This window comes from Artibeus jamaicensis, unplaced genomic scaffold (assembly GCF_021234435.1).
Source record: "Artibeus jamaicensis isolate MK-2021 breed Jamaican fruit bat unplaced genomic scaffold, CSHL_Jam_final contig_332, whole genome shotgun sequence".
Lineage (NCBI taxonomy): Eukaryota > Metazoa > Chordata > Mammalia > Chiroptera > Phyllostomidae > Artibeus > Artibeus jamaicensis.
The window spans coordinates 4,243,104-4,315,192 of record NW_026521788.1 but is presented as its reverse complement, the minus strand read 5'-3'; the positions used below and the strand labels follow the sequence as shown (position 1 = coordinate 4,315,192).

At 42.9% G+C, this 72,089-nt stretch overlaps 2 protein-coding genes and 1 pseudogene across 3 annotated transcripts; 1 reads left to right on the top strand and 2 right to left on the bottom strand.

Moving 5' to 3' along the window:
* Positions 1 to 15,650: 15,650 nt before the first annotated feature.
* CH25H (cholesterol 25-hydroxylase) lies at positions 15,651 to 16,992 on the bottom strand. Its single transcript, XM_037156628.2, has one exon. It carries the CDS (start codon positions 16,980 to 16,982, stop codon positions 16,170 to 16,172), a length of 813 nt encoding a protein of 270 aa, XP_037012523.2. The 5' UTR covers positions 16,983 to 16,992; the 3' UTR covers positions 15,651 to 16,169.
* Positions 16,993 to 23,622: 6,630 nt separating this feature from the next.
* Positions 23,623 to 54,931, bottom strand: LIPA (lipase A, lysosomal acid type). 2 transcript variants are annotated; one of them, XM_053663946.1, is made up of 10 exons: positions 54,821 to 54,931; positions 51,556 to 51,667; positions 50,351 to 50,468; positions 41,494 to 41,692; positions 40,306 to 40,415; positions 38,511 to 38,647; positions 34,563 to 34,709; positions 33,475 to 33,546; positions 25,938 to 26,009; positions 23,623 to 25,122 (listed from the first exon to the last, which is right to left on the bottom strand). In XM_053663946.1, the coding sequence occupies exons 2-10, from the start codon at positions 51,664 to 51,666 to the stop codon at positions 24,889 to 24,891; spliced, it is 1,200 nt and encodes a 399-aa protein (XP_053519921.1). In that variant the 5' UTR covers position 51,667; positions 54,821 to 54,931; the 3' UTR covers positions 23,623 to 24,888. The 2 variants fall into 2 exon arrangements, with proteins under 2 accessions (XP_053519921.1, XP_037012503.2); XM_037156608.2 differs by lacking the exon at positions 54,821 to 54,931 and adding an exon at positions 52,596 to 52,616.
* Positions 54,932 to 59,058: 4,127 nt separating this feature from the next.
* Positions 59,059 to 59,845, top strand: LOC119057736 (peroxiredoxin-1-like; annotated as a pseudogene).
* The last annotated feature ends 12,244 nt before the right edge of the window (positions 59,846 to 72,089 follow it).

The following is a 72,089-nucleotide window of genomic DNA, read 5'->3' as shown; positions in this document are numbered from 1 at the left end:
GGACTAATTTACATCTCCTATAAAGATGTCACTAACGCTCAGAACGCTCTGGAGGTGTGGGCATTCTGGGGAGGGGTGAAGAGGTCTCTTTTAACCCCCCTTCATAAGTTTTAGTCTGCTACCTATTATTTCAACCAATCCCTCAGGCATTAAAAACCCTTTTCTGACACTGGGACTGATTATGGAACCAATGTCATTTATGATGATGCTTTCTTGTTTAAAAATTGCTTCATATTCTAAAATCAGATCTGCCATGCTTACCTCTCAAGGCTTCTTTGTGGACTGATTGATTAGAATAACCCTTTAAAAACACTTACTGTATACAAATGTCAGTTGTTTTTACCCTCTAAAGCTCACACCCTTATAATCATAATATGTAGCAACTAGCAAACTGACATAATCACCAAGGAATTTGTTTTTTCCATTCTGTCCTAATGATACATTTCAAAAGACATTGCTAATAAGATGGCTTTCTTTGAAAGAATGTGGTTACAGAGATTTGTGTTGTTCTTTCCACATTCTTTTGAACACATTTTGACTATTTCTTGATACTTTGAAGGCTATTCTAGACTTCGAAAAAATGTGTCAAAATACCTAAAGTTATATTCAGATTCAATGCAATCTCTATTAAAATGCCAATGACATTCTTCTCAGAATTAGAACAACTAATTCTAAAGTTTATATGCAACCACAAAGGACCCTGAACAGCCAAAGAAGTTGAGAGAGAATAAAGTGAGAGGTATCACACTCCCTGATACCAGACTATATTACAAAGCTACAATAATAAAAACTGTATGGTACCTGCATAGAAACAAATATATACATCAATGGAATAGAATAAAAAGCCCTGAAAGGAATCTTCAATTAGTCAATTAATCTATGATAAAGAAGGCAAGAATATACAATGAGGTAAAAATAGTCTCTTGAATAAGTGGTGTTGGGAAACTGGATAGATACATGCAAAATATGAATTTGGACCACTTTCTTACACTATATACAAAATAAACTCCAAATGTACTAAAGGTAGGACCTGACACCTTAAACTCATAGAAGAAAACATAGACAGTAAAATCTCTGATCTTTCTCTTGGCAATATCTTTTTAGATATGTCCCCTCTAACAGGGAAACATAAGTAAAAATTAATAAATGGGACTACATTAAACTAAAAGTGTGTTAGTACAATAAAGGAAATGATGGACAAAACAAAAAGACAACCTACTGAATGGGAGAGGATATTAGCAAATGATACACCTTATAAGAAGTTAATATCCACAATATATAAGAAACTTACATAATATACTTAACACCGATAAACAATCCAATTAAGAAATGGGCAGATGACCTGAATAGACTTCTCTAAAGAGGACATACAGATGGCCAACAAAAGTGAAAAAATGTTCACCATTACTAATTATCAGGAAAATGCAAATTAAAACCACAATTAGATTTCACTTCACACCTGTCAGAATGGCTACTATCAACTACCGACAAAGAACAAGTGCTGGTGAAGATGTGTGAAAAGGGAACCCTTATACACTGTTGGTAAGATTTCTAATTAGTGCAGCCACTGTGAGAAATGGTATAGAGATTCCTCCAAAAGAATTTAAAATAGAGCTGCCATATGACCCAGAAATATCACTTCTGGGTATTTATCTGGAGAAAAAATACTAATTTAAAAAGATGTATGCACCCCTATGTTTGTTGCAGCATTACTAGTATAGCCAAGATATGGAAAACATGATATTCATTAATAGATGAATGGATAAAGATGCAGCATATATATACACATACATATAAATAATATATACACATCTATACTTCTATATAAATAATGGAATATTATTCAGCAATAAAAAAGAGTGAAATCTTGCTACTTGGACATCATGGATGAACATAGAGATTATTATACTAAGTGAAAGAGGTCAGACAGAGAAAGACAGATACCATATGACTTCACTTATATGTGAAATAAAAAAATAAATGAGTAAACAAAACAGAAACAGACTCATAGATAAGGAAGATAAATGGATTGTTGGCAAAGGGGTGGGGGAAGGACGAATGGTACTTCTAAAAATGTGTCAAAGCAATTCAGCCTACAGCTGCAGTTGGAGTCATCTTCCCAGGCCTTGATTGCTGCAAACCCCACAGCTGGGGGGGTAAGCTGGAAAGCCAGAAAGGTGGAAGTTAGAATTCTGGGGATCTCTGGAGAATAGAGGTGGGTCTAAGATAGCCTTTAAGATTGGCCCTGAGATTCTTAGTTTGCCTAGAACTGACAAAATCTGGAAGTGTAGTTGTCACCTCCAAGAACAAGCAGTCACCTTTTCTCTCCTGCAACTTTCATCCAGGGCACCGGGATTTTGCCAAGTGTGGCTCATGTGTGAGGAGTCCTAGTCCTTATCCCAGACATGCCGAATCAGGATATACAGTGTACAGCTCAGGAGTCTATGTTTTTTACAGTTTCCTGCAGTGATTCTTACGTATGGTAAAATTTGAGGACCGTAGTTTTATAGGTTCTCAAAGCCTACTTCTAAGGTGCTTCTAAACTAGACCTGACAATATATCAAGTTACCTTGATATATTGTAAAACTTCATCAGGCTGAAAGATTCTTTAGTGTTATGTATTTTATTCTTTATTAGGACCAATTAGCAAGAAGTACCTCTCTAGGTAAGCAATTATGGGGACATGAAGACACATTCATCCTTCTTAATATACATACTTCCCCATGCTACCTTACTATTAGGTAATTTTACCACTCAAATGCAGATTTTTTTACAATATTGTATTTATTTATTTTTAGAGAGAAGAGAAGGAGAAAGAGAGGGAGAGAAACATCAATGTGTGTGGTTGCTCCTTCTTACCCCCAAATGGGGACCTGGCTTGAAACCCAGGCATGTGCACTGACTGGGAACTGAGCTGGCAACCCTTTGGTTCGCAGACCAGCACTCAATCCACTGAGCCACACCAGTCTGGGCTCAAATGCAATTAAAAAATATATATGGTCACTTATGTAACAAATTGCTAAACTAACTAGCACCTGCCATGAGACAGGTCTTCTGCTTGTCATCAACAATACAGAAATTAATATATTAGGATTCTCCCCATCAAAGAGTTCACAGTCTATAATCGTTTGTTCCTGGTCTCCTCTAGCAATTGCTACAGAACAACCTCCTCATTTCCCACCAAGAAATTCCAGAAATCCCCTAGTCCACTGGTTGTTCACTGTGTACCTTGGAGCTCTGAAGCGCCTCAAATGCTCCCCAGGGGATGTGTGTGTGCTCAATCAAGAAGGCTCTGTACAACTACCTGTCATTCACCCATAACAGCTGCAGTTTTCTCTACTTATTTTGTATTGCATGCCCACATGAAATTTCAGGACAAGAAAGAAACTTTGTAAAGTATCACCCTAGAATAGATAGATTTTCAAGTGTGTATTTCTAACAAAGAGTTTTAACGCTGTACTCTATTCTGTCCCAATCTCTTCTTCTTGTCTGTTTTTTTAATCGTCACCAGAGGATGTGCTCATTCTTAGAGAGTTAAGGGGAAGAGAGTGAAACACAGAAGTGAGAGGTAGACATCAATCAGTTACCTCCGGTGCACGCCCTGATGAGGAATCAAATCCGCATCCTTCTGATGTACAGACAATGCTCCAGCCGACGGAGCCACCCACTAGGAATTGTCTTCTTTTCACATTCCTGGTTAATCGTAATACTTCAAGTTGGTGCTGACACGTCATGAACTTCCCACCGGCTATAATTTGATAAAGGTGTTTGCCCTCAAGGGGGCTGGAGGCCGTTAGAAACACTAACTTTCAGTGAAATAATTGTCTTGGTATTTCACTTGGAAAAAGAAATTTTTGAAACCATGTCAAGCCACACAAGAAAATGCAAAACCACAAACCTTAACTCTCCCATTTCCTACATTCTCATTTCACCCTGCTCCAGTCTTGGTCCAAGCTCATCTCTTTGCCAGACTCCCCCCTGAGCTGTGGATTAGCACCTCCTTCCACTGAATTAGAAGATATTTTCATTTTCTGAATAATATTTGCCTTTCACACCAAAACCCTATCTTCAAGTTAGTTCAATCAGTCACAAGAACTTATTTGTTAAAAGAGAACTTGAGGGTCCTCTTGTTTGTCATAGTTAATGATGTACATTCATGCATATGCTTCTATCAGCGTGCACATTTAGACACAAATGTGCATGGCCCCCAGACCACATTTAAAGATGAGAGGTGGATGGGACCATTTAGGGTGTTTAAGCATTTGTTTCTGAAGGTATGAAATATTGCCAAATGCCTGAGAATGCACATAGCATCACAGGCTGGCTGAGTGACAATCAAATAGGCTGAGTTGTTTGGCTCTCTACCTCCCTATACCTCCGTAGGCCAATAGGGGCTGTGCGTTTACATGGGGATAAAAATACCTGGTTTTTCTTGGGGTAGCTCTTGTTGAGAAGGTTCTTAATACATAGAAATGGAGTTCTGCCCTTTGTTGTTTATGTTGGCTCCTGAGATGATTAGGGTTACAGAAAGGGCTATATCTGGAGAAGGCAGTTTGCAGAGACATGGATTAATTCTAGTAGAATACTTGCTCAACTCCAGTCTAAACTCACTATCATTATTTGGCGAGATTTTCAATGTTCTCCACATTGTTGTATGAGTCGTTGGGTTTAGGACTTGGGAAGAGCAAAGGATGCAAGTCCTCGTGATCTCTGAATGAATACGGTGATTGCCACAGGCATTCTGGGATGCAGAGCCCAGCAGGGTCCCAGGCTCTGATTTGCCTTGTGAACTTGGACATCTTATTTGATGTCTCTAGCTTCATATTCCAGATTTCTCTTTCGAAAGATGTAAAATTACCTATCCATCCAACCTCATAGGATTATGATACAGATCAAAGTTCTTGACTGTGAGAGCAGTCAGTGAAACTCTGTATAAATGTCAGAGAAAGATGATAATCTTTTTGTAAATATTACTGAGGTCATTAAATGAAATCATTAACTGGACCCAGCCCAGACCATAGGCCTCTGAGCCACTGAAAGTTAGGATTTCTATGGCCCCCGGCTCCCTGGGCACAAATGCCATTGTTAAGGCTCAGCTGGCAGATAAAGGCCTCTGTGAACTATAGCATTTAGGAAGTTGACCTAGAGAAGAAGAAAACATGCCCCCCAAAACTATTCATGTCCTCTAACTTATTCCTAAACTCATATTTCCTCTCATATATGGGTAAAGGCACAGCCAAAACCATAGAGCAATGCTAAGCTGCATTTTCTGGAGAGTGAGACATGAAAGGGCTCATCTTATGGAAGACTTGCCTGTAAGACATCTAGTGGCTTAAGCACAGACAAGCACATGAAGAAAATCTTCCAAGATGAACTGAAAGAAAATAGCTCACTTTTGCCTATGTGTTGGCATCATACTGCCAAAGTGAGCTAAGTACACAGTTTCTTGTGCAGTATTTTTTGGAAGGCAGCAGACATGCAGGAGCATGCAGAAGGTAAACACCCAAGTAGTACAAATGCAGGCATATCCGCAGGTGAGAAGTGGTGTGGTCAAGTCACTTCGGGTCATTTGCTCAGAATCAGAAAAGCACAAAAGCACCTCCAAGAATGATTGAAAAGAAGAATTCAGAGGTGACGATGTAGCTGCCAACGAAACCTTCTCTCTTCTCTCTAGCTGCACCAGGGCTTCCTCATACATGTCTGAAGGTTGTGCTCTGCATACCTCCAGGGGGCGCCATTCACATTAGTACATACACATGAGTACATATGAAAATGATACTCCCTGCACTTGCTCACTGTACAACCTGCATGGCAGTACATAGCAGGCCCAGGAGAGCCTCTCATTTATTCAAGGGAGGGAGTGAAGGGGAGGTGAGTGGAAGAAAGAGGCTTCACTCACAGATTGAATTCATGTTCTGGTTTCCGTATACACTCTAGACATCATCACGGACAAGTCATCATGTAACCTCTCTGAGCCTGTTTCCTCCTCTGTGAAAATGTGATCATAAAAAGCCTCCTGGCCTAGTAGTTCAGTTGGTTACAGCATCATCCCAATATGCCAAGGTTGTGGGTTTGACCCCCAGTGAGGGTACATACAAGGATCAACCAATAAATGCATCAGTAAGTGGAACAACAAATCAGTGTTTCTCTCTCTCTCCCCACTCTCCCTCCTTCTTTTCCTCTTTCTCTCTCTAAAATCAATTTTTAAAAATTTTTTCAAAAGTCTCTACAAGGTTGCTGGGGTAAACGAGGACTCGGTGAGATCATATAGATAAAAGTACCTGACACATGGGAGGGACTGGGTCACTGACAATTACAAAACACACCACTTAACAATGGAAAGACATTCTGAGAAATGCATCCTTAGGTGATGTCGTCAGTGTGCAAACATCATTGACTGCACTTACACAAAGCTAGATGGTACACCGTGCCGTGTGCTGTGCTTCTGCACAAATGGCTGCACAGTATGTCGTTTGACATCAGCATTCCAGAAACATGAGTAATGAGTAGTGTGTTGCACTACCACTTTAGGACGGCTGCAAATTATGGACAGCTACCACATGATGATTGTTATGACGTTACCATGGCTACGACGCTATGATACTAGGGTGGCTGTAATGATGCTAGGGTGACGTCAATAGGTGATAGGAATTTTTGAGCTCCATTATAACCCTGTGGGACCACCGTCGTACAAGTGGTGATTGACAGAAATGTCGTCATGCAGCGCGTGGATGTATTAGCATTGACTCAGTCTGCAAAGCAGATACTAGGGGAAGGAGGCTGCTTTAATTTGTAAAGAGCGATAGTAATTATTATAAGAATACCCCTTTAAGTAGTGTTTTATGTATTACTACCAAAATAACCTTTTGTCTGATGTGTTACTATCAAAATAGTGCCTTTTTTGTAGGTGCTATCAGTAGATCCATTTTATAGATTTAGTTAAGTCACTTCCCCCAAATCACAAAGTGAGTAAGTGGAAAAGTCAAAACTCAAATTCCTTGTTTTGATTCAAAGTCCAATGCCCTATCTCTGGGTCACTGAGCAAGAAACAAAGGGTGGGGGGGGGGGAGTTGTAGGAGGCACCTGAATGAAGCTCTGTTGGTCAAGTCAGTTTTGCTATTGAGCTTCTTTGGCAATGGACTTTATGGCCTCATGAAAATTTATTTAAGACACTTTATTTTTCCTCATCAGCCACCTTGGGACTGCTTTTACATAACTTAGGAACAGACGGGAACAATCAGTTCTCAGGCCACACACAAAACACCAAGAAAGCGGAATAGAGACATGGAAGTTAAATGTTGGCTCCAGCACAAATTACTTCTAGTTTGATAAGAAATGTGTTTTGTTTTCTCACCTAATAATAGATGTGTGTAATATGCCAGGATACGAACCAGTTCAACAATTACCATGAAACAGAATTTTCAAAGGAGCTTATAATGTAATCCCATTTCTTACCCTGCCTTGCCCCAAATTTAAATCCTAGCACACCAATCAAAACTGAGGACTCTGACATCTAACTGCTTAGGGTTTTATCCTTCTATGTTAAATTTTGTGCAAGGTTCTTCACTGCTTTGTATGCCAGTTTTCTCCTCCTCTCTAAATCTGAGGCAGTAAATACTGAATAAGCCCTTACAATGAAGGAGTTTATGTATGGAAAGTAGGCAGAAGAATGCTTGTTACATAGTAGGTGCTCAATGAATTAAGAGTGCATAATAACCCTAAATGTTTCTATAGCTCATACAACAGACTTCAAAATACATGAAATAAAACGTGATAAAACCAAAGAATAAGCAGGCAGATACATCCACGATTTGATCAGAGATCTAAAACACCCACTTTCAATAACTGATAGACCAAGTGAAAAGAAGAAGCAGATGTAGAAGACTTAGGGAACACTCCGATCGAGTTGACGTAATAATTGCCAATTACAGAACACTCCACCTAACGGGATACACAAGCGCTGTTCTGGACGGAATATTTGCACCCCCACTCCAATTCCTATGTTGAATCCCTATTTCCCAGCGGTAGGTGCGGGGCTTGTGGAAAGTAATTCGGATTAAATGAGGTCACGGTGGGGCTTCCATGATGAACTTAGTGTTCTTACAAGAGAAGAAAGAGGGAGCAGAGTTTCCTTCCTCTCTCCCTGTCCTGTGAGGACATAACAAGGAGGCTCTCAGCAAGCCAAGAATGGGACCCTCACCAGGAACTGAATCTATGAGCCTCTTAATCAGGGATTTCTCAGACTCCAGAACTCTGAGAAATGTCTTTTTTTTAAGCCACCCAGTCTATGGTTTTTGTTGTGTGTGTGTGTACATGTGTGTGTTTTGTTACAGCAGCTCAGAGCTAAAATATAGTACATGAAGTCCTAGATTAATTTATCATCATTATCATTATTATTCAGTATGACTGATAGACAATACACTACACATATTTAAAGTGTACAATTTGATCAATTTTGCTATAGGGATATACTTGTTAAACCAACACTACAATAAAGATATGAACATCTCTATCCCTTGTGAAAATCTGCTTGTTCCCCTTGGTGATCTGACTTCCTTCCCTCTCCCTCTTCCAAACAACTACCCATTTCTTTTCTGTCATAATGGATTTGTTTGAATTTTCCGAAGTCTTTTGTAAGTGGAATCATATAGTACACATTACATAAACAGACCATATAGTTCACATTTTTTGGTCTGGCTTTTTTTACTGAGCAAAATTATCGAAGATTCGCCTTTGTTGTTGCAGGTATAAATAGTTCATTCCTGCTTATTGCTGAATTGAATTCCATCGTATGTATGTTCTTTAGAACATTTCCAAAACAGAGAATTTCAGAGCTTCACAGAAATAAAATACATGTCCACATCAATTACCACCAAAGTTACATAGCAGGGCAGATCTCACCAAAATTTGAAATAATCGCTTCTCTCAAGCTGCTACAAAGGAGCAGAGCTGTTTATGTTATTTCATGCAGATGGGTTAAAAGAACATGGATGATTTCTAATAGTGTCCCATAACCATGTTTCTGCTCCTCAGCAAGCAAGAGATAGCCAGCCCCCAGCGGCTCCAAGGACCCGGCGCCTGGCAGGTACGCAGCTGGGAGAAGCAGGAAGAGCACAGGCCTTTGAGTTCTAGCCCAGCTGCGTGATTCAAGCAAAGTCACTTCTCATCTGAGCCTTGGTTTCCTTATTTATAAAATAGGGAAACTGAACAGTGGTGTCTGAGCCTTAGCCCTCGTAGACTCTCTAACCTTGCCCAGGGTCAGCACATGGGCTCTCTTCCCTTGGCCGTGCTGTATCTCAAGCTAATCAAACCCACTGCCAAGGATGAGCCACTCTTTCTTTTCTCCACCTAACTGGGGACTCAAACTGCCTAGTAGGAGGTGATTTTTTTTAGTTACTGTCCAACTGCAGCAGGCTCTTTCTTTCAAAAGCCCTTTGCTGACAAGTTCTACTTAGTAGCAGACTACGGCTCTTGGCTTAGAGCCTGTTCTTAGCGTGTCTTAGTTAATACTACTTCCAACTCTGGCACAAATACTACTGCTCTGGCTACTTCTGCAAACTGTGCTGACCTGTGGCCAATTTCCCCTAATCCCGATCCCTTTGGGGCGTCCCATATTCTCCTGAGAGTCAGCAGGGAAGCAAGAACCGGTGGTGGGGGCATTGCAGAGGAGAGAATACAAAGAAAGGAAGCCGGTATGGGGCCTGAGAGGCAGTGGCTGGATTGAGGAAGCCATGAAGGGGCATCTTCATGTCAGAGATGGGAGGGGACAGGAGCTATTGCACCCCTGTGCCTTCATAGCTGCCTACGCTCCACACTGTCACACTCTTACAGAACGTTCCTTCATCCACTCAGCATCTTACTGCTCTACCTCATTTGATCTCCACAGCAGCTTGAGGAAGAAGGCAAGGCCAGTTATTATAACCCCAACTTCCACCCCTCTCACAATGAAAAACTAATGTTCAGTGTGGTTCAATGATTTCCCCCAAACCAAAATATCAGGCAGCTCAACCCCAGCCACTTCAGCCTCTAAATCCTAGAACCTACACTCCAGAGACACTGACTGAGCACTTTCCAAGTGTAAGTAAGCTCCTTGAAGGAATCAAAGATCTATAAGATACGGCCTCTTCTTTCACAGACCTTCCTCTCCAGTAGAAAAGGCCCAAAGCCGGGTTACTGTAAGAGCTGCCAACGAAGTGGGCATGAGAAGAGGAGAGCAAGGGAACGGTGCTGCGACCTCGGCCTGCCGTTTCAGGTACAGAGAAGTACCAGTGCCAAGCAAGCCTTTCATGGGAGCTGGGGAAGAGAGATAATTTCAGTTTCTTTTCTTGTTTTGAGCAGCGATCAAAAGATATAAGAAAAAAGAAATAAGCAAACACTATTTAGAGAGGAAATGTCTTGGGCCTTTGTCTAAAGAACTTTTGTTAACACTAACTTGCATTTTTTTTTTTACTTTTAAAAACAAATTACTGCATCCCAGCTGAAAGAGAGAAAGACACTCTGACAGACAGATTTCTGGCTTGTACCGAAAAAAGGATTAACTTGGATTATACCCGCAGTGGGAACAAATTTATTAAAGGGGACTGGAGTCACATGTTACTTCACGCTGTCCTCTAGCACTGGAAATTTTGACATCAGTATGTGTTGCTTTTATGATCAGAGAGAAATCCATTTCTTCCTCCACGCCTCACCTCCACTTGTTTTGGGTCAAGCAGGTTGTCCCCAGTCACCCAGAACCATAGCCTTTTTGTAACAACTGGTAACAAAAGAGCTTCTCTTTACAGAGTGTTTGCTCTAGGCGAGGCCAAGCTAAAGTCTCTAAATATCTTACTTATTCCTTTACCACAATTCTAAGGGCAGGGACTACCACTCTCACTTTTACAGATGAGGAAATAGAACCTCAGAGAGATTGCTCAAAGTCACAAAGCTCATCGCAGTGAAGCCAGAATTGGCATCCAGGCAGAAATCACAACGGCCTCCACACTGGACTCACTATCACTATTCTCCGCCTCCTATTACACCAGATGGAATCATATCACTTATTTGCTTAAAATCTGTGGCACTCCCCTCACCCCTTCCACTCCCCAAAGAACACAACCTAAACCTCTTAACATCTCATTTCCAAGTCCAGTTTTCAACACATTTATTCACATACTCATTATAAGTCTAATGAATAATAGCAAGACCTAACATTTGTGTCAAAGCAATTTTACATACAACCTCCCCCAAACTATGTGATATAGGCAAGTGAGCAAAGAGTTCTAAGCAGTTTCAATCGCTTATCGAGAGGCAGGACGATATGCCTTGACTTTCCTTCCTTGTTCTCACAGTGTTCTCATCTTCCTACCACATTTCAAGTATGTCAAGCTCCTTTGACCCTCTTTAATTCTGCAGCACTGTTTCTGCTGGTGAGCACGCCCTTCACCCTGCCTGGTGAGCACATAGTAATCCTTCATGATTTCTCTGGCTCAACTAACCCATCTTTCTTTGGGCACACTTAACAGCCCATTAATGCCCTGCATGATTGCACTGCCTACATGAGATTAGATGCGTTTGTTTGCTTGACTCTCTTTTCCAGCACACTGTGGACTTCTCTAGAACAGAGATTATGGATCATGTGCATGACCTCATTTAGGAAGCTAGGTTAAACTAGTGGTGGAGAATGGAATGGATGAAAAAAGATATAACTCACAGCAAAGGTGTGTTTCTACTGCTTCCAGGATTCATGCAACACTGAATCAGTATTACCAAGAGTGAGACTTGGTACTAGGGGCTGAGATAATGATGGTGTGTTAAGTGTGTATGTATGTGTGCAGAAACAGAAGGGGTGGGGTATATATATATAGTGGATATACATACATAATTTCTCTCTTTGTACATATACAATGTGGGTACATGTATATAGATTGTGTATATATAATGAGCATACATATACATATATAGTCTGTATAAATATGCATGTGCATGTATAGTGTACATACATGTATAGTTTATATGCATATGTACATATATAGTGTGCACAAGCTTGCCTGTGTACTTATAGTGTGTGGATAGATTGTCTTTGGTCTGCACATAAATAGTGTATATATAGTGTGCATACATATGAGGTCCATCCTGAAAAAGTCCAGCCATTATTAATATAACGAGAACAGTTTGGATGACATGGAGAAAACCTGGCAGCCAAGGAGAGTGGACTGAAATGCTCATGTGCGAACAATGACAACTTCACTGTACTAGTCAGTGGTGGCAATAGATGCTATTGAGTGAGCATGTGTACCGTGTGGCCATCACATTCAAAATGACTGAATACAGCAACAAATCTGCATCAAATTTTGTGTTAAGCTTGAGTATTCCTCCATGGAAACTATTCGGGTGATTCAGAAGGCTGCGCATCTATGGGCAACAGGTGATTGATTGGTGGCTTCATCACAACAAATCACCCATTCATGCACCATGTCTCACACAGACTTTTTCGATGAAACATCAAATCACCCAGGTGACCCAGCACCCCCCACAGCCCAGATTTGGTGCCCTGCAACTTCTGGCTTTTCCCAAAACACTAAAATCACCTTTGAAATGGAAGAAATTTCAGATCATTGACAAGATTCAGGACAATACAATGCAGCAGCTGATGGTGATTGGGAGAGCTGTATGAGGTTCCAAGGTGACTACTTTGGATGGGACTGAGGTGTCATTGTCCTGTGCACAATGTTTCTTGAATCTTTTTCAATAAGTTTATATTTTTCATATCACATGGCTGGTTATTTCTGGACAGACTTTGTATATAGTGTATATTCACACACATACATAGTATATGTGTACATACACCTCATCTATGTGTGTGTACTAGAATGCACTGTGAGCGGAGACTTAGAGGGTACATTTGAAGATGATAGGAAGGACATTTATTAAACACAATATAGATTTTTTAAATAAAATAAGAGGCAGCTTGAGGCTTGCCTCCTTGCCCAGGAGAGAGAGCACCCCCAGAAGAAGAAGAAACAGAATTAGGAAGGAAAATAGCTTAGAGAAATCTCACTAAAACCAAGAAAGAACCACATTCTAAGAAGATGCTGGTTAGCAAAAATAAATACACTGTACCTTTAAAAACAAAGCCAAGGAAATGGAAAACCGGGGGTGGAGAGTGGGGGAGTGGCAGCAGGGGAATTAATGGATTTGACAATTAGGAAGACAGCAGTGAATGGGGTGGGGAAGCCGGGGGAGGTGGCGGGGGTGAAAGTTTCCGGAAGAGGTGGAATGACTCAAGGTAAGGAAGTAGTCAGACACACACACTCTCTTTCCCACACTTTGGCCGTGAAAGGATGACAAGAGAAGCCACTCTTGTGCAAGCCAAATATGAAATGGCTTTCTCTGGTTCCTGCAGGACTGGAAAAGCTCAAACAGGTTTGTGGACAGAAGACCACAGTCCAGAACTGTTGTCCCAGTATTCGCATCATGAAGCATCAAACATAGCAAACATGGCTGAGACCTCCAACCCATCTAGTGGTAGCCCAAAATCTCTCACAACAAGTCTGTGAGGTGGGTTCTATGATTATGGACATTTTATAGGTAAGGAAACAAGGCACACAGAGGCTAAGTAACTTTTCCAGAGTCACTCAGTTCTTAAGTCTCAGAGTCAAGGTTCCCCCAGGCAACCTGACTTCAGCCTGTGTGCTCTTAGCTGATGTGCAGGGAGGGACACAGAAAAGTCATGAGCTGCCTCCTGCTTTCCCAAATCCTGTTTGGACTGGCCTAGGCCTACTTTCCCTGGCTTTCTCTCCTGCCAGGCAGAGGCTTGGAACCATGAATGTCCTCATCAAAATAATGGACTAGGGGGACACTCTGTGGGAGAGGCAGTGGCTGGGGAAGAACAGAGGAGCAAGGCCATTTGCTGGTGTTGAAGAGTTTGCATCTTTTCAGCAGTTGTGAAAATGAAGATTATCTTAAGTATCATCAGAGGAAAGGTAGAGTGTACACTGTAAGACTGGCTTCAATTTCCAGTATTTTACAATCTGGGACAAGTCCATCTGTGAAGGTACCAATTCTTTATCCATAACATTACATGATGATAATAATAATAATTTTAAAGGATAATGATAACTATCTTACATCCCTTAGGGTATTGTAAGGAGCAGGTGAAACAGTGTGTATGATAATGAATTCAAATGTGAACTATTTCATCATCATCGTCATCATTCTTATTATTAGGCTATTAAACTCTCTGAAAAATTGCTCATCCTCTTCATTCTCCCGCTTCCACCTCCCAAGGCATTAAAAACTGATAAGGCACTTGATTTTGCGATAGTCTTGCTAAAGCCAAATACTTTCCAAGCGTAATGTTTGCCCCAAGCTAAATTCCCTTATATGGTGAGGCAACATGACGCGTGGTTAAAGTGAGCTGTGATCAGCTGCCATTATCCAAGGTCTGCAGGCAGCCTGAGGTGCCGGAAGCACCTCTGAACAACGAACAGTTGTGTCAGATGTTCCACGCCTGCCTGTTCATCCTTTTATTTCTCCCCTCAGAGAGTTGATCGTTGATATATGACCTTCAGTGCAGCCTTGCCCCTCACATCTCACTACCTGTTCCTGTGGACTTCACTTTTATACATCAGCGCAGCCTTGAAGTCCCAGCATGGTCTTGCTGAGGACAGAGCAAGAGGTGACTTTAGCAAAAAAGCCCAGAGAGCACGTAGAGAATCTGCCCGTGAGTTGCAGCTTACATTGTATTTTGCCAAAGATTTGGAGGGGTCTCATCTGGCAGACTGTGGAGGCCAGATCTTTGGATGGACTTTTCACCTTCAAACAAAATAGTTTGGTTCATAGACACAGCAAGCCTGCCACAGGCAAAACTGCCACTCTTTATACTTTTTCCCCTAACTTGTCTTGATTTTTAACTTTATCTAATTATACTTCAAAGATAAAATTAATTAGGCAGCAGCTAGATGGGGTACATGATAGGTGATGGGTGTGTGGTCAGTAACAGGGACATTTTACTGTTACAATCTTCAAGAACATCTGAGGCACTACTTCCTTTTATAGATTAAGAACCAGGGGTCTAGGGTCAAATTTCACGTATCTTTTTTTCTTTGAGAAAGGGACATGCAGTTCTCATGTTTGTCTTACTTGAGAAAAGTGAATATACAAAAATCCCAGAGTGCAGGGGCAATGAGTATTATGGTCATTTGCACTACATGGCTTCATGAAAAGGGGGGCATACTCTGAACCCCCTTTTGGATCTATCAGCCCCTCTAATGCACGCACTTGACTCACCAGTTTTGCAAAGCAAGGCACCCCACTAATTCTATTCTCCTCCCAACACCACCCTCCCCGCAAATAATCAAATGGTTGCTCAGCATTAATCTCTCTAACACTTTCCAGGGTAATTCTTTCAGTTGCCTGTTATGCAGAAATCAGTTGAAACAGTCAGAACAATAGTGGGGTTTTTTTTCCTCTGTAAAATCTCTAGACCAAAGCAGACAAACAGACCCCTTCTCCTGCCTCCTTCTCCTCTATAACCCACCCACACACCCCACTGGGGTACTCTCTTTCCAAGAGAGTGCAGGGGAGGGCTCTGACAGGTACCGCCACCCCAGATCCCTCTTCCCGTTTTAGTATTTTTATTCAAAACGCCAGTGAAACAGGAGCCAGTACTTATTTGGTTTATTTCTGTTTTTTTTTAAGCACAAATAACATTTCTTTCCATATAAATACAAAGTTCTATGAAAATATAGAAATTACAATAATCCTAGTCACTGCCCAGCAGGAACATGTTTCTTTGTCTAAAGAGTCAGAGATCAGATTCTCTACTTTAAAAAATAGGTTTTTCAGCCTGGTTCTGGGGCACTTTCAAACATTGGAAACTCTTTACCCTACAAACAAATCCTTTTGGAGATGACTTAAATATGCCAGTGATGAATCTCTAAACATCCCAGAATCGAGGCTATTGAACTAGATTTCAATACCAGGTATACAACTGTCGGTACACAAAAAGTACATAAATTACTTCATCAGATTGCAAAAATACATCAGATTTTATCTATAAACGTCCATCAAGTAATAAATTACTTACTAAAATATAAAAATAAAAAAGCTGAAGTGTGTTTCCTCTGATTCAAGTGTGAAATGCACATCAGTCCCGGTTCTCAGGGGCCACTGCCCGGGAGGGACACATGTCACTTGCCATGAGCAGACTGCAGAGTTCCCAGTATCCTGTCCCAGTGTGTGAAGTAAGGGGCGAAGTTGCAGTTAAACTGAGAGTGATGCAAGTCGTGGTGCGCCACACCCCCGTACCACCCAAAAGGTACCAGCTTGTGCGTGGACCAGGGAAATTCATAGCCCGAGTGGTCCTCCACCGACAGCCAGATGTTGACCACGTGGAAGACCATGACAGTGAGCGGGTGACACTGGAGCAGCGTGACGTTCATCATGTCAAAGAAGCCCAAGGATAACAGTTCCCAGAAGCTCATGTACTGCGTGGCCAGCGCGAAGGAGGGCGAGTTCTTGTGGTGCATCTTGTGAACGTTCCGGTACAGCCAAGGCACCTTGTGGTGCAGCAAGTGCCACGCGAAGACCTCGGTGTCGAAGAGCAGCAGGCACAGCACGAGGTGGTACACCAGCTGGAGCAGCTCCGGGGCTTCACGCGGCAGGAGAGCCGCGCCACCGGCCCAGTGCAGCAGCGTGGCGGGGAGCACGAACACCAAGTGCTGGTAGAGCGTCTGGCCCAGGCAGGGCAGCAGATGCCGCGCCGTGGGCAAGAAGTCGGGCTGGATCTTGTAGCACCGCAGCGCGGGCACCCAGGGGCACAGGACGTCCAGCAGCGCGAAGGGCAGGCAGAGCCCCAGGTAGACGGTGATGGAGAAGACGGCCGGGAAGAAGGGCGACTGCGCGAAGGCCTCCCGAGTCCTCAGGCGGTCCCAGACCGGCTGCAGAAACAACTGGCCGGAGCGACACAGGACGTGGGACTCGGAAGTGTTGAGGCCGCTCATGGCGAGCCGGTCACCGCAGCCGCAGCGAGGCTGGCGCCCCACAGCCTTTATTCTGCACTTGGCCCCGCCCTGGGTGACGCCGGGGCCTCTGGCTCCCTTCCCGGGCTGAGCGGGGCGCGCACAGACGCACAGTACTGCAGAGCCGCGGTTAGTGGCTAAAACACACATCCGCAGCTACGTTTAATGGGCTTTTATGTGTGCAACGGGAGTGGCACTTAGTAACTTCATATGCATGTGGAATTATGTCCTACTTTTTTTTAAATTAGTGTACAATTTACAAACGATGAAGTGCATAGATCTTTAGAGTTTCTACAAATTTGGACAATTCTACTCACCTGTGTCATCACCACCCCTAAACAAGATTGGGAATATTTCCTCTCCACCGGAAAGCGCTCTTTTCGATCAGAATTACTTGTCCTTTTAAATGCACACATACAACTCCGTCTATGTGTATTCATAAAATCGCTAGTATAACTGCATCTTCAAAAACTTTAAAGTGACATAACTTTTGTATTTCGGATCTTTTCTGTCTGCACACCTTGTATGCCTTTAACTAGCAGCAAGGGGCAAACTAACCTTTTGCGGGGGGTCCCCGGCCACGCGCAGCTGCGGGAAATCAAAGGAGACCGGGTGGCGGGGTCTCCGGAGGGGATCTATCCCCGCAGGCTCCCCGCAAGCGCCAGATCCCACTGCGAGGACCCGCCTGGGGAGCCAGCAGATCCGTGCCGCCGAAGCGCCCAGAGCAGCGACAAGAACTGCGACAGTCCTCGGCAGAAGAAGAGACTGCAACTGCTAGGCTTCGCTCTAACAACAACAACAAAAAGTTCTGGTTTTAACATCTAGAGTCGACGCATACCTGGCTAAAAAGGCGCTGCGTCTCAGGAAGAAGTGAAATCAGTAAAGCACCTACTTTGTTCCTTAAGGGGACATATGCGTGTTCCTGAAGCCTCGAGGAGCTGTTGGTTGCAGAGACGTGTCGCACTTACCCTGCCCTTCCCTGGGGTGTCTTCGCGGTGCCAACTCGCCCTTGGAATTCGCCTCCTATTTCCCCCAGACCATCCCGGGCGCAGAGGCAAACCGCAAGGCCCCTCTATCGCCGCGTTTCTCTGCGTTCCGAGTTCGAAGTGGACTTGACTGACGGGGACTGAGCATGAGAAGGTCGGTACTAGGAGAGCTCTGTCGAGACCCCCAGAGCTGCCTGCCGAGGGGGGAAAAAAGCCAGCTGCTCTCCCGACCCGGGAGGCCAACGCGCAACGCAAGGACCGCCTGCAGAATAGGTTGGGACGAAAACTTTGAAGCCCGGGACGCCGGCTTTGCCTCCTGTGTCTGTGAGGTTGGAGCCAATACTTCACTCCTCCAAACTCCCCACCCCAAGGGAAATAAATAATAGTAGCTACCTCATGAGCCTATTTCTAGCATTAACTAGGAAATTTAGAATAATACTGAGGCTACCACGTGACACCTTCGAGGCATTAGCTAAATGTTTTACTCTATTTCACCCAATCCGTGGAGGTAGGAATTGTTACTACAGCTGTGATGCTACAGGAATAAAAAAACAACGCCTGGCACACGGTTAGCATACAATATAAGATACACTATTTTAAATTCATACTTCATATTTTATATAAAGAACAGTGGAGAAAGTTTGCAATTAAAATCAAATAAAATCATGTAAAGAGAAGTAAAAGAAAGTCATATATTGTGAGGGAAGAATAAGTACAACAAAAATATAGACCAACATATTGGCCTAGAAATGTAATAATATATAGGATAGGTGCATATCCTAGTACATGATTATACTAGGTATGCACATGGTAATTTTCATAATATATAATTATAGATTAATATATAGTAGCATATAAGATATCTATGGGACTATACGGGTTATATAAGATGTTACACACACACACACACACACACACACACAAACCCTATAACAGGCCAGTTCATAATACAGAAACTTCCGATTCGTGTGTTTTCCAGAACTGCCACTGAAGGGTTATGGATATTCTTTAGATGCCCATTCTTGGAACACCAAACCTCTGGCCCTCCTGCAGACTTAAAAAAGAAACACACCTCAGTGTGTCCTAAGATTATTTTGATATTATGCTTGTCTGTTGAAGAGATAAAAGTTCGGAAGCAGCTTTGAGCAGCAATTTGACAAATACCAAAAAAGAAACATACTGGAGTTTGCTTATGTTTTGGGTATCTGGATGGTAGCAGAGTCAGGTACAATGCGGGCCCTTGGCCTCCTGCTCGTAGGGGGGTTTTCAGGTTAGAAAACCTGTCATTCCTAGTCTCCCCTTCAGCCTACACCATCCTCCAATTCACTCCTAGTGCAACCCAGGAACATGCTTCTATTTCCATACCTGGTAGATATCACCTTGTGCTTGAATTTTTGTATTGCATCTCAGAGAGAAGATGCAATACATTCTCCTCCTTTGCTCCTTTCTACCTGATTTTAAACAAATAAAAAGGTTTATTTGAGAATGACCTTGCATTATTCAATGTAGCATATGCCATTTACTAGGTCTTCATTCTTGAGCTCCCCCATCATCCAAAGGGACCATCAAAGCTTGCTTTCTCAGACTTACAATTGAACTCTGCTCAGAGGTAAAATATCACTCAGATTTGCCCTTAGCAGAAAGTAAGTCAACCTTCAAATTTCTGTCCGGCACATGCAGTCCTTTTTGTGTGGTCTCAGCAGTCATGCGTGCTTGCTTTGGATGCTCTCACAGACTTTCTTAAGTGGGTGGCATTGGCAGGTTTGCTTAATTGGGACTTAGCTATTAGAGTGTTGTTAGGACTGCCTTCTGTGAGCTCCCGGCCCCCACCCGCCTATTCTTTTCCTTCTTTGCTTTCTCCATCCTCTGTAGCTAAGCCTGTTAGAATCTTTCCCAAAAAGCCTTGTGCAGAAAGACCTGGGAGCCGTGGTTTTGGCATGGTTCACCCAGGCTCTCCCCTCTTACTCTCTGCACATTGGAGAATAGCCACCAGCTTCTCTGCCTCTTCAACTCACACAGCCACCAGGACAAAGGTTTGTGTCCGATGTATAAGTTCAACTATCTCAGGGCACATGGGCAGCTAAAATCGGACCAGCTGTCCACAGTGTTATTGAGGAAGCTGAAAAAGTAGGCACATGTTGATGGGTGATGCAAAATGGCATCACTTAATAGAGCCAAATAAAATCGAACCCTGTTTATTAATTTTTATTTTTTTAATTTTATTTGTTGATTTTTAGAGGGAGAGAGAGAGAGAGAAACATCAATTTGTTGTTCCACTTATTTATACATTTGTTGGTTGATTCTCATATGTGCCCAGACCGGGGTTGGAACACACAGCCTTGGTGTATTGAGATGACTGAGATCCCGGAAAAGGCATATTGGACCCTATTTAGTCTTGACTGAAGTGGTGTCATTTCTTGAATTGGCAAATGTGCACCTTTACACATTTTTAATTTACACAGAATTAACAGCTTGCTAGATGAATAGGTCTTTTTAGGGCATGGAGTATATCATCTAGAATTTTTTTTCTCACAGTGCCAAGCAATATACTTTGCACGTAATGAATGTTCAAAAGTTATTTGTGGGCTTAACGTACATTTTGAAAGATATTGTCTGTAAATGGAGGCTAAAAACATTGAACCTCTTTTTTAAGCACTGGCTATGTGCCCTGGAATGATCAAATCACTTTTTCTGAGAGTGCAACATTCAAGTCTATGCTTGTTTAATGCAATCTCAGTTATTTGGTAACAAGTCACCATAAGACTTAAGGAAAATAGAAAAGACTCCCCCCTCCAAAAAAAATTTTTAAAAGACCATATAGTTGACAAAGTACATTACCCATGACATAATCTCTTTTTTGTGTGACCTTCACAGTTGTTTCTTTCCAAAACGAGGTGAGACTATCAGCATCTATCTAGCCAAAGCAACCATTCCTGAATATCAAAGATGAGAAGTGTGGTAACATCTTACAACTGTAACTCATTAAGACGCAGAGAGAGCGGCTAATGTGACCCCTGGTTGTAAACATGAAAACAGCCTAAGAAAAGACCAGCTAGGGGCAAATAGCAAGTTACAGTGAAACCAAGAGCAAACCTGGTCAGAGTCAACTTCAGGATAGATGCCCCCACATCAAAAGGAGTTTTGGACGGGCCATTGAAGTTACATCTATAGGACAGTTTGCAAAAGACTCGGAAAACATGAAGTATCCATGAGCAAGCAGAGCGCTGACGAAGGATGTGACCCAGACGCTGAAGCACATTTGGTTTTGAACACTTGGTCTTTATATTTTTGATCCATCTGGGTGATCTGTAAGTGGGTGCTTCTACCAACATTATTGGAACTCTCACCAACTCCTCTAAAACGTTTAAAGCGTATAAAGTCATTCCTGTTAAGAGGCATAATATTACTGCAAGGCGGAGAAAATACTCACCTGTCAGAAGGGTTGCTGCAAAGATCAAAGCCGTTAGGAGAAGACTTTAAGGATCCAGAAGGCACCATGTAAATGTAAAGTATTTGTGTTAGTATTGCTATTTAAAATATGTAGACAAAAAATAATTTTCTGCTTAGTTTGAAACTGAACTTGAAATCTGCACCTAGAGTAATACAATAAATACTCTTGAATGAATTACTGGCAAATGTTTTAAATCAGAATTATTACAACCTGCTATTGCCTTTCAGGGGTCACGTTTTGAAAATCTCTCCATGCATTCAACTCGAAATGACAAGAATTAAAATTACAGCGTGTTTTAAATGTTTACATCGAACAAATTAAGACTTTTAATATCCACAAAAACATTGTTTGGAAATAATATCGACAATTTGGGACCTTTGTGAGTCCTAAGGTTAAAGACATTTCCATTTCCTCCCCCCCATGTCTGAGGTTCTGACTACACTGTTAGGCAAATTTTTATTTTCATGCTACTTTCGAAGACAGTTATTCTTTGAGAATATTTTTAGGTGATATGCATCAGACAGAATTAATCAGAATCCTACAAATGACCACAGATGTGGTGGATCTTCTCAGCCCTCCAATTAGAAACCGGTTCACAAATCAACAGTAGTTCTCTGCCTCTCCCCAGGGACTAGAGGAAGCCTCCTCCTGAAACGGTTTGGGAGTAAAGCCACGAGTGCCCCCCTGTGGCGAATTTAAGAAGTTAACCAATTAATTGTGTTCTCAATTGTGACTTCATTTGGTGGCTTTGCCCACATAAACACAGAACCTGAGTGTTCCAAGCTGGCAAATACGAACTAGTCTTTTCCTTGCTGTGGGGTCTGTGGACACCTTTGGCCTCAGACATGCTCAACAGAACATGTATCAGATGCAGTTGATATGAACGGTCAGAACTCCTACAAACTTGTTACCAAACCTCTTGAGTCACAAACTCCGACCCTGCTCTGCACTCTCAGCCAAAGATGACACAAAACTACATGGAAGGCACCCCAGGTTATAACCATATGAAAAGCCCTACGAAGAGCCTGAGCAGCTGGGTCAAGAGCGAGGCCACTGACAAAGCCCAGGGTACGTGTAACCCAACTGCAACAAGAAGAACTATGCCACATTGCCACCTCTAGACGGCCCCACACGCTGAAGAAAGATCCCCAGAGATTTGGGAAAGAGGAGAAAGAAAAACACTCCAAACGGGGTCCGCTCTACAGAACGAAGACCCCACTCTTCACTATGGTCTGCTGTGTTGGCGTTTTAATGGCCACGGGCTTTCAAGGGCATCTATCGGAGCCTCTGTGGCAGCAACCAAAGAGAAACCAAGTTGCCTGTGGCACTGAAGCCCTTCCCCAGTGAGCCCTGTCCCACTACTGGGGTCAAACAACAGCACACCCACTCACTGCCTCTATCTTCCCAGCCCAGCCAACAACCTCGTGCCTGGTTGGCCACAGCAGTTTGCCTTGGTCAAAGGAGAAAGAACTGTTCTTTTTGTGGGGGACATTAGGCCTGCGAGGAGTGGCATCCTCCCAGGGATGTACGTCCTTCACATCTGGTAGTTTTGCTCTTTTCTGCGGTTGCCACAAAAACACAGATGCCACTGCAGTCCTGTGCAGCCCCCGATGTTACATGTGCATCTCATTTTATTTCGCTACGTCCACCATTCTTCACACATCTTGTCTGTCTACACATTTACTGAGTCACTACAGTCTGGGCTGTGTATGAGATTTGGGGTAAGATATCTTCTGGCCTCAGGTCACAGAGTAGCAGGAGAGACCACACCAGACCCCCAAATCTAGGTGTCTGCCCCTGTGATGTATCTTGTCTCTGCCAGCTTCTGTTGCTTCATTTGTTCATGGAGGCAGTTGGATGGCCAGTCCTTGGATCCATGGTCCTGCCTGTAACAGGCCACTGCCTGCAGGTGGGGTCACTGCTGAGTCTTCCCTCAGCCTCACTCAGTGGCCCCTGCAGGATGACACCGAAGGCCAGCGCTTCCAAACTCTCCCCAGTGCCCCCCCGGGTTTGAAACCACTCTCTGCTCCCCACTGGAGAGGATCAAACGTTCACAGACAGTATCAGTGAGGTTTACCAGCAGTCAGCAAGAGGGAGAAAAAATGAGAAAGAAAAACACAAGTCTCACCAAAAGAGAAAGGGTAGTAGAAAATGGCTACTAAACAAACACACTAACACACAAACCTTCAAGCCTATGAGCCTCATGGAGTTTTATTAAAAGTTCAAATAAGACTCTTTATTGGTTACAAAGTAGTTATTATGCCGTTTCCACATATTAGCCAATATCAATTACCGTTTATTATTGCAGCTAAAATAACTAAATCAGAAAAGCATATCAACTGTTATTCTGTCCATCTGACAGGACTGTAAGGCTGTGAGAAAAGTCAGTGAACATGGGCTTCCGGACACAGGGGTGCAAATCAGGAGTAGTGAAAACACGTGCACACACAAAACTCAAACACAAAGCGATTCCCTGAGCTTTAATCTTAAGGCGTGCATATTTCTTTCTAGTGAAAATGGATTAGGACACTCCTCGGAGGCAGCCTCGGGGCTTCTGCTGCACACGCCGTCATCGCCGAGCTACACCAGCTGGTTGAGACAGTACCTTGATTTCAGGAAAAATAGTGGCATCATCTCTCCACAGCACGTTTCTTCTCAAACAAGTGGGCTTATGACCTGACTCACGATGAAGTTCATGAACACGCATGGTTGTGTGTATCGGTCTTCAAGTATTTAAAATACACCTGTTGTTTTTTAATGAGTGTAATTTGCTTTTGAGGACTGCAGCAAACTAATTTGCTTCATCTGAGGAATGTAAACTCTTGGTAAATAACAGCCATCACAGATAAGATTTGATAAAACTCATTACAGAATCTTTATAACTGACACGGCTGGAGTGTCACTGGATTTGACTCAGCACCTACTGCAGGAGGACACGACAGAGTGTCCTTTCGACCCCCGACACAGGGCCATTCCACTGGGCAGCCTCTCGGGGCCAAGCGATAAGAACTGGGCGCTTATATACCAAGTTTCTCTCCAGTCAGTCTCAGGTCATTTACCAATGAACAGCTCAGTCTAAACACTCCAACACAGGTGTCAGTGTGTGCTGTGTGTGGGTACAAAAAGAAATCCAGTGCATTTTAACTGGTATGGACAAGCAGAATGGTTATGACCTTTCACACATCAGTGACATTTTAGAAGACTTAAAGAAACCACCCAATGGTTGAAACACAAGCTGCGTATTTGGCCATGATTAAACAACACAAAAAGCAAGTGCGTTTCTAACCCTAACTGGAGAGACTTAGGTTATCTTCAACATCGTAATTTTCTTGCATATAAAAATATAAAAGGGCTGGGAAAGAAAAATAAGTACTTTAGAAAAATCAAGCCAATACATTTTGGACATGCTTCATTCGTTGACTTGACGATGGTGAGTGTGTCCACCTGGCTCTCACTGATACTTCCTCATGAGGTTCACAATCTCCTTATAGAGCTTCCAAGAGGCATCCAAGCCCCAGATAAAGTCCAGATGTTCCCACTCTGGAATGCTCTCGTGGTACACCAAGTTGGTGATCTGGGTCAGTAGGATGCCGATGTCCGTGGCATCCGCGAGCCAGTCCCGGCCCCCGCTCCACAGGGCAGTCGGCACAGCCATGTCTCTCACGTTGTAAGTGGGAGGGGAAGTCTAAGGAAAACCCAGAACACTTTGAGGTGGTTGTTTTAACTTACAAAAACGCAATCGACAGTCTCCGTTAAACACTGATAGTTCACTGAGAATAAAAGACTACATTCTGGAAATTGCTCTGTTTACTTTTCACATCACTTTACCCCAACGAAAAGAATCCTAACCCACAATGAAAGAAGAGTTACTATAGTAACGTGGTGGGCTTGGTAACAAGCGTTTAAATCCCCTCCCCAAGGAAGCTGTACTCACACGCAGTCAGTTCAAAGCAACAGGGCCAAGCAGCCGGGAAGGGGCTGTGGATCCACATTCTCCCCCTTCCCCTCCCTCTGAGGTGTAACACAAGGCACAGAAGTTCTCTGAGCCTCAGTGTCCTCTTGTTTGACCACCATCATCATCATCGCAGGGAAGTTGTGAAAATTAAATAAAATACGGCAAAGTGCCTTACACTTGAGAATACTCAGCACTCAAAAATGGTACATTTCTTGGTACACAGAAGAAAAGGCTTAGGCAATGTAATCTGACCAAGGCCCCCCAGCTACAGATGACAGACCTAGTTTTGTCTGACGCTTAAGTCTGTTCCCGACCAGTGCGACTCACATAGGTGACAGCTGGTACACAGGGCCGAGGACAGAACACAGAGGGAAGGCCTGAACCACAACACTGACCACCAAGTGCAGGGTGTTGCGGAACCGAACACTGTCTACCCAACTCTCTCAGGCCTTCCCCTAGCACCCAAGCCCAGGCAGGGGCCCGACAACTGACTTCCTTGATGTGTCCTCAGGGCCCAAGATTTCTAAAGACTTTGAAGACCTTACCTGGTTGTAATGAAAATAGTTCCTGGCCCTGCTCCCCCAGTCAAAGGCTTGAAACTTTTGTGATCTCCAACTCTAGAGAGAAGATAATTTGGGAAAAGGTTATCTGGCACGGATATTTGAGATAACATCATGGGTTGCTAGAACGAGCCACGTCCTCAGAAACCAATTCCACACCCAATGCTTGGACTTACTCTTCATTTCCAAGCTGTAATTGAAAATAAATGGCATTATTTTGCCCTCCTTTACGTAATGACTCGATGTCTCACCGTACGATTGGAAAGCAGCTACTGCGTGACCCGATAAAACAGCTAGACCCATGCTGTGAATTACACAGGGTGGGGCAAGAGTAGGTTTGCAGGGGCTGAAACACAGAGTTCTCTTGTGTTATTACTCATTAATTACTGAGTCATTTTCCATATGAACAACTGCAAACCTACTTTCTCCTCACCCCGTACTAGATCAATGGTTTCACGCCCATTGGATAAACTTTATGCTGATACTTTTTACTGAAATGTGACTCTTAAACTTTTCAAAGAGTTAACTATCTTATTTGGGAAAGATATATATTATATATAATATATAGGTTAATACATAGTTATGTGGATCAATAGGTATTTATATGGATTAATAAATATTTATATTAGAAAGTAAAAATTATATATCCCATATTTATATGGATTAATATAAACACTGTGTATCTACATGTGGATTAACAGTTATATATGCTTATACATAATCTCCATATTTTCCACGTATCCACTCTACTTGACTACTTACATTATTTTATATTTTATTGATTTGGCAGTTTTTCTTGAGTACCAGTATCAGCATGACCACCAAACTGTACGGCACACCAGCACAGTTCTGACTAGTTGGGGACGGCAGTCGCGAAATAACATTGTACATAAAGTTTAAATTTATGCATATATAGTATAATATAAAAGTATTAGCAAAAGTCAGTTATTTTTAAAATTTTAAGTAATGTAAATTCATACCTCCTCTATACCCATAAATTAAAAATGTCAAGAATTAAATCCCGAATTGGCAAGCCAAGTGAATTGGAAACTGTTCGAACTTTGGCCAGAGGACGGCATCTGGTAAAGAGGAAAAACCTAGATACTCTTTGTCCGGACTGCTTTTGATTTATGGGAGGTTTCAATTCTTATCAATCACACAAAACTCTGCGGTGCGATGTAACAGAAGACAGTGTGAGGTTAGAAACTGCAGGGACGTCTGTGGGAGAAATGCTAACATCTGCTTTTGCCGCTGCAAACGACCAGTTTTTAAAGACGTCGGCAGGTCCGACGGGCAGAAGAAAACCTGCGTCTGCGGCGTCTGTCAGTGCGTCTGGGCTCGGCTCTGGCTGCTGTTGGTGAAACAATATCCACGCTGTTTTGCCACCGCAGACAGTTGATCACTTACTTCCTCACGGTGTCTTTCAGCACTGATGAAAGCACCTGGTGTGAGCATGGAATATACTGGAAAAATTTACCTAGGGCTCAGACGGCACTTCTAAACTTGACTTTTGTGCTCAGAGTCATCACTCCCACTTTAGAGGGAGTCTCAGAAGGAGGGAAATGTGAAGATGAGTATTTACAGCCACAAGAACAGGGAAATAAGTTAAAGTCCAACAGTAGATGTTTGGTTAATGCATCATGTTACATCATTGTGTTGTAGCAGTATGCCACTTTCATAAATATAATTATAATAATATAGAAAGAGAACTATGGGTAATGTTTATAAATAACATTAAGTGGGGAAAAAGAAAATGAAAATGAACAAGTGCCATGGTTACACTTACATGACGGTCATATGTCACAAAATATCAGGAGGAAATACTCGTAACATCAGGCTATAGGATATAGCCTGATATAGGTTTTTAAGTGACATTTCAAAAATTATTTTTACATCTTGAATGGTAATGAAAATGTCAATTGGTTCAACTTTTCTAAAGTACAATACACATCAGAAGTCTTAAAGCTATGCCTGGCCTCTGACCACTAAGCCCACTTCTACAATTAGACCCTAAAAAATAATCTAATGTATAAGGAAACATCTTTAATTCAAGAATATTTTTCCCAGACTGTTTACTATTGCAAAAAAAAAGAAAAGGCTATCATAGCAAAAATAATAGTAATGATAATTATTATGACATTAATAATAATAATTCAAGCAAAGGAAAACTGTCCTCAGTTACAAATATTTAACATCATTGGCCTGAAAAGATATCTTTGATTACAGGAGAGACCCAAATTGCCCATTCTTGCTCTCTTCCTTAGTCCCTGATGCTTTCACTAAGCCCATGGCTACCAGGGCAGGAACCACATCCCTTCTGTGCTTCCTTCCTGTGGCTGGGACACACATGGAGGCCACCAGGCTTCCCTGGGATAGAAAAGGACAGCAGCCAGGAAGGCAGAGCCGCAGTGCAGAGGGAGCACCGCCACACCCCTCCACCGCAATCCTGGGCCGCTGATGTCTGGGCTGCATCCGAGAAAGACAAACTACTCAGAGGCTGTGTTTTGGCATCTCTGATTCAGCAACTTAGCAAATATAATGCTGTTTAATTTAAAAGATTTTAAGTTACCTAAACATGCACATAGTGTGATCGTACTTTTGTAATGAAAACACTTATACCAAAAAATCTATGCTGACCCTGAGCAAGTTCAGGACATGCCACCAAAAATACGCTGGTGTGGTCGTTTTAATTACTGGATTGAAAGGTACTTGCAAAATGGCAGATTCAAGGAGGGTACTCTGACGTTCCTTTTTCTTTCTAAAAGAGAGATATAAAATTCCCAAGTGAAAAAAGCCATCCACCCCTGTACCAGAAGGAAGAAATGTTCTTGTCACCAGAGACAGGGGGAAGCCTAGAGAAATTGCACAAAAAGACCTGGTTAAAATAACTCTTCTCTCCTTTAGTCTCTCGTATTTATTTTAGGTATTTTTTACTGTTGTTAACTCTTTGTTCAACCTAGTCCATAAGCACTTCAGCCTAGGCACTTCTTTGAGTCTTCGTTTTTCTTGCGCACACATAAATAGAATTCATGGGTCTTTCTCCTGTTAATGTCGTCCCTCAGTCCCAGACAAAAGCTTAAGAGGAGAAAGGTAAATTTTAACCGGCTCTACGACACCAACACTCGAACACTGCTTATCCCCGGTGGTGGACACATGGGGGATTTATTTTCTTCTCTGTACTCACATATATTTTTAAACTTCATAATGAACACATATTAACTATATAATAAAAATTATGCTAAATGTTGTTTTATAATGTTTTAAAGAGCCTACCCGATGCACATATTTTTTAGGCTACTAATAGGTTTCAAACAATGGAGAACATCAGAATCATATCAACTCCTTAAAATGCAGATCGCAAGAACATACCTCTAGGAATTTTAATTCTCAACAGGTCGTGGGCAGGCCCAAGAACCAGAATTTTTTATAGCATCGTAAGTATTTCTGAACAACCCTGTAGAGATAGATTAGGACCAGCCCTCTTCCAATAGCAGTGAGCCCTGGGGCTTGGGGCTCTGGCTCTGGGCACAGGGGCAAGGGAACTAAAGGAAGGTGGCTCTGGGGGTCGGGTCTCTAAAACTTGTCAGGTTTATAAATGGAATAAGGTTCATAAACTAAATTTAAAGCCCAGTAGAGAACTAGGTTTTGGACTGTCTAACCACTATGCTATACATCTGAAACTAATACAAAATAAAATTGAGGGTATACTATAATTGAAATAATTTTTTAATTTAAAAAGAGTAGAAAACAAAAAAATAAACATGTGCAGAATTACATGTAAAAAAATAAAAACTAGGTTTTGGCCCTGGCTGGTGTGGCTCAGTGGATTGAGTGCCGGCCTGCAAACCAAAAGCTCGCTGGTTCAATTCCCAGTCAGGGCACAGGCCTGGGTTGTGGGCCAGGTCCCCAGTGAGGGGCATGTGAGAGGCAACCACACACTGGCATTACTTTCTCTTTTTTTCTCTCTCCCTTAACCTCTCTCTAAAAATAAATAAATAAAATCTTTTTTAAAAACTGGGCTTTGGAACTGTTTAAAAACACAGAATTGTAATTACTTAAACCAACAGTAAATTTCTGAATGCACTATGAATAAAATGGCCTTAAAAAGCACCTCCAAACTCCTACCACAGGAACCCCCAAACGTCACAGCTGAGCTGCAGCCCTTGGCCTGCCAGCACCCAGACGCCACACCGTCAGCACAGCCTCTCCCAGGAGGCACCACGGCAGCCTCGACCAGCAGCGTGTCACTGACGGGCAGAGAATGGCAGCCCCGGCCCCCAGCCCAGAGGACAGAGAATCAAGGAGAAGGCCCTATGAGACAGCCGCACGAAACAACCTTTCTCAACAAAGAGATGGCACAGGGGAAAGGGGGCAAAGGGCAAGACTGCCTCCCACTGGGAATCTGAACTTGGGAAACGTTCCTGAGGCACATTCCAATGTGGTTAGAACCTAAAACCACAATGGGGCCCCAGAGCAGTGCCCTGAACCTCAGCCTGCAGACTTTGACCTCGGCCAGCTGCTAGATTAAAGGGGCCGGGCCAGGAACAGAAGCCTGGGTTGCAGCCGGCCACAGAGCTCTTCTGCACACCCAGCGCGTGGTGGAGGCCTGCCCACAGCGGGGTGCAGGAGCACTTCTGCACACGCAACAGCGTGGTCTGACAGTCTTGGCTGCCACATTCCCAAAGTCCCCTGACAGGCGGGGTCTGGCGGTCATTTGCGCTTTGCTGAGGCTTGTGGAATAGCACTCATGGGCTGCAGTGGTCACTCAGCTCGGTAGTTCAGCACCTGTCTTCCTCCTGGCCGGTCATCCTCCCTATGAAAGTGCACTAATGCCTGAGGTGACAAACTGGGCCTTTAAAAACAATGTCCACTAGGTAAGAGGGTACACAGTGTTCCAAAAGGTAGGGGCACTTTTGTGATAAGGCATGCAAAGAAGACAAGTGCCCATAAACAGAAACGTGGCTGAGGAGAAAAGCAGGAGGCCTGAGTGAACGACTGGGATTCTGAGAACTTTTCAAGGTTTCGGGACATTCCTTAAGAGGTGAGGGGTGCTCTTCAGCATATCAACTACTTGTATTCTCGGGGCCCCTCCTCTAAGCCACAGGAAACTGGCACTGGGTCACTGACATTTAACACAGGGGCCTTATCATCACTAGGGGGGCCAAAAGCCTCAGGCGCAGTCCTACCTGGTTCCTGAGAGACCAGCCCAGGCAGAGGTGACCTACAGCACTCCCACCTGAGGCAGGTCACCAAGCCGCTCAGCAGCAAAGGAGTGAACTGCTGACACACTCGACAACAGGCATGAATCTCAAAACAGCTACGCTGGGTCAGAGAAGTCACACAAAGCAAGTAGATACTGTATTACTGCGATTATAGAAAACCCTAGAAGATGCAAACTAACCTATAATGAAAGAGGAGATCGTGGTGGTTTGGGGACAGAGGTGAAAAGGATGAAGAGGGGGGTGAACAAAGGGGGCAGGAGAAAACCTTTGGGGTGATAGGTTCACTCTCTTGATCTTGGTGGTGATGGTTTCATGGGCATATGCCTATGTCAAAGCACGTTGAATTGAACACTTTAAATATTGTATGCTATGCCACTTACACATCCAGAAAGTTGTTTTTAAAAAAAAAACAAAACTAGAGATTCTACAGCCTAAATGAGTTAGAATCTCTAGGGATGGGGCACAAGAGCCTTTGTTTCTAAAGGCTGTGACTGTAGCCAATCCGACAGCTGCACAGCCAGTTCAACTCCCCTTGAGACAGACCAGGCCTCTCTCAGATGGGTGGGAAGGCCCCTCATTTCTTTTTTTCCAGTCCTCCCCTAGGATGTGTTTATTGTATTGAGGGGCAAGGAGAGAGCAAGAGAAACATCGATTTGTTGCCGAACCCCTGCACATGTCCCCACTGGTGATCGGACCCACCACCCAGGTTTGTGCCTGAACCTGCAACCCTTTGGTGCTTAGGATGATGCTCCGACCAAATGAGCCACGCGGCCAAGCGCCAATTACTCCCTGAGCCTCTCCTAGGTAAGATTAAGGTTTCGCTTGAGGACTCAATGCCAGCAGCCCAGGGGGAACCCGGAGAACAAAGAGATCCAGTCTGCTCACCTGCATGAAGAAAGAAAAAAGAAGGGTCCCTGTGCTCTCTGAGCCAGACCCGGAGGCAGTTCCCGAGCCGCACTCTCTACCAGTGCGGGCGTCCTTGATGCGGCGGCTCGCTCCCTCCACCTTTTTCCTCTGGGCCAATTCTTAGTAAACCTCTTTCCTTCTCAGTCCGTTTTGCCTCCTCTCTTGATTTCTCTGGGGCTGGAGGGGACGGGGCGGAGGCATGGCAAGAAGCCCCTTACTGTTCTTAAACAATATTTTCTTAAAGGTATACTTTTCAAGTAATTCTGACGGTTCTGATGCAGGCAGTGACGGCCCAATGTTCGGAAATTACTACCCAGGACACCCACTGCATCTCGGTTTGAAACTTAAAAGGTAAGTCATTTCTATGTAAAAACTGCGGGGAGGGGAATTGTATAAAAATAGTTTCTGAGGTAAAAATAAGGTCCTGACATATTAGGTTTTTTTTTAAAGGGCAAGTGACAAAAGAATAAGTAAGAGAAAGTAAATTAATATATTTCTACTGCACAACTATTATTTCTGTCTGTATCTTTAACCACAGCTTTTTGAAAGGACAGGCAGCAGAAGGTACAGGGTAGAACGCACAGACATTTCAGATTTCCGGATACACATCCTCTCTCTGTGTGTGCGATTAGAGAAGAATCCTATTTTTTAATCTTAAGTAAATTTTATTATTTGCTGCCTATGTGTAATTTCTGAACTTTCTAGAATGAACAGGCATTACTTTTGTGATATGTGGTAAAACAATCAAACTCTACTTTAAAAGTTAGTTGCTCCCATTTGCCTCTATGATTGCTTATCTATTGATGTTTTAGCATATTATGTTCATGGGCTAATGCTGAAATAGCAGCTTCTGTTTCCAAAGGGGCTCTAAAATCTTGTTTTATGGAGCAATACAGAAATAAAATAAATCTGGGGCCCTGGCCACGCAGCTCAGTTGGTTAGACTATTGGCCCAATATGCCAAGGTTGTGGGTTCAATCTCCAGTCATGGTACATATAAGAATCAACCAATGAATGCATAAATAAGTGGAACAACAATCAATGTTTCTCTCTCTCTAAAAATTTAAAAAATATATAGATAAATAAGGGACTTAATGAAAATCTGACAGAGGGGAGAGAAGGGGAAAGAAAAAAAGAAGTCAGCCCCAACAGCTGTTTGGCAAACTCACACATACAGTACAGTTGTGCCCGGGAAGAAAACAAAGCAACACACACACAAATCAGGGATCCGCGAATCAGGGGAAGGACACCAGCTCGGCTTTGTAAGCAGACTGTCTTTCTGTTTCCCCGGAACAAAAAAGTCTCCCAGACTGCAAGCCCCGGAAGGGCTTGGATGCAGAGACCCTTTTAACGCTGGTTTGACACAAAACCCCACTGCCCTGTGGGAATGCCTACCTGGCCCCAGTGCTTCATGTTCTGCACAGAGGTCCCGGCAGGAGAGTGTGTTATGTACACCGGCACTCTAGACTGGAAAACAAAAAGTGTTGAAATAAAGAATTTAAAAAATAGTGTTAAGAAGGCATTACTGATAAACAAATTTCATACTTCAAAGCATTAAACACCACAGAGCCATAATCTCAAGTATATGAGATTAAGAACAGGAAACAATTCTTTGACTATAAGTATGTCCTACAAAAATAGGAACAAACACCCTGGCTGGCGTGGCTCAGTGGACTGAGGGACGACTGCAAAGCAAAGGGCAGGCGCCGGGATTCAGGGCAGGTGCCGGGATTCAGGCCAGGTCCCCAGTAGGGGGCGCTCGAGAGCTCACAAACCACACAGTGATGTTTCTCTCCCTCACTTTCTCCCTCCCTTCCCCTCTCTCTAAAAATAAATAAATAATATATTTTTTAAAAAGCGGGAACACACATACACACGGAGCAACACGGTAACCAGGGACTGCATGGGCTGAGATTACCGCCCATTTTTATTTTCTTTATCATGCTTTTCTGAATTTCCAAAATTTTATATAACAAGCATACCTTACTTTTATCATGAAAAACAAGAAAAAGTATCATCACTTTGAAAACCTGCCTAGAACCTTCCAGAATATCAGAACCTGTTTTCAAGAGGCAACATTACACACTCACTACAAGTATGTTCAGAAACACCAGCCTGTTGTTGGCCGAGGGTTTACAGCTTATTAAATAAATAAATAAATAAATAAATAAATAAATAAATAAATAACGATTTCAAAATTAAACAATTATAAATATCGAGACCTAAGGGATGTGGAGATCCCCATTCAACAGCGTCCGTGCAGGAACACTGTTGGAGGTGACCGTGGCTGGCCTTGGACGGCAGCAGATGGTGTGCCAGGCGCTTGCTGAAGTTCGTTCTTGTGCCTCTGAAATGAAGGCCCTGTCAGAGCTCCAACGAGGCCGTTCCTTTCTCTCCGCCGTCCTCCCATACAAATGACCGTATTCGCAGACAAAACAAAATCACTGGACGTTTAAAGCAAGTCTTATTAGGAACAAACTTACCATATTTAAGTTTCTCTCATTGAACCCACACAGAAGAAACATGATATTTCCACAAAGCTCCTTTAGGACAACGTGATTGCAAACGTGAACACTCAGCCACTCAAAAACTTCACTCTGGGGTAAAAATTCTTTGTCTCCAAATAACTCCTGCCGAATAAGGAGAAACCCAAGGACACCTCAGCATTACGTCCTGATACACGGGCCCGCATGACCCACCCCCGAAGTGAAGGCACATGCTAAGCATCTCCACAGATGGCCTCAGGATAGAAATGAAAACCAGTGTATATTTGAACTGGAGTACTTATGCAATCTCAGTAAGGCAACAGCAGTTTGTTACAGGTGTGTGTTTAATGTTTCAGATGAAGAAAAGGAGGCAGAAAGTCAAGTAAATTCACACCAACTTTTAAAGGGCCTTAATGGCCACTCAACCCAGGGCCATCCCCAAAGAGTTTCATTGAACTTCAATAGGCTGGCAGTGACTCTGGAAGGGGGTAGGAAAAGTGTTTGGTCAGCAACGTGTCTGCCTAGGGCACACCCGTCTAATCTGATTCTACAGGCCAGTGTCCTGAATCCTGCCCACTGCTTACTGTTTGCTTTAATACTTTTTCATTGTGGTAAAAAGCTACCATTTTCACATGTTCCACTCAGTGGCGTGAAGTACATCCACGTGGTACAATCAGTGCCCCATTCCATCTCCAGAACTTTCTCAACATCTTCACCTGAAACCCTGTGCCCGCAAAGCAGTAACTCCCCATTTGTCCTCTGCCAGCGTGGCCTGCCTTTGCAAGTCAAGTTTATTGGAACACAGTCACACTCATTTATTTGCACAATGTCTCTGCCTGTTTTTGCACTATCGGGGGAGAGATGAGTAGTTGCAAAGAGACCATATGGCCCACGAAGACGAAAGTATTGACTATCGAGACCTTTACAGAAAAAGTTTGCCGACTGCTGGTCTACATCGGTGTGGCCAATGGCCACGGAACCTGTGCTCAAGTATTTCCAGGACAATCACTGTGGCCTCAAGGCAGATCTCTAAGTACTTCTCCAGCAGGAAATAAGAAAAAGATCTTCCTTACACTGAACCCACATTTGTCCCCTTATCGCTTACACTTTTTGCTGAGGCCTACCCTCTGGATGGACAAGCAGGAGTGAAAAATTCAAATGCCAACGGAGGCAGTTTTATGGATTGAACTGTGATCCACCCGCTACCACCGAAAAGACACGCTGAAGTCCTAATCCCCAGCACCTCAGCATGTGGCATTATTTGGAGACAAGGTCTTTACAGAGGTAATCAAGCTAAAATGAAGTTGTTGAAAGTGTATTCTAAGCAACAAGACTACTGATCTGATAGGAAGGGGAACTTTGGACACAGGCCCAGACACAGAGGGAGGTCTGAACAGACACAGGGAAAATGCCAGGTGAAGATAAAATGCAGAAACTGGGGTGATGTTTCTCTAAGCCAAAGAACACCAAGGAAACCACCAGGAGGCAGGGAAGAGTCAAGGAAGATTCTTCTTCACAATCCTAACAAAGACAGGTGGGCCTGTAAATGTCGGTGATGAAATGGCAGACAGCACGTGAAAACAAGCCGCCCTGTCCAGAGTGAGGATTAGGGAACAGTGAGGACAGGTGACTGGACCGCTTACGCTCAGCCTAAAGCAACTGCTGTGGCACACAGCTTCACCCTCACCCCGGAAAAAAATCCATCATCAAGATTTCGTGTTAAATAGCCTGCTTTGTAAAAAAGGTGCAACTAATTTAACTAAAACATTGCATGAGCCACATTCAACACTCTTCAGGCAAATCTGGTCTACTGCCACCTGTGATAAATCCTCGACAAGGCAACCAATGGCTCTCTAAAGACAGACACCAGGTCTCCTTAAAGGCTCCTTTTCTCCAGATTAATCGCACTAAGATTAGCTGGGGAGAATCGGGAACTAAGTACCACAGCAGAGAAGAATCACAGACCACGGAAAGGCATCAGTTTCCAAAACTCCTGGTTTTGAGTGCACATAATAGTCACATGTGACAAATGTGATAAATGTACGTATTTTCGAGGTTCTACCTAACAGTCATATGTGATACATGTGATAAAACTTTTGAGCCTACATAATAATCACATGGGATAAAAATCCTGGTTTTGAGTCTGCATAAGTCACATGTGATATATGTGATAAATGTATATATTTTTGAAGTTGTCTACTAAAAACAAGTTAGTAAGATCACAGACTTAAATCACAGGAAGCCAAGCACTCCTTCCGACTGACAAAGAAGGGGAAGTTGTCTTGTACTTAGGACTGTCTCCCAGGCACTACTGTGGCAAACTCCACTAATCATTACGGCAAAGCAGGATGGCATTACAGAAATATTCACCTTACATTTACAGGCCTGCTCATGTCAATTCTGATGTCTTATAACATATACCTTTGCATTCTGAGAGCTGTGATACTCAGCTTTCATGGAAGCAAGATATATATTCAGGAACAGCAAATTCCAAGGTTTTATGAACATAACCTCAAAGAACAAGGTTTTCTTTTACTTTGTCACACGAGCAGGATATAATAAAATACCAGTGTCTGGAACAGTAATTCCTAAATACCAGTCTGTTTGGCCTACCTTCAAATCAGGTAGGGGGCTTGGTAACACCTCAGACCCTGGACCCCACTCCAGATTTCACGAAACACCATCTCCAAGGCTGGGGGAGCAGGGGGCAGAATTTGTATGTTTACAGAGCTACTAAATCACAATCTCCAAAGATGAAATTAAACTGAAAACATTCCTATGACACAGCAATTTCAGTTCTCCCCCAAAAGGGGGCACAAGGATCCAGCAACAGCAAATTAGCAAGAACCTAACTATCCACCACAGGCACCTGGTTTAATAAGTAGTCATTCTTCATGGTAGAAAACTTACTACGCAGCAGTTAAAAAGAATGATGGAGTTTCACGTTTTAACTTAACAGTTCTTCAAGAGTGAAAAATGCGATCTGCAGAAAATATGCATAGTTGAATCCTGTCTACATTAAAACAAACCAATATACTTCTCTCTGGAAATTCACAGACAAGGTCTATAGGAAAAAACTCTGAAGTGAGCACTGGGCTTAATTATGAGGAAGGCAGTAAGAGAAGCTGAAGTAGTTAAAGAGTATTTGTACCTCTGAATTGTTCATAATGAAAACGGAGGCTTCTGTTACCCAAGGCATTACAGGTTAATTTGGGGGAGTCACATCTTAACTGCATGTCTGGTCCCCTTTGCAGAGACCCTCATCTTATGTGAGAGTCAGATTCTAAGTTCAGAGTACAGTCTGTATTTCTTGTGAAAGTAAATGGCCAGTACATATGTTATACCTGATTTTAAGTACACGTTCCTGAATGGGATTTAATACCCATGTCTATATAAACGTACCACACATAAAACCTATACAGTGCATGCACAGCGGACCATCTGGCCTCGGCTGGCTCTCAGCTCCTCACAAAAACTGCTTCCTCCTTGAACAGAGCCTGGGGGGTCACATACTTCTAGGGAGAAGCCCCCATGAGGTTACTGGCTTGTGTTTAGCGGCCACATTATAAAATATAATGGGAACAGTGTCTTTAGATTGCCCTCAGTGTGGTTGGGGTCGGGCGTGTGGGAACAGTGCACTTCCTTCTCCCATCTCCAACCTGTTCCTATACACCACTCACTGCGCAGAATAAAAGGTAACTCTCAAAAGGTTTAACGTCTTCTCTCCCAGACTTTCTTGTGCTCCCTTTGTGTGATTGGGGGAGATTTGCACCTTCCCTGACTCCCCAGGATCTGGAGGAAGGAGTGAAGAGGAGAGCAACCATGGAGAGAAGAAATCCCACTTTCCGTTGATAGCAAAACACAGAGGAGAAAAACACAGATTCTCCCTCTAATGGCCAGTCTCTCAGATCTGAAAAGGAATTGGGGGTGGGGTGGGTTAAATACCTTAATGACAAGGTCTGGAAGTCCTAGTATTTTAAGAAGAGGGCTTGTAGAGAACCTGATTGAAGTCACAGGAGCCAGGGCAAAAAACATTTTAATCTTTTTGGCCAGTGCTGGGATCCGTGTGAATGCTATAAAACCTGTGGGACAAAAGAAGGCGACAGGAATTTGATCTTCTGGAAGGAACTGTCCAGGAAAAGGTAAGAGCAGTCACACGTGTCGCCTTCTAGTGGCAACATGAGAAACATGCAAGCAAACACTTCAGATGGGGTTCTCTGAACTTTTCTATGCAAAACACTGAGTTTGACTCAACTAGTAAATCAAGTATTCCTTACGTGATTGTTTCAATATTTCAACCTAGATACTCACTGGAGGAAATCTAGGTTGCTAAAACCAGATGTTTCTTGTTTCTCTAATAATGTAAACCACGCTAAAGAAATGCTGTATTCCTAACAGCTAAGTCCCCACCACCCCCATCCACCAGTGACCCTCCCACAATCCCTAAGACCAATTTATAGAGGCATTCAAATCAATCACCAACAACTCAGAAAAGACTTACACAGCTCTAGCATTAAAGTATCTCTTAGCTTCCTCTCAGGTGACTGCTAGCCTTAAACGTGGCTCCAGAATATTACTATAGAAAGCGGTGGGGCAAAGGATGTTCAGTAAACAAGTCATGGAAGAAGAAATATAAGTGAAGAATAATGCTTAACTTAATGAATAATAAACCAAAATGTGTCCACATTAATGTTTGTTTGTGGCCTCTCAAACTGGCAAAGAGTGTTCGCTCGGTAGTGAGGGTGAGGCCATTTAACCAATATATATCAAGACACTTAAAAGCATTCATATCTTCCATAGACTAATTCTCCTTCTAGGAATGTACCCTAATGAGACCATGTGATATGAACACAAAGCTATTGGTTATAGTAACACTAAGCCCTGACAAGTGTGGCTTGGTTGGTTAGGAGTTGTTCCAGGGAGCGAAAGGTCACTGGTTCGATTCCCAATCAGGGCAGATGCCTCAGCTGCGGGCTGCATCTCCAGGAGGGGTGTGCAGAAGAGACAACCCAGGTACAGGAACGAATAGATGTTTCTCTCTCACACTGATGTTTCTCTCCCTCTCTTTCTACCTTCAGGCCCCCTCTCTAAAAATACAAATAAAATCTTTAAATACTAAAAGGGGGAGTTCTTTAAGTTACAGGACAGTCTCCCAATCCCTACTCAGAGGAACACGTGTAGAATTATGGGCCATTTTTATGTTCTTTAAACTTTGCTAATTTTCTATTTTTGTTTACAGTGAACACACATTACTTTTATAATCATCACAAATAAAAATGCATATGACTTTTAAAAACGATTTATTGAAAAAGTGCAACATAGCATCTTTGTAGTTAGCTTCACTCCACTTAATGTTAAAAGTTAGTGTACTTTCTTGTTTTCTTTTTAAAAGCCTCTGCACTTACAAAACTTCTTGTTTTCTACACTCTCACATCCCCATATTGCTTAATGAGAAAAATATGTAACAGGCTGTGGCTTACATTAATTCCTTTAAATTCAAGAGAACCACAAAACACGTTTATCCATTCATATTAAAGCCTGAATTTCCAGAGAAGACAAAATATTACCAAAATTCTTAGGCTTTGCCCTAATCATTACTTCCACTTGATATTAAATAATAATAATAATAATAATTAATAAATGTCTGTTTGAGCTAACATTTTTTATATTTTACTTTTCAGAACAGATGCAAACTGTAGTAATACATGGCATCAACTTCCGATCTTTATTTCATACATACCTATCGTGGTGCCTTGGGAATGACCCACATAATACACTTGCTTTTGGCCAGTTTTGTTCAGAACGAAGTTAATGGAAGCCGGTAAGTCATACATTGCCATCTCATCAAAACTGCAATCCAAAAACGGAACTCTTTCACTGAGACATTGCAGCAAATACAACAGCACACACATAGTAAGCATGCAATGTGACCCCTTATCACAAACGAACACAGCTGCAGGAGACCCACTGAGTGCAGGAAAGAGGATTCCCAGGACTGCAGGAGCCCCAGGGGCCCCTTCCAAACGTGACTGACACCGTAGATGAGTTCTGCCCATTTTTGAACTTTTCTATAAATGGGATCAAACAGTACGTATTCCTCTACATTAGGCTACATCCAAACTGCCGCACATAGTTGTAGGCTGTTCGTTGTATAAACATACCACACTTCATTTGCCCATTCCTTGCTAATGGGCATTTGGTAGTTTCCAATTTTTCGCTATTATAAATAGTTGTTGTACATGTCATTGGCAAAAGCTCTCATTCTGGCATTTCATGGCCCAAGGTAGGCTCTGGCTTACACCTGCAAAGCAAGACTGGAGGATCCATAGCCTGCTCTTCTCTGCACCTGGTATCAAGACAGAGCCCCGGACCTGCGCGCAGGAGAGCATATTTGTCACCAGGACAGTGACGCGCCAACTGCTGCCACCACCCATGATGGTGTGCCAGGCTCTTCCCTGGATCCCCTCTTTTAACCCCCCAATAACCTTATAAGATAGGTATTCATTACCCCCATTTTACATGAAGAAAACTCAGACACAGATGGCTCAGGTGACAGGCCTGAGGGCACGCAGTGATGAATCAGCAGAGCCAGAAGCAGAGGAGAGGAGAGGAAAGTTTCTGAGTACAGAAGAGTGAGCATTTGGAATGTGTGTGTATAAAGGAAGGGAGAAGGTTATGGGACACAATTAACTCAGCAGCTCCCACACCACCAGGAATATAAGCTAAAACATTTCCGATTGAATATAAATCTCAGTGTACTCATTTACTTAAAATTTCCTCACTGCTATTTATGAAATCCCTAAAAAGGCTTCAAACCTTTCATGATCCATCAGTCTCCTTCCATATGAGCCCGAGTTGCCCACCCACCGGCACCCCGTGTGTCTGTTGAGAGCACCGGGCAGCCCCGTCACAATCAACTCAGAGATACCTGAAGGCCCAAAACTCTTCCTGAAGAACCGAAAGCGTCTTGTGTTGCCGAGCCCAGGTGTTGCCCCGGCTGTTCCCCATCCACACGTCAAACCCGGCGTCTGCCAGGATGAAGCCCAGGCTGTTGTTGGGCAGGTTCAGGACCCAGTTACTTGAATCTGCCAGGAAGCCGTGCTGCAGGAACACCACTGGCTTGGGACCTGAAACACACTCGTGTTTAGGAGTGAGCAGCACCTCCCTTCAAAACCAGCAGGTAATGCATAAACCACCCCAAAGCAAATAGCGAAATAGAGAGGAGTTAAAATATTGAGGTGGCAGTGTACTTGTATATAACATTACTGCAGAATTTTTTTTATATAGCGCTAGCAAGGTAACAGTGAAACCAGAATATTTTTGCACATCTAGTAACAAGACACACTGACTTAACCATCAAAAAAAATGTTATATATTTTTAAGCACTTATGAAACGTTTCTATATTTTTCTCCAGTAGATTTCTCAGAATGCATCTTAACAAAACTAACCAAAAAGAAAAACATATCTCACACACACAAATTCATAAATATTTATACACATATATTCATAGATAGATACACACCTATATATTTATATGTAAATTTATCTCCTACTCACCCACCCCTGAGATAATGATACAGTAGAAAAAACAAAGACTTGGGAGTAAAAGAAACCTGACCTCCAGCTGTTTACACTGTGTTAAGAACATTCAGTGATTCACTAAACAAACATTTATTGAGCACCAGCTGCACGCCCAGCACCTCAACGGTGTGCTGGGGACACAGCAGGGAATAGAAGCAAGTGAATAAAGGAAAAAAATCTCATCCTCACGGAGCCAACATTATACTGACCGTGAGTTTGAGAGTCAGACACTCCTGGTTCCAATCTGTCCTTTGCTGGTTCTGATGTGCCATCTTGGGCACAGGGTTTCAACATCCCCTGAAACTAATATCATCCCCATGCAGAATGGAAGTGTAACATGCCCCTTACAGGAAGTGATGAGATATGAGATATGATATGAAGAGTTCTGAGAAAAGTGTCTGGCACACAATAAGAGTTCAAGAAACATTAGCTCACATTATTAAGTCACTTAACCAGTCTCAGTCTCAGTTCCATAAATAACCGTTAGGAGGAATAAATGAGATAATTAAGTGTCTGGTAGAGTGACGGACACATAGGTCAAAATAAATAAGAACTCCCTTTGCCTTCCATTCTTTACTATAGTGAAATCCCAGGAATAAGCTACTGGTTGAGCGGTCAAATCACTCACGGCCGTCTGACTGGGGCCCTGGCAGGGACTGCGGCGGCAGAGAGAGACACTTCTGGCAGAGCTTAAAGGGGTAAGAGGAGGAAAGTACAAAATCAGGGACTACTTTGCACTGCAGCTGTGCAGCAATGATGTATGCAAATGAGAAGCATAAAATGTCAAAGAAAAATGAGAAGACTCACTGGACACTCGGGTGGGAAGTAAACCAACAAATTTATTTCTGTTAATCAGATTTTCTTTGCCCCTTGCTGAAGAAAGCTGACTGCAATAATACAGAGATAGTATCGCGTACTTGTAAGCTCTAAGGTGCTGTGGTGAAAATCCCGTGAAGCTGGCACTATTCTCCTTTAGCAGACAGGGAATTGTGGCTAAGAAAAAAATAATTTGACCACTATTAACGGAGAGGTAGTAAGTGTGGGAGCTGGGACATGAATTCAGGCATACCTGATACCAGATCCATGATCAGAAACGTGTTGGTATAGGAAAGGACGTTAGCTAGAGAGAAGTCATTCTACAGCATCCAAAAAGTCATTCTACACCACAAAGAATGACAGCCCGTAGAGGGGAAGCTATCTTGGAGGGAGCTGAACAGAATGCTTGGAAGAAAGCAATCTCTACTAGGTGGAGGAGATAGAGAATGGGAGACAGGGACATGATACTCGACCTTGGCTGCTCAGGCAGTTCTTCCGAGGACCAGCCTGGCCCACGCACTCCAGCCCCCGAGGCCTGGTGTGTCTGAGCAGCAAACCAACGTGCCAGGGCCAGGGCTGCCTTCCCTTTTGCCAGTCGACAACTGGTTTGTTTCTCCCAAAGTGGCTCTGGGAGAGCTGGGAAGTGACCGAAAGAAAGTCTCAAAAGCACCAGAGAGGGCAAGTGACATTCTCGTGGTCACCTAAATAGCCACAGAGCCGGCAACGACAGGAAAACCCATGATGGCCCACCACAGTGCTGCCCGCCTGATTAGATCCGAACGTGGGTGGAAGTGCAGAAGGGACTGGTCAGGTTGTGAAAATGAATCTGCTGAGCCCACAGTCTCACAAGAGGAAGATGACAAGTGGATGGGGGAGGAAGATGATGGGTGGACAGGGAAGTTGCTCCTACTTCCCAAGCCACCGGCCTTCTCCACCTGGTCAGGCCACCACTGGTCAGACTCTAAAATGGTGTGAGAAGTCAGCTGATGTGCAAGGGAGAACTAAAAGAAGAACAAGGAGGAGGTCACAAAGATCAAGGCGCTGGCGTGAAATGGATCTTGTTTCTTACTAGTTGAGAAACCCCGTAGGATTTACTCAAGCTCTCTGAAGTACGGATGCCCTTTTCAGAGTGGGAAGGATACCACAGCCGATACATGGCAAAGCTCAGGAAATAGTGACTCATAAAAGCAACACTGAATGTACAAATGTAATAAAATAATATTAGAACAGAAGCACAAGCAGGAGGGTCAGAGTAAGAGAGAGACAGAAAGATGCTACACTCTGGCTTTTATTAAAGATAAAGGATGGGGCCAGAAGCCAAGGAATGCAGGCGGCTTCTAGTTGCTGAAAGAGGTAAGAAAACAGATCTCCCTTAGAGTCTCCACAAGGAACATAGTCCTGCCAGCACCTTGATCTTTGGCCTCTGACCTCGAGGACTACGGGATCATAAAATTGTGTTGCTTTCAGGCACTACATTTGTGATGGTTGGTGACAGCAGCAACAGGAAACTAATTCAGCTGGGGACCAGTATGTACCCCCATTTTTCGTATAATGACTCTGAGGCACATTGTGGCCAAGCAATCTGTTTACAGTCATACAGCTGGCAATCTCGAACCAGGACTCTGAGGTGGCACTATGTCTCCTCGGCCTAAAGAAGAGAGAGAGCGCTGGCTCCTTGTTAGTCTAGCAGGAGTCTACATAACCTAAAATCTTTTAGGATCTCCTAGGAGATAGACTGCAAGTTGCATAAGAGCCCACCCCCCGCCGCCCCTTCTGCAAAGGCAGGCTCTAGACAAAATGGCATCGAGGACTCAGCCCATTCATCATACATAAGCGTTCCCACCCCTCCGTAGTGAGTAACACAAAGCCTGAATTCCTCCTTACTTTTGACCTTCCTGCAATCACGCATGGGACCGAACAATTCAGGGAAGCTCAGCACCCAGCAAAGTAGGCCCTTGGCTCGCACAAACCCGAAGTCCTAGGGCTGGCTCAACCATCCCTTTTGGGTTGGTTTTAGGTCACCAAAAGCTTCAGGGCCTGGGAGGTTCCTGAACCTGCCCCAACTACTTAAGATAAACCTTAGCAAGCATTGGCACCTGGCTGATGTGTAGATATGAGCACCAGCATTTGTGCCAGCACTTCATTTCACATGAATTATACTGTTACAGGAGAGCTGGTAAGATCCATCCCATGTTCAAGATAAGGTAACTGATGCGTGGAAACAGAAATCAATCCTTTGCCCTAGAAGACTCACCTCACAGAGAGCCACAATTAAAACCCAAGTCAGCCATGTTTCAAAGCCCTTGCTTTAACTACTAGAGAAAAATTCATTAGAAAACAAAGCGGTGGGAGAGACGAGGTGGGTTTATGAGTGTTCCAGCCAGTTCCAAGAAATGCAAGCACTATTTCCTCAAACTGGCTGCACATCAAAATCACCTGGGGCACTCAGAAGACATACACATTCCCAGCCCCAGTTTTGATTCAAGGAATCAGGAACCACAGGGACAGAACATGGACATATTTAGTCTTGACACGCCCCCGTGGCTCTTCTGGTGCCGCCCCTCCACAGGTGTGTTGGAAGCGCAGTCATCTAATGGGAGCGTGCTCAGCCCTCCAAGGGCAGTCCCCGAGGCATCTTTGCCAAGTTCAAAACGCCTGTCTGTGCACACTGAAGGCATTTATTCATATCCCAAACGCCATCAGACACAACAATTTTCAGATACTGTGGTGCTTTACTTGCTGATTGCTTTATTGGACAATTTATATCCCATTTAGGCAAGGAGCAAGTCTGCCTTGTGGCTGTTTATGTACTTCGGCCAAGGCCTATATGCAGTTCCTTGTTTTAGCCAAATGAAGTAAATAGACTGTCACGGGATTAACTTGCTCAATATTTATTACATAAAGCCACATTCTGTAGTTTAAAGTATACTGACTCAGACTGGCCAGCCCATCATCCTTTGCCCTCAAGCAAATCCCTTTTCCTCTTTGAACTTGGCTGTATCACCCGGTAACATGAGGGTATTGATCTGGAACACAGGTTCTCGAACCCAAAGATTTTGCCTCAGAACCCACAGGCCAGTATGTTAACAATGGAAGCTCTCTGAATCCTTGCCCAGGTGGGACTCTGCAATCCTTCTAGTGCTAACATCCCGTGCCTTTCTGAAATGAGGCTGAGCAGATAAAAACAGAACCACTTCGCTAAAAGTGATGAGCTTCTGAATTTCAATTCCCTTATAGAGTTAGTGCAAAGCAGGGTCAACACTTGACAGAGCAGTTTGCTCAAGGCTGAGAAACAGCACATACCGCACAGCTCACCGAGAGTTTTCTGAGAAAGTGTTCTTGACCGGACATGAAAATGATTGTCCGAATCGGGATTCTTTGCTTGTTCCATAAACTCTCTACATGTACAAATGAAATCTGTGTGTGCACAGGTGTCTTTCCTTTCACTAGAGAGAAGGCCCATTGCCTACACTCAGTTGTGTACCCCAGTTCAGAAGACTGCCTGGTATAACTGCCACTCAGGCGGCCACGCAGCAGACATGGTGCTGCTAGTCACTATGAGGGACACAAAGATGACAAAGACACAGCCTCAGCCTTCAAAGACTGAGGGAGGAATGATGCGGAGAAAGAAGTAAAGACATAAGTCAACCCAAAGCAAAATAAGAAAAGCACCTCAAGAAGGGTGTTAGCAAAGCTGTTGGGAGTTTAGAGAAAGTGTGTGTCTCCTTCCTGCTTAAGCAACCCGGGAGATTTGGCAGTTACGCTGGGCTTGGAAGGATGAAAAGAATTTTTTAAGAGATGATAGCTGGGGGTGGGGAAGTTAGAGGGTGGAGGGACTGAGCAAAAAGGAAAAAGGACTCATGGACATGGACCACAGTGTGGGGATTGCTGGGGGGAGGGGCGCACAAGGGGACTAAAAGGTAATGGAAAAATACAATAAACTTAAAAATTTTTTAAAAAGAAGATAGTAGGCAGGATGAGCAATATTCCAGAGGTTGTATTCACCAGGTGAAGGCCAGGGAGACCTTAGCAAAAAGGAAATAACTCATTTGGATTTGAGAGTGTCAGAAAGTAGTTCTGTAATACTCATTAACATAACAAATGCGACTTCAATTACATCCTTAATAATTCGGCTATAGTGCCAATTTAAATCTGTACAGTTGGTAAGAGATAAATGTTCCTTAGATAACGGGCGAACACAGCTAGCAGCCAATAGTTCTCAAGCACTCCTCATACACCCGCAGCATAGGCGTCCGACCCCATCCTACAGAGGTGGACGCCCTAGAGAGCACAGCCTAGGACTGTACCCGCTAACTTGGGGAATCCCATCCACGGTGAACTCCAAAGGCCTACTGCCGTACAAAAGGGGGGTGAGCAGTATGGACAACCTCCAGGACAGAACAGAGTATTAAGGGGAGGTGTACATCTTCATTCCGCAGGCCCCTGTAGGTGTAGAACAGCAGGATCAGGTAATTATGCCAGGGCTCTGAGAAGTTCAGTCCTGCAGGACTACACAAGATGAACGGAAACTGCGAGGCTGGCAGAAAAGACAGTGGTCGGCATGTGTGGAGGAGCCAGTGGCTAAGCCCTGGGATCATAAAGCCTCCAATAATCTCCAGATGAGTCTCTACACACAACCAGAGGGCCACTGAGACAGACTGAGGGATGGATGCTCACCGCACAGCTGCCAACTCTGCTTGTGGCAGCACCACAGTGCAAGCAAAACACTGAGGAAGAAAACACTTTGAAAAGGGTAAGAGGAATGGTTTCACTATATCTTGCAATGATTTATAGATAGTATAGATGTATGGTGTTATTTCTGTGTGTATTAAAAGCACTAATTTCTTAAAAGATAGGCAGACTGAATATTTTCATATTCTTGTTTTGATATTCTTTCTTTTTTTAATATACGGGAAACCTTAAAAATGGAAGTGGCTCAAGCCCCTTTCGGGCTCTGAGTTTGTCTCAGGGGTCCGGTGAAATGGCAACGAGAACTCCAGGCAGAGTGGTGGCCTGGCGGAGCGAAGGAAGGGGTGAACTGAAGCCCTGTCTCGTGGGCACCCTGGAGGGGACCTGACGGCCACTTGAAGATGGGAGTCAGGAATGATTCTGCAGTTTCTGGTCCAGGTCATGCGGAGGGTGATGGTGTTATGAATAGACGAGTGAGTCGGGAGAGGAAGAGGCATGAATGAGAAGACCAGGAGTTCCGTGTGAAGGGCTTTATGAATTCGTCTGCTTGGCGGGAATGAGCCAAAGGAACAGCACGGACAGCACTGTTCCTGACTACGAGTGGAGGACAGTGAAGAGCTTCTGCCTTGGACCATGAAAATGCGAACCAGCCGTCTGAGAAAAACCCAGGCGGAGGTCAGGAAAACCATGGGCTCCTTTAGATCCCTGAGTCGCTTGTCACAGATTTCCTCTAAACCCCGCTCTGAGCGCAGCTCACCACAGCTGTTGCATAAACACCACCGAGGCCTCTGAAGAACAGAAGAGGAAGGTGGGAACCCACTGCTGTGGCCAAATGGAGGGTACTTTCTGTTCCCTGTTTTGAAGACCAACATTATCCCCACACCTCTGCCAAAACAAAACAAAATACCAGTAAAACAAAAAGAACATAGAATACAGCCTATAGAACCAGAGAGTGATAAAGATGGAAGGGAAACAGCCGATCGACTCTTTTTACTGAGGAAGAACCCTAGGCCCACAGATGTGAGACCACCCGAACACTTAGGGGCTGACACAAACCTAGCAATGAGGTCTCCTAACTTTTCTTCCTACTCCCTGGGAACGAATCCAAAATCGTGCTCACTCTCTTCATATTCCGGGCCATAGTACCTTCCTCTGCAATAGTCTCGATACATACACACAGGGTCTGTGGCTCTACTTGCTTTAATTGCTACATGGACAGAAAAGCTTGGAGGCGGCAATAAGGCAAAAAGAGGAGGCACAGTCTCGAAACTTGCTTTTACTGGGTATCCCTGCATCTTTTAACACTGACTCACATTGCTAATTATACTAGTCAATGAACCACTTTTAAGAGAAATAATATCAATACATATTTTTCTTTATATAGGATTTGAAGTCAGTGTACAGGGTTTACTTTAGAACGAAAAAAAAGAAAAGAAAACAAGCTCATATGATCACTGTGGAATGAAATACGAAGTTTGTCTGGAAAAAGTCCAGCCATTGTCGATATAACGAGAATGGTTTACACAACATTGATGTAACCTGGCAGCCAAGGAGAGTAGACCGGAATGCAAATGTGTGAACAACGACAACTTCCCTGTACTAGTCAGTGGGGACAGCAGATGTCTTTGAGTGAGCATTTGTATTGTGTGGCATTGCATTCAACATGACTGCATCAAATTTTGCATTAAGCTTGAACATTCCTCTGCAGAAACTATTCAGGGGATTCAGAAGGCCACAGCTACGGACAACTGGTGACTGGCAGCTTCATCACGACAACGCACCCACGTACAAATTAGGTCTTGTGCGGAGATTTTTGATGAAACATCAAATCATCCAGGTGACTCAGGCTCCCTACATCCCAGTGCAGAATTGGTGCCCTACATCTTCTAGCTTGTCCCAAAACTAAAATCACCTTTGAAATGAAAGAGATTTCAGATCACTGTTGAGATTAAGGAAAATATAACAGGGCTGCTGATGGTGACTGGGAAAACTGTGTGAAGTCCCAAGGTGCCTGCTTTGAAGGGGACTGAGGTATCATTGTCCTATTACAATGTTTCTTGTATCTTCTTAAGTAAACGTCTCTATTTTTCATAGGACATGACTAGATATTTTCTGGACAGATCTCATATATGTTTTGTGTGTTTGAGCAGAAATTATATATAGAAGCCCTCACTATAGCTCACTATTCATGTTTGTGACATGCTTATAAAAGGGAAGCTTAATAGTGTGTATCAGTAAATCATAAAAATCTTAAGAATGAGAAATTAAATTTCAAAAAGAGCAAGGGCCATTTTAAGCATCATTAAAAGCCTTACTATAGTTAGAATTTATGAAAGAAGAAATAGATAAGTCAGATATTAAGGAAAAAACAGATAATGATCATTAACACAAGGTTTTTAACTTCGCTTTGACTACTTATTAGGGAAGGAATTAAGACAAAGAAGGCCCTTCTGCTCATATAAAAATTTAATTAAAGAAGAGACAATTATCCAGTTACCTTAATCTCAACCTTTATTTATTAAGGAGAGTTTCTAGAAACAGAAAATGTTAAAGATTAAGCTACATCTGGAGACAAATAAGAATCAGATCTTTATTCTGATATTTCACGAGTTCAAGTAATCTTTCTAGAAATTCCTTCATCTAGTTACTGATATAAAAACGGGCCCAGTTCCTATGTCAACATGGAAAACACACTTACCTTTGTCAAAACGGTCCTTCCTCCCGTGAGGAATTCGGTGGAGGCCAAGAATATACCCATCTTCTGTCTCCACGAAGTGTTCCTCACTGGGAAATCCCCAGTAAGAGATAATTTCAGTCTATGGAGAAAAAACATAATTATAGTGGAAGTTCTATGGACAGAATCTGACAAAATCTCCCATATTTGCAAAGGAGAAGACATGATGTCAACGACATTCTCCAGGCTTTACTTAAGAAACTGAAACTTTAGCCCTGGCTGGTGTAGTAGAGAGGGAGGGGGGAAAGAACACAATTGATGTTTCTCTCCCTCTCCCTTCCCTTCCCCTCTAAAGATATTATCTTAAAAAAAAATAAAGTTCTAGTGAAAAAAAAATGGAAAGGTGTCTGCTGTGTCCCGTAGCACACTCATCGCCAGAGGAAATCCTCCACCTGTTCTGTCCCTGCGTTCTGCTCACGCGTGTTTGGTTAAACCTATCATCATCCCGGCATGTTCTACGCCAACTGCGACTAATAATTTTACCATAGTCGCGGGCCTCTTTGATGCCATCCTGGTTCCCAGGCACGAATAAACACTCTCTTTCTTTTCTAAGTATGCCAGCTAATACTGTGATCTACCACTATTCTTATTTTAAAAGGCCCCATCCTGGTCTTTAAGTATTCTCTATTTCCCTAATACTTTGCACCTAAAAGAGGTATTTCCAGACTTTATGGTTTACCGAGAATTAAAAACTTTGAAATGTTTTAATTATTCAAGGAATTATTTTTGTTTCTCTGTTCTAACAAAATGTGTTTTTCAGATCTTTTCATTTTTGTACTGAGTGGTGCTTCCTGGACATGGCTAATCACGATCCTTGTTCAGTGCATTGGAAAGCAGCACTCAGTAGTAATGTTCTTGCAAAGTTTCGACACTTTTTTATTGTTCTTTAAATGGATTTAGTGAGACTTAAGAACTAAACAAATCTGTACAAATATCATTTATTGCTCAGTCAGAAGCATACAGTTTTAACAGTAAGGTGCAACCTGTAAAATACCCACCACCTGTGAGGAGAGTCTAGCACATTGAATCTAAGCTTCAGAGAACGTTAGAAGCACTGAGATATCAGAAGATGAGAGTGCGTGGCTTGATGTGCCCCACATACCCGGATGTAAGAACGTATTGAACACTTGTCACATGCATTTGCAAAGCGGGTGACTTTAGAAACCTACCACATTCATATTTGTTTCAGGATCCACAGGTGCGGTCTTCCCTCTGGAGGTCTCAGAATGCAGGGTCCCAAGGGTCGAACAGAACACCAGACCCAACAGCCACATTTTCATTCTGCATAAAACAGTCCATTGTTATTTGTCCAAATTTTACTGCACATAATTATCTTGGTAGAATAATGTTCCCATAAAGAGTTCGGAACCAGGTTCAGGGCAATTAAACCTTAGGTGAAAGGCAAATATGAAACAAATGACTCTAGTCACATCTGGAAGCAAAAAAAAAAAAAAAAAAAGGAGAAATTCTTTTACTAGGAGACCCCCCCCCCCACCTGCTGTCCCCAGTTAATATGTGACCTTTGGAGCCCAGCACACCTACTCACTGCTTTATCATGAGGTTAAATAAATTATTTCTGGAGCGACAGCAGAAGGCCAGACTTACTGTAGAGGAAACCAGGCTGGGAAAAAGGAAGATCCTCAGAAGTCCCGAGCCCGTTAACCTCCTGCCCTTTTCTCTGTAATTGTGATGGCAACACTTTTAAGTTTGGCCAGTGTTAGCTTTTGTTCCCACTATCTACTCACTTCCATTCTTGCTCCACAGTATATGTGAGGATTCGAATTTGTCACCCAAAGGGAAAAAGTGAAATGAAAGGAAAGAACCTTCCAGAGAAACAGAGGGATAGAAGACCACCCCTCTCTCCTCCTGGGACCCTCCGACCACGAACAAAGACCATCTCATTTCTGGTCGTGGCAGCGCAGAATCACAGCATGGCCAAGAACTGGGGATGGATGTTACAGGCACAGCGAAGTGACTCTCCCAAGGACACCCATAGGGTTAGACACAAGGCTGGGACTACAGCTCAGGCCTCTGGCATTGTTTTAAGTAAATATAATTACTTAAAAAGGCCCAGGTGTGTATGTCCATACAAAGACTTGGACAGAAATGTTTATCACAGTCCAGCCTCTGTGGCTCAGATGGTTGGTGCATCCTTCCATGCACAGAAAGGCGAAAAGGCAACGGGTTTGACTCCTGGTCAGGCACATGCCTGGGTTGTGGGTTCAGTCCTGGTCGGGGCACATGCAGGAGGCAACCAATCGATGTTTCTCTCTCTCTGGAACCAATAAATATATATTTGAAATGTTTATAACAGGTTGTGTACAATAGCCCCAAACTGGAAAAACCCAAATGCCCCAAACGAGTGACTTGATAAGCATATTATGGTATATACACACTACTCAGCAATACAAAGAAATGAACACAGTAACATGGATAAAGCTCGAAATAATTATAGTGAGTGAGAGAAGCCAGAGCACCCCCCCAAAAAAACCCACAATGATTCCATTTATATAAAACTCTAGAAAATGCAACCTAATCTGTTTTGACAGGAAGCTGATCAATAGCTGCTGGAGGAGAAAAGAAATGGGAGGAAGGAGTTACAAAGGAGTTACAAATGGGGGCAGGGGTAGGGAGTGATACACAGGTTTATTATATCGAATTTATTGATGTTTTTTCACGGCTGTGTGCATATATCACAGCTTATAAAATGATACATTTAAAATATGTCTTGTTATTGAATGTCAATAATTCAATACAGCTATTTTTAAAAGACTATGCCTAAACTGAGTACAGGCATACCTCGGTGATGGGGAGAGTTCAGTTCCAGACCTCACCAGTACAGGGAGTATGGCAACAGAGCTTTATTTGTTTATTTAGTCTGGAACCAAACCCCAAATATCTCCAAGGTATGCCTGGATTCCACAAATCTGAAGAAACTGGCTCTCGGGAAGATGCAAAAACGAACTGACATCTTCTTTGATGCAAGTCCTGCTGGTGCTGCACTTATTTGTCCAAGCAGTGGTGGGCCCCACACTTGTAGATGGGGGGAACATTATCTTGGGATCTGCTCTGGCAAAGCAAGCCCACTTGCATTTATGCAAAAATTTGTGTTTCTTTATGGCAGTTAGAAAGGCTGTACTCTGGGCTACCTTTTATTTTAAATATAATCTCTCAAAGATCCATTATTACTATGATGAAGTCAATTGAAAAGGAAAAAATGAAAGGTTATAAGCAAAATTGAAAACAATGAGGCATCCAGCAGTGGCCACTTTCCATTCAGCAACTGTCCTACAGCATCTGGACCAGCTGTCCACAGAGGACTCTCTCTGCAGTGAAGCTGTTCCAGGAAATATCGCCAAGCTAACTTTTCCTTCCAACACAACACTAATCAAGCTACTAGTCAACCTACACTTTCTCAACCTACTAGTCAAGTGATTACCATGAGGATGAAGATTGATAGGTGTAAAGGGAGAAAAAGCCCTTTCAGGCTGGATTCCAGGGGTTTTTCTGGGCTCCCTTAGCCACTTTCCCTCACTTCTTTCTGTATTGTAACAACCCAATTATCTGCCCTCATTTCACCCAAGCTGGAGGGCATAGTGGCTAAGAGTGGCCATTCTACTTTGAATCCCTAGGACCTATCCAAATGCTACTCACATATTAGATGCACAGTACAGATTTTGCAGTATGGAGTAGGAGCGGCCCAACAGTTCAGTGGCTGAAGAAAAGCCCCAAAGCAGTTTGTCATATAGCTTAATAATAACAACAGCAATAACAATAACAATATCGACTCCCATTTAAGCTCTTGCTGTGTGCCTGACCCCACAGGCAGCGCTTATAACCTACTGTTTTAATTACTCCTCCACAGTTCTATGCAGCACCCTTAAATACTTTTTCCGGGAAACTGAGGTTCGACCAAGTCAAGTACTGAATGCAAAGTGCCAACTAGTTAAACAGTTGGAATGTTCACCAGGATCAATGCCAAAGTTCACTCCTGACCAGGTCGTAAGTTGACAAGTTAGTAAGGTCGGGCAGGCTGCCTGAAGGAGCTAACGGGAGTAGAGGTCGAAGAGGAAGGAAGGGAGCTGGGAATCAAGAATCCTGCCTGTCACCGCAGTCCAAAGGCTCTGGGAAGCTTCCCTGTGCTGCGACCACGCCTGCCTGGGAATCGGAGGGCACCCCGGTAGAAGCGGACAACTTCGGAGAGCTTCCGACTCCCGGGGCCCTGGGATGTGGCTGGGCTACCCTCAAGGTGCTGGCCCGGGCAAGGTGCCTAGGGGCAAGCACGAAGCGTGCTGCGAGCCTACAGAGGCTCGGGACGGCGGAACTGACACCCCAGGACTGGTGCCTCACTCCCCTCTGAGCCTTTAGAGATGGATCAAAACCGCTGCACTCGCACCTGGCGGAGAGGCGGGAGCAGCGGGAGCAGGCACTCACCCGGAGCCGCCTTCCAGGGACGCTGTCCAAGGCCTCAGTGGCAGCTAGCAGAGGCTGGTACTCTTAGAATGGCCCTGGAGAGGGCGGAGATAGTTCAACCCCAGGGCAGGCATCCGTACCGGCCCAAGCCAGGAGAGCCGCCAATCGGAACAGCCCGCCGCCTGGAAGTGCAGCAACGACCCCGCCCCTGGCTGAAAACCGCAGTTCCTGAAGCTGCCCTCCGCCCTCGTGGAGCATGCGCAGCGGCTCCCCGGAGTGGTTGTACAGTCCTGGCGCAGCCTCCGGGCCCAGGGCGGATCGCCGCTCCAATGCCCCGCAGCTAACTCCTGGTCTCTTAGCTCTGCACCTGGAGCTCCTTTTGCAGGGCTGACACGCTCTGCTTCAAATTATATACTTCATATGAAGCACTTAGCACTGTGACTGATGCAAAGCAATCTTGCTGTACATTTTATTTTTATTACTAAATGTGCCAAGCATTATTGAGACACTAGGGGTGCAGCAGCCAACAAAACAAGATCCCTGTCCTCCTGCTTACATTCTAATGAGAAGAAGCATACCACAAATAAATAACTATATACTATAAACTAGTAGAAAGTGCTGTGAAGAACAACAAAAGGGAGTAAAGGGGTAATGAGGGAGGATGCAATGTTACATGTAAGGTAATCAAAAAAGGACTGATGAAGTGACATCTAAACAAACAGAAAGGTGTTTTCAGGGCAGAGTATGGAGTGGACACTGATGCAGAGAGGAGGGAGGGAAGAAGAGGAGGAGGAAGGGAGAGAGAGAGAGAGAGGAGCACGAGCCTGCCTGATATGAGGTCTTCAAAGGGTTCCCTTCAAGTCTTGGGCCGAGTACCAATTCGGGGTTGCATGTGAAGAAACCCCACAAGATCAGGAAAAGACCCACCTAAAGGAAACAAATGGGAACCCCCGCCCCAAGTTCACACAAGATCTGGAATAGTTTTCAGGTTCCATCCGGCCAGAATGGGAAAATCTTGTGATGTAAAGGCACTAAATAAGAGTCAAAAGGATATCGCCTTCATGTTGGAACAAAATTAGCCCTGGAGTAAGGGTACTTAAATATAGGAGTCCTGAAACAGACCCTTGAATTATTTTTTACCTGTATGCCAAGACAATTCTGTGGGGAAAGAATAATCTTTCAATAAATGTTGATGGGGAAAGTGGACAGCCTTGCCTCACATCTTCTACAAAGTTAACTCAAAATGGGCCATAGACATACGTTTGAGACTTAAACCTGTAGAACTTCCCTGGGCAGGGGTCATGGAGGAAATAGTAGGTTTCCCAAAGATTTTTAAAACACAGTATAAAAAAGACAACCCATGAAAGAAAAAAATAAACAAATTGGACTTTTTCAAATTAACAACTTTATTCTTTGAAAGACACTTTATAAGCACAATGAGATATCACTTCACATCCACTGGGATGACCATAATCAAAGACATAACAAGTGTTGGAGAGGATGTGGAGAAATTGGAACCCTTGCACACAGCTAGTGGGAATGTAAAATGCTACAGGCACTTTGAAAAACAATCTGCAGCTCCTCAAAAGACCGAGCATACAGTTGCCATGTGGCACAGAAACTTAACTCCTATGTATCTACCCAAGAGTAATAAGAACTGATGTCCACATCAAAATTTGTCCATGGACGTCCATAAAGTGCTGTTCATAATAGCCAAAGGGTGGAGACATGTCTACCAACTGGTGAATGGATAAATGCAATGTGATATATCCATACAGTGGAATATTACTGCATCATCTTAAAATGCAGTACTGATACATGCTGCATCATGGAGGAAGCCTGAAAATGTGCTAAGAAAAGCCAGTCACAAAAGCACAAAACAAAACACACTGTTGACATGAAATGTCCAGAATAGGCAAATTTATAGAAGCAGAAAGTAGATTAGTGGTTGCCTCAGGACAGTGGTGGGGCATGGGAAGAATGTGGGTTGAAGGCTACAGGGCGTGGGGTTCCTTCTTTCGGTTATGAAAGTGTTCTAAAAATAATGATGGTGAAGACTATACAGCTTTGAATAAACTGAAAGTCATTTAATTATACACTTTAAATGGGTGAGTTGTATGGTATGTGAATTATATGTCGATAAAGCTGCTTTTAAAAACTTTATAAAAATGATAAGGTGCTCTCCTTACAATTTAATAAGAAGACTAAAAGCCTGATCAAAATGGGCGAAAGGCCCTGGCTGGTATAGCTCAGTGGATTGAGTACAGGCTGACAACCAAAGGGTCGCTGGTTCGACTCCCAGTCAGGGCACATGCCTGAGTGGCAGACCAAGTCCCCCAGTGGGGGTCCCATGAGAGGCAACCACACATTGATGTTTCTTTCCCTTTCTCCCTCTCTTCCTCTCTCTCTCTAAAAATAAATAAATATTTTTAAATGGGCAAAAGATTGAACACATCATCATAGTAGATATACAGATGGCAAATAAACACATGAACATATGCTCACCATTATTAGTCATCCAGGAAATGCAAATTAAAGCCACAATAAGATATCACTATTCTACCCGTGAGAATGGCTAAAATTGAAAAGTGTTGAAAAGCATGCAGAGTAACTAGAAATCTCACACATTACTAATGGGAGTGTAAAGTGGTACAGCCACTTTAGAAAACAATCTGAAAGGTAATAAATATGTCTCCTATATGACTAGCTATTCTACTCCTAAGTGGAAATGAAAATTTCCCAGTAGAAATAAAACTTATTTGTATGCCACTTATCTTTGTAGTTTTATTTGTAACAAGCAAAAACTAGAGGCCACACATATGCCTATCGACAGGTGAATGGGAAAACAAGTTGTGATATATCCATACAGTGGAATATTACTCAGCAATAAAAAATAATGAACTATCTTTTAATCCTCAAGTGAGGATATGTTTATTGATATTAGAGAGAAGAGGAAGGGAGTGAGAGAGACACACACACATATTGATGTGAGAGAGAAACATCGATCAGTTGCCTCCAGTATGTGCCCTGACCAGGTATAGAACCCACAACCTAGGTATGAGTCCTGACCAGGAATCAAACCCACAAACTTTTGGTGTATGAGACAATTCTCCAGCCAGTGGAGCTGCCTGGCCTGGCCAGGGCAAAAATAATGAACTATTGACACACACAGCAACATGTATGACTCAGAATAGTTATGCTGAGACAAATAAAACAGACAAAAAATCTATACCGTATTATTTCACTTAGAGAAAATTCTAGAAATTCTAAGTTAACCCACATTGACAGAAGAAAGATAAATGGTTGCTTGGAGAGAACATTTTGGGGGGGAAGCGGTGGTGGGAGGAGGACGGATCACAAAGTAACATGAAGACAGTCTTGGAGAGAGTAAATATGTTTACTATGTCAGTTGTGGTGCGGGCACTGAAATGGAGCCCAGTTGTAGCATTTCTTCTTTAATCCCACAGACCTGGCCATCTTGCATTTGACGAGCTTGTTTAGAAGCACTGGTTTAGGAAGGAGTCTTTTCTCGGAAACTTTAATTTCCTAATCCAACTTTTCCCTTTCTCCAACCCATCCTCCGTGGGTTTGCCACTTCTTAACTCTCAAACTATCACAAAAAGTCGTTAAGCTTTTCATATCCAGGAATCACGTTTTCAATTTGAGATGCACCAAAATAGTTTCACAATTTTATTGTTATTGATTGTATCATAGGTATTGGACTTCACCTACAAATGTTTCCATTTTGTGAAAAACTATCCCAAAGCTCTTTGGTGGATTGCTACCAAATAATTAGACAGAACAAGTTCCCTGTGTTTGGATCTTTGGTTGGTTTCGTGTTCAGGAAAACAACTTGTTCTCTGAAATTCTTTCTGTTTACAATGGTAGAAACTACCCTGTCCTCTAACTCTGCCAAACATACCGTGCAAAGGCAGTAAACAAATATACACAGAAAGTTATGATTAACTAGAGTTGCTTGAGAAGCATAAATTAGTTTAAAGAAGTGCTGACAGCATGTGAAACCAGCAAACATGCTACATTAACCAAGAGCTACAGAAAGAACACTCTTGTTCTTGAGGACTTGCATTATTTTATTATTCTTTTACAGTTTAAAAAGTGTCCATTGAATGAATGGAATATCTGTGGAGCACTAGTTGTGTGCAAGGGCTAGGTTTAAACATTATCAGAGGCTTCATGAGTCTTCTCCCTGACCTGCATCTTTTGGTTATTATTTATGTGTGGGACCCTCCGATAGCAAGATGTCTTCAGGAAATGCTAAAATCAGGCACCCTGCCTCCAATTTCAAAGCCACAACTGCTATGCCAGATGGTCAGTTCAAAGGTGTCTGCCTTGCTAACTACAGGGGAAAATATGTGATGGTGTTCTTTTACCCTCTTGATTTTACCTTTGTGTGCTCCACAGAGATCGTTGCTTTCAGTGATAGGGAAGAAGAATTTAAGAAATTCAACTGCCAAGTGATTGGAGCTTCTGTGGATTCTCACGTCTGTCACCTGGCATTCATTCATGGATCAACACAACCAGGAAACAAGGAGGACTGGTACCCATGAACATTCCCTTGATGCCAGACCCCAAGCACACCATTGCTCAGGGCTATGGGGTCTTAAAGGCTGATGAAGACATCTCATTCAGGGGCCTCTTTATCATTGATGAAAAAGGTATCCTTCACCAGATCACCGTAAATGACTTTCCTGTTGGCTGCTCCGTGGATGAGACTCTGAGACTAATTCAGACTTTCCAAACTGACAAACTTAGAGAAGTGTGTCCAGCTGGCTGGAAACCTGGCAGTGATACCATCAAGTCCAGAAGAGCAAACAATATTTCTCTCAGCAGAAGTGGGCACAGGACAATTACAGGGTTGTGGCAGCCGTGTATAGCCATCAGAGCAAAACCTCCCTTTTCCAATTGTCATGCTTAAAACCCAAGATCTCAGATTTCTCCCAGATGTGGTCTGGAACAGGACAGGCCTTTCCAGGAGGTTTTGGGGAGTCCAGCCTTTCTTTTTCTAGAGGAAATGGCCTAACCTAATGTAGCAGGCCAACTGACATGTACAGTAGTGGGGCAAACCCTTATGTTTTGTGTAGTATCTATTGAACTTGAACTGATATTTCAATTTAAATGGTTGAAAGGATATCCTTGCAGACAGTTTCACCCAGTCCACAATTTTATAGACTTTACTATTTGTAACATTTCTGATACCTTGAAGAATAGAGCTATTAACATAAAAATGGCCTTTTGTCTTATTGGCAACTACCTTGAATACCCAACATATCTATTTTAGAGAAAAGAGGTGTTTCCTCTGCTTTTTTTGCCAGTAGCTTCTGTGAAAATGGGAGTCCTGGTGCCTGTGTGAAGCAGGTCTCTTTCAGTGGAGAGTAAAGTAAATGAAGTGGCCATTGTGCAACGTGATTCCTTTCTCTCTCCTGGACCCCTTGCTGAAGATAATGTAGTAAATAGTGACCGCAGAGAAAAATGCAAGTGTCTTTCTCTGTACCTCTTGCTACGTGGTCCCAAGCTTGGCACTAGTGGCAGCTGGACTTGGTTCTCAGCATAGACTTTCCAAGATGCCTCTAATCCAGCAAAGGCAAATGCCAACCACAGATCATTTTGTAGCTACTGCAAAGTGGCTCCGGGCAAGGCACAGGCAGAAAATGATCTTGGCCTGCACTGGAGTCTTTCCCAAGAGGTGCCAGAACTAGTACATAGGTGACCAACTTCAGATCACACCAGAGCACCATCCATTAACTCCACAACTGACACATTCAAAAAGTGACTTGGGCAGGCAGCAGGCCCTGCTAAAGCAAATTACATTCCATGAGGTCAACTGCCACAAACAGCTTGCCAGCTATAGTCATGGTCAGTGCTCATAACCAGTCAGCCTGAAAGTCACTTTCACCCAGTGACATGCCAACAGCAGACAAGGGTCAACAACAGGGCACCCACAACCCACACAAGAAACACCCCTGGAACACTTGGCTCAGGTGAATTGGGAGATTGCACCACCAGGTCACACAGGACACCTACGAACTAAGGACACTCTGCCAAGACTAGGAGATACAGCACTTCTACCTATTGTGTAGAAACAAAAACGGCCAAAATGGGGAGATAAAGAAACATGTTCCAAATGAAAGAACAGGAGAAAATGCCAGAAAAAAACCCAGCAACTAGATGACATGTAGGCAAACAATCTACCATACACAGCTCAAAACACAGGTTATAAAGATGCTCAATGAACTTAGGGGAAGAATAGATTAACTCAGTGAAAGCCTCAACAGAGAGAAAAAATTTTTCTAGTAAGTCAGAAATGAAGAATACAATAACTGAAATACAGAATACATGGGATGATATCAACAATAAATTAGATGAAGCAGATGATCAAATTAGCAATTTGAGAGACAAGGTAGTAGAAAACGCCCAAATGAAACAGCAAAAGGTAAAAAGAATTTTAAAGAATGAGTACAGTGTAAGGGACTTCTGAGAAAACATGAAGTATAGCAACATTTGCATCATATTAGAAGGAAGACAGAGAGCAAGGATTTATTCAGAACACACATGTCTGAAGAAATAATGACTCAAAATGTCCCTAACCTGGTGAAGAAAAGAGACATACAAATCCAGGAGGCAGAGAGAGTCTCAAACAAGATGAACCCAAAGAGGCTCACACCAAGACACATCAACTTAAAATGCCAAAGATTAAAGACAAAAAGAGAATCTTAAAGTCAGAAAGAGAAAAGCAGTTAGTTACTCACAAGGGAACTCTCATGAGACTGTCAGCTGATTTCCAAAGAGAAATTTTACAGGCCAAAAGGGACTGATGCAAAATATTTAAAGTGATGAAAAGCCAGGACCCACAACCAAAGTTTCTCTATCCAGTAAGGCTACCATTTAGAATTAAAGAGCAGATAAAGAGCTCCCCAGACAAGAAAAATACAAAGGAATTCATCACCACCAAACCAGTATTATAAGAAATGTTAAAACTTCTGGTCAAAATGGCAGCATTAGTAAACATGGCTCATCTCCTCACACAACCACATTAAACTTACAGCTAAATTATAGAACAATCACTGCTCACAATTGACAGTAATCAAATTGAATGGAAGTCTGACAGCTACGGAATTAAAGAAACCACACCCATCCAGACTGGTAGGAAGGGCACAGAGGTGGAATGGGATGGTCCCACAACCACCTGTGGTAAATAAAAATCAGGAGGGATATCTTGTGAGCGAGGCATCCCAGCCCCACACAAGGCGCCCCCAGCCCAAGGTTGCAGTTCCCACACTTTCCCACATAAGTCTCCACAACTTCTGGCTGCAAAACCAGTGGGGATTGAGTTGGTAGGAAAAATTGCTAGAGTTCTAAGCAGTTCCTCCTGAAGAATCCACATGTGGACTTACTCAGACTCACTGAGTCTAGCACCTTTTCTCTGACCTCTAGCACCTAGGTAGCAGCATGAAAGGCACCAGTAGCATGCAGGGACAAACTGAAGTGCCCAGCAGCAAGGCAAAAGCTGGAGGACAGCTTTCTCCCAGACAGAAAGGTGGGCAGAGGCTATTTTCCTTTTCCTGAGCCCTCCCCTGACAGAGTCACAGAGCTGGCAAGCTGGTTCCATCTCTCAGACTCCATCAGCCTGGCTAACACTGTTTGTCCCACCCTGGAGATGCCTTGAGGTTCTATCCCATCCAAGTCACAGCTATTCACACTGGCTCCTCCATATGAATGACTGGTCTTGGATCATGCTTCCCAACTTCCTGAGTCCTTTCAAAGAAGCAACAGCCAGCCATTGCAAAGAGAAATTCTCACTGACACAGGCAAATACATAATAAAAGCAGAGAATCAACCAACTATGAAGCTATTACAAAGGAAAAACTAGAAAAATTCTGTGTCATTACTATAATAAATTAATGGATACAAACACACATGCACAAAAGAAGTAAAAAATAATACCAAAATTATAAATGTGGAGGGAGGGGATAAAAAATGGTAGTGATTTTAGAACATATTTGAACTTAAGCCATGGTCGGCTTAAAATATACTGTTACAAACACTGTTTGGTATTATAAGGCACATGGTAACCACAAACCAAAAATCTATAGATGCTGTAAAAGAAATAAAGGAATCCAAATGCTATGTACAGAAAGTCATCAGTATATAAGAGTGGAGAGCAAGAGAAAAAGAAAACCACAGAGAACTACAACAATCAGAAAACAATTAATAAAATGTCTGTAACACACACCTATTAATAATCACTTTAAATGTACATGAAATCAATGCTACAATCAAAAGACATAGGGTCACTGAATGAATAAGAAAACAAGACTCACACAGATGATGACTGTGAGAGATTGACCTAAGACCAAAGAAATGAAGAAGATATCAAGAAATCTAAAACATTAATTCAGAAAGATACATTCATCCATACGTTCATTAAAACATTATTTATAAGAGCCCACATGTAGAAGCAACCTAAGTACCCATCAACAGATGAATGGGTAAAGAAAATGTAGCATAAAGATATACAATGGAATAGTACTTTGCCCCCCAAAATTAATGTTAATGCTTGAGACAATATGGAGGGACCTAGATGGTATTGTGCTGAGTGAATCTGAAATAAATAAATAAATAAATACATAAATGAACAAACAAAACTGAGGTAAACTCACTGATACAGAGAACAAACTGGTGGTTCCCAGGTGGGAGGGCAGATGAAAAGGTAAAAAAGGTGAAGGGATTAAGGAATACAAACTGTCAGTCACAAAATAGTCAGGGGCATGTAAGTAGTCATGTAGTCATGGACTACACGGACTGTAGTCAGTACCATTGTGATAACTGTGCGCGCTGCCAGGTGGGTGCTGGGCTTCCTGGGGGGGCCACCTTGCACGGTATAGAAATGTGTAACTGCCAGGCAGTACACCTGAAACTACTGTAATATTAAATCAACTGGTATTAAAAATTAATTAATTAAAATTTAAAAAGGAAAAAATGGTAAGATGTTATAATTTAGTGAATTTGGTCAATAAAACTAATTTACTTTGCATAGATGTGGGTAACAAATTTGAATTATAAATTAAATCTCCAGGGTTAGAACCCATTAAAGGCATCATATTTTTTCTTCTACTTTCAACATAAATGTATTGGGGTGTGATATCTCTTCAAGATGGTGATTTCATCTCCTTTGGATATACAGCATAAGTGAAATTGCTAGATTTATTCAATTTTGACTATTTTTAATACTTTATGAAAAGATTATAATTTTATAGGACAGTACTATTTTCAATATTTTGAGAAACCTCTGTATGGCTCTCCACAATGGTTGTACTAGTCTATATTTTCACCAGGAAAACACCAGATTTCCCTTTTCCCCACATCCACAATAGCACCTGTTATCTCTTTATTTTTGTTTTGTTTCAGTTTGATTTTTTTCTTCAAGGGGAGGTGGGATTTGTTACTCATTTAAAAAATGTCATGTGATTTCTCATTGTGATTTTTTATCTGCATTTCCCAGACAACTACTGATAATGAACACATTTTCATAAACCTGTTAGCCATCTGAATGTCTTCTTTGGAAAAGTGTCTATTCAAATCCTATTCCCATTTTTCAATCAGCCAAATGCTCATTTTTTCAATCAGCTTGCTTTTTTGTCCTTGTTGTTTGTTTTGGTTTTTTTTGTTTTATGCTATTCAGTTGTATGGATTTCTTACATCTTTTGCGTATTCATTCTTTAACAGATATATGGTTTGCAAATATTTGTCCCATTGCACAGGTTTCCTTTACATTTTGTTGATTGGGTGTTTTTTTGTTGTTATATTCAGGAGCTTTTTAGTTTGATGTAGGACACCTGTTGATTTTTACTCGTAGTGCCTGTGTCTTTGGTGTCATATCCAAAAATTCATTTCCAAGAAGGCTGTCAAGGAGCTTTTTCTGCAGGGGCCAAGCTTAGAGGAGTGGAAGAGCTAACAGGTTGTCCCACTAGGGGGCGCGCTTGGCCGACGAACAGGCCCTGCTGAGCTGGTCTGCCGTGGCCTGTCTACCTTCTTCCTCTTCAGGGGCTCTCCACTATATACTCAGAAGTGAGTGCTTAAAAAACAAACAAACAAACAAACAAACATGCAAACAAGCACCATTTTATTTTGTATTTCTTGTTTGAAAAACATCACATAGAAAACTGACAAAATACCAAAAACCACAAGGAAAGAAAACAAAAATTATCCCCAGTCTCAGAACACTGAAATTTCTTCCTTTAGCAACTAAGTGTGGAATGAGCTGAATTTTCTTTTTATAATTAAAATAACAGCTGGCATTCTAATTCTTCTTTTAAAGGGGCGCTCTTTTTCATATTCGTTTTCATTTATTTCTCTCTTTTTTTTTTTTTTTGAGAAATACAAACTGACACATCTTCAGTATTCAGCTCTTCAGTGGAAGAACACCTGCCCTAGGAAGAGATGGAGGGTGCGGGGACGGGGTGACCTGCGACAAAAGGGCTTCAACACACCTCTTGTCTCTTTGCAGCACAGTCTCAAGCATGCTGCACAGGTTCGGTACAAGTTTTTAATAAACGCGAGATTCTGAGTCAATGGGCAGCCACACATGAAGCAAGTTTCGGGGCTCTTCCCTTCCCCCCCTTCTCGGCCTCCATCAGGCTTCTCCCACCCTGGTGAAGCAGCCCCCTCTGCTGACAGTTCCATCTGCTCCCACACTGCTTGGAGGAGCCCTGACTGAGGGCTCCAGGTACCCGGACTTACACAGATTCTGTCTTCCTTTCTTTTTAAGAAGATTGTATTTATTTATCTTTCAAGGGGAAGGGAGAGAGAAAGAGGGGGAGAAACATCAATGTGTGGTTGCCTCTAGTGTGCCCCACAGTGAGGACATGGCCTGCAACCCAGGCTTGTGCCCTGACCGGGAATCGAAACAGGGACCCCTTGCTCCCTAGGATGGCGCTCAATCCACTGAGCCACACCGTCCAGGCCAGATTCTTTCCATGTACCACACTCGATGGGTTTTGCCAAGAGTATTTTGTATTGGCCATGGTTCTGTTTTCTGCAGCAGAAAGTGAGTGTTGGGGAGGCAAGGAGGCGATGGGGAAAGGAGAGAGGGAAGCTGAGGTCTTCCACTGGCATGCTTTGATATACTTCATTATTTTGACTTTAGGTATGAAGACACGTTAAAAGATCTCATTTCAATTCCGAAAGAACTTATTACCTCTAGAACAAAATGTGAGAACAAAAACCTATGTCTGGCTATTTTGAATTTGAATGGTTGAAAGGGTATTCTTGCAGACAATTTCACCCAGTCCACAATTTTATAGACTTCACTGTTTCTAACATTCCTGATATCAAAAGAATTGAGCTATTAACAGAAAAATGGCCTTTTGTTTTGTCGGCAACTGAGATGAGAACTACCTTGAATACCCAACATATCTATTTTGGAGAAAAGAGGTGTTTCCTCTGCTTTTTTTGCCAGTAGCTTCTGTGAAAATGGGAGTCCTGGTGCCTGTGTGAAGCAGGTCTCTTTCAGTGGCGAGTGGAGTAAATGGAGTGGCCACTGGGCAACATGATTCCTTTCTCTCTCCTGGACCACGTGCTGAAGATAAAGTAGTAAATATAGTGACTGCAGAGGAAAATACAGGTGTTTTCAAACAGTTCAACTCAAGTTGGCCTTTTCCCAATTGGTTTGCTCTCCCTTCCTTACTGTAACAGACTTTCAATTGGCTGTCATGTTCAAGACCAAGTCAACTGCATGGCTATTTTACACTCAAGAGAATATAAAAGGAAACTAACCTTAAACATAAAGAAATAAATGACATCTTCAGCAAAAACACGTGTTCTTCAGCTGTATCCATTATTAGAATCTTGTCACTAGAGGGCCCCTGAAGGTCACTTATCCAAACCCCTGGGAAATGTACACCATCCTGTGACTGTGGCAGATACCACAAATTGACGGCGGAATTTTCCCCACTCTGCAGACATGAGCTGAGAACCCTTCTTATCCAACCATTGCACTTCTCCACTATTATGTGCTGAAGTCAGTGTTCAAGGTGTCACCTCTTTTCCCTTCCTGCCTCTGCGGTACTAGCCACCGTATGAAGGCAGTTTCCCTTATAAGGCCTTTGGTGGGTAACTCAAGCCTTCCCATATTTGCTTCTAACTTTTCTCTCTAGGTCTAAACAATGATATGGAACATGAAGTTCAGCCTAATTAGATGCTCTCTGGTTCATAAATAAAGCCTTCATTGTTCTTGTATTACTATGGGAATCTTTGGGAGCCTCCAGCATTGCTACCAGCCCCATAACATTCCTGCACTCTTCGATGAGCATCCAAGACATGCCTCTCCAGCAAAGCTTTCTGAACACTTATGCCTGGTAGAATGTTATGTGATCACCTCTTTACTGAAATCCTCGCAGCACCTTACACCTTGTAATCAACCCTAGCAGGTCTTTTGCCATCAAGCCTTCTTACACGGCCGGTGCTTTTTGTTCTCTGTTTAAGAAACCGTGCCCACCCCAATTTACCCATGCTTCTTTAAGTATTAATAAAGACCCAAAGAAAACATCACTGATGACTACTAACACTTTTGACATCCAGGAAAGAGGTCTACTAAGAAAAATACTGTAGAGTGGGAAGCTGCAAGGAGCCTGCTAAGGTGAGGCAGAAGCCGCAAATTTTAAGACCTTATTAATAAATTAGTCAAAATATTTAGCCAGTGTAGAGACAGAGACGGCATGTTTGGGGTATTTAATGAGGTATTCCTGAGTGGTAGGTCACTTAGAGTAAGAACATGAATTTGAAGGAACAAAAGGTAGAGTGAATAACATGAAGGGCCATTTCCTCAAGATGCTCTGTGAACATGAAGGATTTATTGGGCCACTGAGCAGGGATACACAAACTACAGCTCACGGACTCAATACAGCCCGCCACCTGCTTTTGTAAGGTTTTACCGGAACATGTAATGTCTTTTGTGCTACAACAAAGACAGAAACCACATGGCCAACAGTGCTGAAACCAGCTCTTATCTGACCCTTCAGAAAGTGTGCAGTCCCTGCTAGAGATCAGCATCACGGCCAAGATTCACATTCCTCGGACCCCGGAGACGCTCCAGACAGAAGGAGCTGCTGGAGATGGCGTGCCAAGGACCCCTGGACACGAGTGCGGATGCCCACTGGGCAATTCTGGGGTGTTTTGAAATGTTTCAATGTTGCCTGTGAGATATAATTTAATAAAACAACAGCAAGCATCTAAAACAGAGCAAAGGACTGTCTCTCATTGCACATTTTGGTGTAAGATTATTTTCACATTTGTTGCTTTCAATTGTTTCTGTTAGAGAAGAGAGGAAACTCACCTTTTAGTGCCCAAATGAGAATGGAAATAGATATACAGATGCCATCACTGTCGGCCATTTGTGGATAACTAGAGAAATAGATGAACTTGAGGGAGAGGACCAGCGATATGACGTGTTGCTCATGCCTGCCCGGCAGACTTTTGTGCTGGCCCCGCCTACGGTGGGGGAAATGCAAATCTCAGCTCCGCTCAGTCCTGAAAGCAGTGGACGAGTTAAAAAGAGAGACCTCTGCATCGGACAGCTGAGAAACTAGGGAAGATCATACACATTTCTATAGTATCTTGATTAGAAAATAAGCGATTTTATTTAAAACTACTTTTGACTGGTATCTGTCCCTTAGTATTGTAGATATTGTATCCATTGACTCATAAAGTAATATTCTTTGTTGCTGTTGAAATCTACCAAGATAAAAGATTTTCCCCTGATGCTTGGACCGTGACAAGAGACTGAGGATCAGACGGTGACTGGGGCTCCCTGAGGAACTGGCATCTCCACGTCTGATGGGAGGAAGGTGCCTTCCCTGGGGACAGACTGTCTGGGAGTTTTCTTCCGCTCAGAGGACACACATAGTTGCAGAATGACTTACTTTGTTGGCCCTGCTGTTATTATTAGAAGAGGCTTCCAGTGCAATTTTTGTCATCACTCCAGAAATCCAGAATGCATTTTATTCTTCAACATCTCCTCTTGGAAAGGCATTCAGTCTGAGGGTGGGGTTTTGTAGCTCATAGCACACTGCTGCTTATCTCCCGACTCCACACTGGAGTGTACCAGGCCCACGTTCCCCACCCCAACCCTCCCCCAGTGTCTCTGGATCCGGGGCTGGTGTGTGTTTAGCTCCATGGTGAAGAGCACCAGCTTCTCCTGTGGGACCCCCACATCATCCGCGGTGGAGGCAGTAAGAGCTGGCTTGGATTCCAGTCCGCCGTCACCGTTGTGGGGGTGCACGCAGCCCGCCTGAGGTCCTGCTGTTCTTGCTGTCCCCACGTCACACCCGTCTTCCCTTCTCTACTTCCTGCCTTTGGACTTGCACCTCTAACATCAGACAGGAAGGCAGGAGCCTCACAGAGACTGCTTAGCCAGCTCCTGCCATTGCACAGAATCAAATTCCTGTAAGAAATACATCCTCATATATACACCCCGCAGTGGTTCTTCTTCGTGAAACTAGGAACTAGGAAGTTAGCAATCTAGTTTCATTTCTGCCAATTCTGATTCTGCCACTTGGTGAAAATTATTTTGCCTTTTTAGGCCTCAGTGTCTTTAAAGTACAGGAGTGTTACCAAGTGATCAACTTAAATCCCATTCCAGCTCCAGGGCTACCAAGTGACTTGATGATTTTATGCCAAAGTACAGCAGGCCCTTCATAAGTAGCTCTCTAACTGTGATGTATGGGGACTATGTTATAAAACATGGGGACTGAACAGAGCCCAGACAAGGTGGGGTAAGGAGAGTAAGGCACCTAGGGCACAGCGTTGAAGGCGACACCCACTCTCATGGTCAGGCAAGTGCAGGGTCCGCATTTACACCATCCTGAGAGCAAGTGTCATCTTAAATTTTATACCCGGGGTGCCTCACCCCCCTTCCTCTGATCTTCTGTCTGGTTCTGGAGCCAGACGGATGAGTTTGAAGCAAAGATCCACCACTTACTAGTGTGTAATCTTATGCAAGTTATTTAATCCCTTGGAGTCTGTTTGCTGACCTCTGAAATGGACATAATCACAAAATGCATCATAGAGCTGTTTCAGGGATTAAAACACAATAGTATACACAAAACAGGTAGAGCAGTTCTTGGCACACAGTTAAAGATCAATTACTGTTAGCTATCTTTATTTTTATTTGTATTATATTAAACCATTAGAGGCATAGAACCATGTCTGCCATGTGGTAGAAATTCAATAAATAATGACTGAGTGAATTACTGAATGAATGAAGATGATAGATGATAGGCAGAGGAACGAGATATTTATTCTGAGTTCGGCATCCCTAAATTTCTCCTCAGCTCTTCAGAAAAATATCAACAACATAAAGGAAACAATTGCTGAAAAATTATTGATGATTACTTTTCAATGAAGGAAACTTTTTAAAACAACCAGAATTCACAACTCGTTTCAGGGATATGACTGGGTTGGCCGCAGCGAGGTGCCTTCATTCACTCACTCACTCATGTATCCATTCTCCAGGTTAAGAAAGCACAAGCTGCAGTTTCAATTTCCCCAGTGTCTTTTATTCTGGGGTTGTTTCCACCCAAACAGCAACCCCCTTCCACTCTTTTTCATGGGAACATGCTCCCCCGATTTTTGTTTTGCTTTTGTTTATTTATTCTTAAGTGTTCCCACCTCAGCTGTATTAGAAATGAAACTGGAGAATACACAGTGCTGTGTAAACGTGACGGCTATGAGATGACATGCTGTTGTTTGGAAACTCTGTTATACAACCCTGCTTTTTTCCTTCCCTCCCCCTGTCTCTGATCAGAAAAAGTGCTTTGTGTGAATCAGGTCCAGGGCCAAGAGTCTTAGTGAGGCGGGCACCAGGGTGGCACCAGGAGAAAGAACAATTTTCATTCAAATAATGTACTGAGTTTCTTTCCTGGGAAATATAAAGAGGGTGGTTTCGTTTTCTCAGTTCTGACTTCATATTTCTGCTAAAGGAAAGGAACAAGCGACAGTGATCTCCTTACTCAAGCTTTTTGACAAACACGAGAGGTCATGGCTGGACTGACTCCAGAAGCTAAAGTCCAAACAGGACTAGACTGGCTGGGGCATGAGTCACGGTGCCCAGAAACCTATGGCCAGACTTGTGAGATAAGTCTCTCTCTGCCGCAGTGCCAGGGTGGTGTGGGAAACATTTTCATGTAACTAACCCTTATTAATAGCTTACACTTTGTCAGGCACTATCCTCAGGGGTTATCTTGGTTTATCTCATGTAATTCTTACAATAATCGGATGATAGGAAGCAGAGGCAGAGAGGTTCAGTAACTTTTCCAAAGCTATGCAACTAAGACACCTGCCCTATTTGACTTCAGAACCAGAGGACTTGACAATTAAAATTGTTAGTTTGAAATATTAGCCCCCAAAATTATAAAGACAGACTCCAAATTGTGCTTTATGCTTTAGAAAAACAAGAAATCTCATAATATATGATTAAATGATAAAAAGTATAAGATCTTAAGTTCAGGTTAAGCACACAGAATATATATTACTGATACATGCATTCATGCATATTATACAGAATATATAATAGAATGTTATATGATAAAATATATTGCTTTTACATATTATATAGAAACATTTGTAATACATAATGTGTGATATATTAATATAAATATTTTATTACATTTATTAGATATTTGTGTTATTATAGTATATTTACATATAAATATTAATGTCTTATAATATAATATAACATTGGTTTTACATGTTATATAAAATATATTTTAAATAATATACAAATTGTTTAAATAAATAATAAGTGTTGTGATAAATAGAATATATTATAAATGAACATACACACACATATATCACGGAAATATGGAGAACAGCAGAGATTTTAGTCAACTTCTGCTTTACTGCAGCTCACATAAAATACACTTGAGAGAGTGGCTTCTGTGAAAGATCAGTTATTATAGAGAACATGATGTGCCCCCAGGAAAATAGCTGCCCTTTTGGCTACGTTAATACAGGTAAGGTAGTCCAAAACAGGGTCATCAGATTTCATCTGATGTGATGTGTCCACTTGAGACTCCAGTGCTTACGGATGAACCCATACCTGGTTCTCCCACCACCTTCTCTGCCCTTCTCTATGATGTCCACCCCACCTTCTTCCTTTCCTCTTAGCTTAATGGGTTTAATCTCTGATGAGTTTAGTCAAAAAGGGACTATTTTCTAGAGGTGCACGGAGGAAGAGTGATCAGGAGGCCCTGCTCAGCCGTGAAGCCGGGGGAGA

Bases quoted from the DNA above. Each gene is read 5' to 3' on its own strand.
- CH25H (XM_037156628.2), bottom strand. From the start codon at position 16,982: ATGAGCGGCCTCAACACTTCCGAGTCCCACGTCCTGTGTCGCTCCGGC.
- LIPA (XM_053663946.1), bottom strand. From the start codon at position 51,666: ATGAAAATGTGGCTGTTGGGTCTGGTGTTCTGTTCGACCCTTGGGACC. The intron at 50,469-51,555 runs GTAGGTTTCTAA...TTTTCTCCATAG, and splicing joins CTGAAACAAATATGAATGTG to ACTGAAATTATCTCTTACTG. The intron at 33,547-34,562 runs GTAAGTTTGTTC...TTTGTTTTCCAG, and splicing joins ATGAGAGAAACTTAAATATG to TCTAGAGTGCCGGTGTACAT.